This window comes from Silene latifolia, chromosome 9 (genome assembly GCF_048544455.1).
Source record: "Silene latifolia isolate original U9 population chromosome 9, ASM4854445v1, whole genome shotgun sequence".
Classification (NCBI taxonomy): domain Eukaryota; kingdom Viridiplantae; phylum Streptophyta; class Magnoliopsida; order Caryophyllales; family Caryophyllaceae; genus Silene; species Silene latifolia.
This window is the reverse complement of record NC_133534.1, coordinates 203,899,488-203,971,576: the sequence shown is the minus strand read 5'-3', so window position 1 is coordinate 203,971,576 and position 72,089 is coordinate 203,899,488. Positions and strand designations below refer to the sequence as shown.

Below are 72,089 nucleotides of genomic sequence, written 5' to 3'. Positions count from 1 at the left end.
AGCCGTGTAAGGGTTGTTTTGAACCGTGTTTTTGGGTGGCTGAACTGGTGGTTGCGTGGGCGGTTGTTGAGGGGTTTATGGTGGCTGTTTTGTGGTAGTTTAGGTGGAGTAATGGCGGGTTGTTTGGTGACGGGTTTGGGGTTGTGCAACAATCCCTGAGTCGTGGCATTAGTTTGCCATTGGCGCAAAAGATGGCCATTCAAAATTATACCGTTTCCGTCTCATGTCTTTATAAAACAATTCGTTAAATCCGTTCATTTACATACCTCCCTTTTATGATTTATACTTATAAAATCCCCTTTATTTAATTATTTAAATTACCGTCTCAAATATACTCATGTACTCGTCTCATTATTTAGTAAGGTGTCAATTGGGCTCGTTTACATATTTTGGGTTTATTGGGCCACATTTATATTATGGGAACGTTTGGTGCCAACTTTGCTTCATTTATATAATTAAATATCCGTCTCGTATTTTATATAACATGATTCGTTAATATCGCTCCTTCACATGATTAGTTTGTTGTGCTTTATATGTTTAACTTGTTGGACATCATATGGTTCATGTGTTGGGCTTCAAGTGAGGCAATTGTTGGGCTTTACATGTTTTAGTTGTTGGACTCGTCATGTTTTAATTGTCGGACCAACCTTATATTCTGAAGTGGGCTCATGAATGAGTCACATATGCTGGTTCACATTTTATTCCGTAATTTCATATAACGTAAATTATTCATTATCACTCATGATATTTTATTTAACCGGCATGTTAAGTTATAAAATGGAATATCTATTAATATAAGATAAGTATGAGTTATCATTATTAAATAATTATTTGTGAAGAGTCATATTCTTGATAAGGTCTTGTATTGTTCTGTTGTGAGAGTCTTGGTCCTATCGGATACTAGGGGTGAGCTGTAAGCCCTCTAGTTGCGATATGATCGTTGGGATTAATGTTCCCATCTGTACTTATGGTGAGATGCAAGCCATAAGTATGAATGTGACATTAGTGATTCCATGATATATGACATTCTATTGCACTTATATTTGTATGATCATTCTTACTCTTATTGTGACTCACGTGTGACGTTTTACATTGTGTGACGACTTGACTTTCCTTTTTACCCCTTTCGAACCTTTGGTTACGAGTGTGTGCCATGTTTCCGGATTGGGTTATCTTTCCTCTTTCGGACCTTTGGTTACAAGTGTGTGCCATGTTTTCGGATTGGGTTATCTTTCCTCTTTCGGACCTTTGGTTACGGGTGTGTGCCATGTTTCCGAATTAGGATATCCTTCCGCCTTTCTTCGGACCTTTGGTTACGAGTGGGTGCGATGTTTCCGATTAGAGGTTAGTCGACCTTTGGTTACGAGTGTGTGCCATGTTTCGAGTCTTGGATACGATTGGTATATCGTATGTCGAATCGGGTGACGTCCATCCCGAGAGTCTGGATCCAGGTTTAGACTAGGACCGTATTATGATCGCCATCCTACCAGGAGGTTGGAGTCTAGGATGTAGTCTTATGTGTGGAATCTCGGACATGCTTTAAAGGTAGCCTCTGAGCCAGATACTCCGTCTACACTTTGTGTCGGTTTTACACTTGTTGAGTCGTGTCAATATGAGTTGGTTGACTTGGTTGTTCTATGCCCTTGATTGCATATTTCTTCTAATATCTCATGCCTATTTCATTAAGAAAGTATTCTGCCTATCTCATCATGATTATCAATTGTGTCCCTTGTTCTTTATTGTTCACATACGTTGCATGATCAATATGTTTAATTAAGTGTTTGTTTACTTGCATTTCGACATATTGTGGCTGGGAGAATCTTGAGTTACTCCCCACTAACTGTGGCGTTCATGTTTACATGAATGACAGGTGGTGAAGATGCTTACGTGGGGAAGACGTGTGGTCTAGTGAGAACTAAACCCTTGGACCTTAGTTTCTAGTTTAGAAACCCCTTATATGTTTATTCGTGGGATATCTTTTCCCCGCTTTCTAGACTTGGGTTGTAATAACCTAAATTTGTCTATTGTAGTATTTGTTTTATTTAGTTTTTGGCACCCGCGTTTTAATCCTTAACTTATAACAAAAAGTTTTTAAAATCTCGCAAATTCCGCTTTAATTTATTAGTTATATTTTCCGCTTTATCGCGGGGTGTCACACTTCAAGCTCACTACTGGAGAAGGAGAGATGTTCAAAGGAGAACCAGATGATGATGAATTCGAGTCAGAGTCAGAGTCAGAGTCGGAGTCGGAGTTGGAGTCTAGAGAAGTTCCTAGAGAATCTCCTCCTGTCGTCATTCCCAATCCCCTCGTTTCTCCTAGCTTAGTGTCGAATAGCAACAGTAGTTCGGGAAATGTCCCAACCGCTGTCCCTTTACCGCCACTAACCACGGATCAGATGGCTTCTTTGTTTCAACTTTTCTCAAATCTTAATATGAATAAATCAGGTTCTGCTTACTCTTCGTGTTATCTTGAATGCAATTCTATTTACGATGATAATAAGAATGACCCAGACCCTGACTCAATCGAAATACCTCCCTACATAGCCAAAGAAATACTACAAAAGGGGGAAGGGGGACCAGTGATAGAGAATACTGAACCCATCAACGTAGGAACTGAACTAGAACCCCAAGAACTTAGGATAGGGACAACCCTGAGCCCCACCGAAAGGGCCAATTTCATAGACCTCCTACACGAGTTCAAAGACATTTTTGCTTGGTCCTACAAGGATATGCCAGGGATCGACAGGGACATTGCAGAGCATAGAATCCCAATCAAACCAGGTTTTAAACCCGTGAAACAGAAGCTTCGTCGAATGAGGACAGAATAGACCCTTCAAAGATCAAAGCTCTAATCGAAATGCCGCAACCTCAAACAAAGAAAGAAGTTAGGGGATTCCTAGGCAAGGTACAATACATAAGTCGATTCATATCGAAACTCACCATGATCTGCGAACCCATATTCAAGAAGTTAAAGAAAACAGATCACACCATGTGGGATGATGACTGTCAGAAGGCTTTCGACCGAATCAAGGAAATACTAGCCAAACCGCCAGTGCTCATGCCACCCCAACGAGATCAACCTCTTGGTTTATATCTCACGGTAACTGAAGCGGCCATGGGCGCCATGCTAGCTCGAACCGTAGGAAAAGAAGAAAGAGCCATTTACTTTCTTAGTAAGAAATTCTTGGAGTACGAGTGCAAATACACACCGATCGAGAAGACATGCCTCGCTCTTGTGTGGGCAACGAAGAAGCTACGCCACTACATGCTTAGCTACTCCGTCAAAATATTCTCCAAAATGGTTCCTGTCAAATACCTCTTCGAGAAACCCGTCCTCAATGGACGTCTAGCGAGATGGACTTTGATGCTCTCAGAGTTCGATCTTAAGTATGTGCCTTTGAAAGTCATAAAGGGGCGCGCCGTGGCCAAATTCTTCGCTGAAAATCCCATCAATGATACACAAACGATAGCCACCTGGTCATTTCCGGATGAGGATATACTCCAGATGGATGTAGACTCCTGGGACCTCTATTTTGATGGAGCATCGAACTTAAGAGGATTTGGAATAGGAGTGTTGCTCATTTCTCCTGAAGGAGAGCATACACCAATCTCTGTCAAACTCGACTTCGAGGTAACAAATAACGCTGCAAAATACGAAGCCTATCTCATTGGATTGCAAGCGGCAGTAAGTTTAGGCATCAAGAATCTTCGAGTACATGGGGATTCCTCTTTGATCATCAATCAAGTTACGGGATCCTGGAAAATCCGAAGCGAAAGCTTGGCACCTTATCAAGCCAGGATAGACCAAGTAGCCCAATTCTTCGATCAAGTAACCTACTTACATCTACCTCGAGAAGAAAATCAATTTGCGGATGCTCTTGCAAAACTCTCATCTTTGATTAACATGCCGGATAATATGGTAGAAATGCCTTTATGCATCGAACGACGATCAGAGCCAGCTTATGTGCACCAAATCACCGATGAATAGGAAATTACGGAGGAACATTGGTTCCAAGCAATCCTAAACTTCAAACTCAACGACACCTATCCACCAGAAATGGACAAAAGGGGACAACGCGCCATCCGTTTGCTAGCTTCCCAATACGTTCTCATGCAAGGAGAGCTATACAAAAGAACACCTCTTGGTGTAATCCTACGTTGTCTTGATCATTCACAGGCACGGAAAGTGATGGAAGAAGTCCATGATGGAGAATGTGGCCCTCACATGAGTGGACCCATGATGGCAAAGAAAATCACACGTTTAGGATATTATTGGACCATGATGGAAGTTGATTGCATCAAATATGTGAGACATTGCCATAATTGTCAAATCTTCGGGAATGTGCAACATGTTCCTCCTTCATTGCTTTACACCATGACATCTCCCTGGCCATTCTCTGCTTGGGGAATTGACATCATCGGCAAGATCACTCCAGCCGGAACAGGAGGTCACTGTTTCATCCTAGTAGCAATAGATTATTTCACCAAGTGGGTAGAAGCAGCTTCCTACACCAGTCTTACAACCAAGAACGTGGCAAAGTTCATACAAACCAATATCATCTGTCGATATGGTTGCCCACATGAGATCATCAGTGACAATGGGTCACATTTCCAAGCTGAGACTGAATAATTGCTAGCCAAGTACAAAATCAAGCATCACCACTCCTCGTCATACAGACCACAAACCAATGGCGCGGTAGAGGCAGCAAACAAAAACGTTGTCACGATTCTCAAGACAATGATTGACAACTATAGAGATTGGTCAAGCAAGATATCCTTCGCTTTATGGGGATACCGTACGTCTGTTAAGACGCCCACTGGGGCTACTCCTTTCTATTTGACCTACGGCATGGAAGCCGTACAACCAGTCGAGCTAGAAATACCATCCTTGCGTATTTTACTCGAAAGTCAAATACCCGAAGCCGAGTGGAAGAGGGATAGATATGAAGAACTCATCCTCCTGGATGAACGAAGGTTACGTGCATTACATAATGTGCAAACATATCAGGCGTGTATCAAACGAGCCTTCAACAAAAGGGTTAAGCCAAGGAACATAAAAAAAGGAGACTTGGTCCTCAAATCAATTAGGGCTCTCTTACCTGTCGATCCACGAGGAAAATTCAAACCCAATTGGGCCGGGCCATTCCTAGTAAAGTCCATACTTCCAGGGGGTGCGGTTAGGATCACAGACCTAGACGGGAACGTATTTGCCAACCCAACAAACCTTGACCAATTAAAACGTTACTATGCCTAGAATAGGGGCAAAAAACGCGCCTCGCGTGACCTCACGTGTCGCTCTGGTGGCACGAAATAAACGGCCCCTGGCCAAGCTGAATCAAGCTAATGTCATCTTGCTCTTGAATTTTAACAATTTGTCATTCTCATATCATCAAATAAACTAAATTGCATTTTCGGAGTAAGTAAAGCACATGATTATTTTCTAAAGTTCATTACAAGCTCTTTCTTAGAACAGTTATTCTTTTACATTTACTCGAACTACGTGCAAGGGTTTGATTTCATTTTTTAATGAATACGTAGGCAAACCTTGACGGGATACAACCCATTTAATCACTTTAAATGTAAATAGAAGGACATTTACAAATGCATTTGAAATTCGACAAGAATAATGAAAAGAAAATCACAACGGTTTCATAACCATCTAACCTCTTTTATTTCATTAATAATAATAATACGTTACATAGTAAAATCATAATGAAAATAAATGGGCTAGGATTCTAAAAACCCCACCTTCTTATTGCAATAATAATAATAAAAAATAATAATAAAGACTTAGGCTACTCTTCCATTTTCCCTTTGCCTTTGTCATTTTTATCATACTTCTTGTCACGACCTCGAGCCGGACGCTCTTGCGCCACTTCCGACCTAATCACCAATGGTCTCTCTCGTGGTCTTGCTTTGCCATTTCTGTCAACCACCATCTCGACGGCAGGAGAAGTCTTTGGTTTCTTCGAAGGATGAACAACTCGAAACCCGGCTTCTTCTTCTCCCTCACTCAAATGCTTCTCATTCTCCTTTTCCACCTCGCGAACCTTGTAGTCAACAGGTTCTCGCTTCCTCAGTTTCTCGCGCTCCTCCGGAGTAGTAACTTTCCTCCACCGCATATAGGAATCTGACACCCATAGAGCACTGACAGAAGAATTTAAGAACCAAATGTTCCTCTTAGCCCATTTGATGGCCCATTCTCTTCGACTCTCAGTAGTAAGCGCCACGGCAGTCTGCGGAAAAGTGTCAAGCTTCGGGATCCTCTGCTTCAATCCAACCTGCCTCATCAACCTCTCCGGAAAAATACATATCATAAACTCCAAGCCGGGAATACGAACAGATCGGGTAGGATCCAAGGAAGATACTCCATTAACGGATTTGAGGTGTCACCATGGTACGATTTAAAGGGCCATCTTCACTTTTCAATTTGTTTTCCCAGTAATTGCACACTCGAGTGAAGTCCACCATGTAAAGCCTGGTCCTCATTGCAATTGAACGAGCATAATAAGAAGGAACATTAACTGGGGGCTCGATCAATCGAAGACGCTCCATAAGCCAGACCTACCAAAAGCGGGTATTAGAAACGGAAAAAAAAACGAAAAAAAAAACGAGAAAAAACAAAAAAAACGAACGAAAAAAAAAAAAAGAAGAAAGAAAAAGTTTCTTTTACCTGCAAAATAATGGGACTTCCCAAGTAAGGTAGGTCGCGATTGGCTTTCCTGTTATCCAAGTTGGGCTCCTGCGCAGCTCCATTTGCTCAATCAAGCTCAAGAGACGAGGGTCGCCTCTCATATCCTCATCAACATGCCCTTGAAGGACATACACATGTAATAGGCAAAATCCTAATGCCCTTCGCCTTGCAACATAAGAGACAATAGGATCAGCCCTATTGATGAAGCGATCGATGAAATCCAACATTCGCACTCCTTTAGAAGTCACAAGACGGTCAACATCAACTCTGGCCAATCCAAGCAAGTCTCTAAACTTATTCTTATACCCTTGAGCAGTGGAGGGAATAGCAGGCAAATGTTCCGGATCCCAACTACCAATCGCAACAATCTCCTCGGGAAATGGGCAAATGTCTCCTCCAGGAAAGGCAAATACGTGATAATTAGGTCCCAATAGTCAAGACAAGAATCTAGGAACGGTTTGACTACCTTGATCAATTTCAAGCTCAAAAGTGCTCCAAAATTATAAGCACCCATGTCATGCTTCTCCACGTTGGAGAACTCATTTGTCCATTCTTTTAGACGAATCTCAAGAGTATTCATGATGTAGGCTTATTTTGGGAGTTGTGTGTAATAAGACGAAGAAAGACGGAAGATTTGTGCGAATAAAACCTCCCTCGACGTCTCTATTTATACTAGAAGTTGTTTCCTAAAATCAGTCAGAACGGACGCACTGGGGAACAGGCGTAGCAGATGCTGCGCCTCTTCGAAGGGACGCAGCTCTTGCTACGCCTCTTCCTCAGCACTTTTTCTGTGATTTTCCGCGTTGGATCTTTCCTAAATTCCTCAACGAATAATTTCCTATTCATACGGGTTATTATTTTGGTAAATGCGCCGGGTTACCATATTTCGTGTTTCCTAATTTCGCGGGCACGCATCTCGAGACGATATCGACATTTTCGTCATTTAGCACACTTGTACATTTCTTTATAATTTTCTTTTTTGGGGAATCATTTCACCAATTTAATTTAATTTATTCGTTTTTTACTTTTTTTGTATTTAATTTAATTATATCATTTTTCGAAATTTACATTTCTCTTTTACTTTTTTCCTTTTGGAGAATCATTTCACTCTCCATTTCAAACTTGTATGTCTTTATTTTTTTCTTTTTTTTAGGGGGTAACCCTCCCTACCGTCTGGTCATTTCCGACCAAATTTTTCCATTTTCATTTCTGGTCATTCTTTTGCATTTTCAAGTCTTTGTTTTGCGCTGATTTAGGCCATGTGTACAAATATATGTTCTATGAGATTTCTGTGTAAATTTCGGCAGCATGACGGCGTAAACCGTCATCTACCAAACCTGTTCAAAACTAACTTGCAGGTACAAACAAAGCAACCCAGCAGCAAAGGCACGCAGGCCATCATATATACAACCAAAAGGGGATATGTACACCAAACTGGGGGCTCGAGCCCCAAAACAAGATCCAAATGTCCAAAAATGTATAAATGTACAGAAATACAACCAAAAAAACAAGAAGCAACAAGAAAGCTACTGCTGGTCGTCGTCTAGCTCAGCAACTCTCGCCTCGAGAGCGGCAACCTCGGCGTCACGGACCTCGAGCTCCCTCAGCAGGCGAGCCGTCTCCTCTCGGGACTGAGCAAGCTCTCGCTCCAACTCGCGCTCCCTCTGCAAACAACGACAAAAACTGGCTCATGTCAATCACTCCAAACATAGAGGAAGGTTAAAAAACTCAAAAAGGAAGTAAACGGAAGGTTTATACCTGACGTCCTCGGCCACCAGCAAGTGCCTCGACGGCAGTAGCCCGCAGCCGGTTGGCTACCCTCCACAAAGCCACGAACCGGGATGGCGCAACCTGCATTTCAAAAGGAAAATGTTTAGCAAACTTGAGCAAATGCGTTCTTACGCAAAACTATACAAGCTAGAAGACTCACCCTCCGAATCAGATGCTGCCAATCCTCCAAGCCAGGATCTCTCACCGCCACGTCAAAGTCACGTAGCTCAGAGATCGTCGTCACCCCCGTCGTGTCGGTGTACTCAAAGGTCTCGGGGTACTCTAGGGGCTCGATGCCCGCCGCCTCGACCGCCTGCAAGACCAGATGATTTCCATTAACCGATGATCTTTTGTCATATGCTCAAACAATCAAAAATGAAAGAGGGTAAAGCACTTACCACAACCGGCCAGTACGCCAACCTCCCGTAGAAAAACGCCTAGTAGTCCTCATCAGGAAGAAGGAGGGCGTCGCCACCGACGCCACCAGTGTCGACCTCCTTTCACCTCGAAGGCTCCCTAAACATCGTCCGAGGAGGATCGATGGGAACCGTCAAGACGTCCCGAGAGCACTGACGAACCAAGCGCTCACCCAAGTACCACACAGGACCCATCGACATCCTCAGCAGTAGCCGGCTCGAGCTCCTAGGTCGAAGAACCTCAACCACGAACGGAGGAGCGCCAGCGTACTCCTCCCAAGGCCTGGGCACCCACCAGAAAAGCAAACGAAGGGTCATTCTTATGATCAGTTCTAAAAGTAGGAGAAAGAAACACAAACAAACGTAAGGTGAAATACTCACGCCGTCCAGCTGAAGAGCATTCACCTCCCGCCGACAGACGTCGTGGAAGGAATGCCGACTCCTCGTGCGGCACATCACCCAATCCCTCACAACGGGATATGCCTTCTCCACCGGCTCCGTCCTCTTGGGTGTGAGGCCCGGAAAGTAGGAGTACACCCACGCCTATAAATCAAGATAATCAACAACGATCTTTCGTGATTTGACAAGAAAAGGGAATGATCTTTCATGAAATGAAGTGAAGGTTCATACCTCCAACAGTAGTCCCGGGCCGACAGCAGCAGGAGAAGTCCCCTTCTCCATTAACTCCGGACGAACCACGGCCCTCATGAAGTGAATGAGGACCACAAAACCAGCAGTGACCCAGTCCCAACGGCCTAGGGAGCTCAGGTCAGAAAGAAAGGGAAGAACGTTCGTCGAAAGCCTCTCTCCCTTGTCCCCAAGGTAAATCGAAGACAAGAACCACCAAAGCCACAAGCGGACTCTCTGCTCTGCAGTGCAGGGAGGAGGAGCCGTCTCCCTCCCCTCGATCACCACCAACGCCGGGGTCTTCCCCGCGAAGTAGTCTCGAACGTAGGAACTAGGCACCAAGCCATGTACCGCAGCCGCCTTCGGCGCCAAGTTCCAGCCGATCAACCCCCTAGCCTCCGCCGAGTCAACCCTCATGGCCGTCTCCGGCCACTCCACCACCTCATTCCCACACGGCAGACCAGAAATCATGCCGTAGTCCTCCAACGTGACCCCCACCTCACCAAAAGGCATGTGAAACGTGGAGGTCGTGTCCGAAAACTGATCCAAGAAAGCTCGGACGAGACTGAGGTTAGCCCGAAGCTTCCTCCTCGCGATATCCCTTCAAGCCTGCACCAAGGCGCCGAACGCTCCCCGCTCGATCATGGCCCGCTCCTCAGCCGACAGCCTCTCGTAGCACCCCATCACCGTCGTGTAGCCCGAGAACGACCTGATGTTCCCGGCCTCCTATGTTGATTTGAAACAAATGCTATCTTTAGCTCAAATGAAGAAGAAAAGGAGTGATAAAAAGAAATGAAAGAAGATGAATGAAGAGTTATGAATCCTATTTACCAAGCTCTTCACCATCCTGTAGGACAGGTGACCCTCCGCAGCCCAAAGCAGGTGCCTACTATCCCAAGTCTCAGCCCACGCAGGTGCTCCCCTCAGCTGGCGACCACCTCGTCCAATGTTGGTCCGTCTTGGGGCCTCGTCCTCCTCGGCAACCTCCTCCTCCCGGACCTCGTCCTCAGCAGCCGTCACCGCAGCGGGGAAAGCCTCCTCCAACGCCTCCTCAAGCACCTGAGAAGGGTCGACAACAGTGTCCACATCCATGAGATCTCTCCCAGACGTAGAAGCCTCATCACCTGCAAAATTAAAGTAAATTTAGGCCGCGTCAAGTGACGACAAGCCTTGATTAGGGGATTTTCGAGTTTTTGGAGCTCCGAAATCGCTCTTTTCTCGCCATCTTTGGCAATTTTCCCACAAACTCGTCCGCTCATGTGGTAATTTGGGTCAAGTCAAGCCTAAGTTGAATCATAATCATGGGTTCGAGTCGGAATTTCGGCAGCATTTCGTTATAACGGCGATTATGCCCTAGAAAAGTGTCCTGAAAAAGCCGTCACAAACCAAAATTCCGAGATGGTAGGAAGTTTACCCATAATACAAGGATTCCGAATATCAAGTTTCATCACAAATGGGCAATCCTAAGGCTATTTTCGAAGCGATTTACGGTTTAGCTGTGAAACCGTCTCAATTTCACTCAAATGCTCAAAACTCAACGAAAATTCGAAACAAATACATGGTTATGATCCTTATATTACCAATTAGCCATTTACAAGGTCAATTTCGCAAGGCAACGTCATTTGGGGGAAGAGCCCCAAATTTTCGACTAATTACGGTCGAAAACCCTAATTTTGTCGATCCCATTTGATCAAATACGGAAGATAAATGCAATATTGATACATATACCTCGATTAGTCATGGCGAATGCAAGCTTTTGGATCAAATTTTGACGGAAATGGTTAGAATTTGAGAGAGAAATTGAGAAATTATGTTTCGAATAAATGAAATAAACCCTCTGTTTCATCGGGTTTTTACGCAGAATTGACACACCCAGGAATAGACGCAGCAGGTGCTGCGCCTCTTCCAAGGGACGCAGATCTTGAGCGCCTCTTCCTCAGCTTCCCTTCATACGAATTTTCAAAAATTCGTTATGATTTCGTTATTTTGTAGGCCCATCTTTGGTGCGCCTCTTCCTTGACGTTATATCACATATTTGGTCCGTTTGACGTATGTTCTTCACCCGGATCCACATCTTCCAAGCCAACAACAAATTATCGCCCTTTTCATCCAAGACCTAGTTTGTCACAACGAGCCTTCCTTCTTTGACAGGTGTTTCGACACACCTTTATTCTGTTCCCCCAGCGAGAGTACACGGATAGACATTCCCTTTCGAGACATGGAAATCAGTTCCCGATTATGTTCCCCCAGCGAGAGTACACGGATAGACATTCCCTCTCGAGGCATGGAGATCAGTTCCCGATTATATTTCCCCAGCGAGAGGTCACGACCGACAGTCACTCCCTCTCGAGACATGGAGATCAACATCGACCCCAAATTTTTCCGAAGTTTGTTTGAAGCTGAACACAAGCAGATTTCTCCCAGGAGTTCCAGACTATGTCCTGCTGTCACTTCTCCCAATATCGCATTTTGTTTTCCCTGGAGTTTCAAGGAATTTCAGGTATGGTCTCTTCTTATGGCTGGCGAGCCTCCTTACGTAGTCTAATGGACTTTAAACGACCCTCCCCGATAGTCGAAAGACTCTAAAATGTTCCCGACGACAGGTCCTTGGCTCAGACCCCTTGAGTCGCCTCGCGTCGCCATAGTCGTCAGGTTGTAATCTTCGATTGACCTGATGGCTATACTTTGACTTTCGCCTTGTCCAAGCCTCAGTCAAAGTGGGGGCTATGTAGATACCTCATGTCTGCACCTCCCGCAAACCACCCGGTGATGATTGGGCCGCATGTTTAGAACGCGAAACGATTTGTGACAGTTCGTAAGTTTATCGTCAAGTGATCGCTCAAACATTTATGTCTACCTCTTAATTGTCATCTACGTGCCGATACGGTCGTTTTGGCAGTAATTAGAGTACATTTGGAGTCCGGGTCATAAAACCGTCTTCATTTTCTGATAGCCATTAAAATGCCGAGTCGGAATGTTCTGGAATGTTCCGGATATTTCTATTCCATATTTTTACAATCTTTTAATCTTTGGTAAACAATTTCCCGTAATATTCACACGAAATATTAAGGAAAACAAATTATTCCGTTATTCCATAATTAAAACACGGAAATCTTTCTTCCGCAGGAGGAAACCACTTGGGAAAGGACGCAGCAGGAGCTGCGCCTCTTCCCAAGTCCTTTTCTGCGTATTTTTCGTATCTTTTTCATATCTTTTCGAGATTCACTTCCAAAGTTTCTCCGAAAACCCTACTTCCTCCGTGTGATTAGTATAAATACAGACCTTCGGTCTCACATATTTCTCACGCGAGTGTCCGCCCTTCTCTTCTCCTTTTGCATTCTAAGACCACGCTCTTGCTTATTGGCGCCTACGTTCTTGAATTTTCGACCACGTAAGCTCGGATCCTTCCGAGTACCAGCCTCGTTTTGCATGACCGGCCAATTTGACCAACTCCACTACACCATAATCAATTAATCAATTCAATTTGCTTTTAAATCCTTTTTCAAGGGCACTTTCATATTTGCATTATAGATCGAGTCGAGTTACCACTAAAAACCGATTTAGTTAAATCTCACGACGCTAACATGTAAATCTGAGGGTGTAAAATCTCAATTTTATTTAATATATTTTATTTAATGTATTTATTTTCTGTATTATAATTAATGTAAGAATTTATGTCATAAGCATGCTCGAAACTGTCTTTTAAAACCCTTTTTAACGGAAGTAACACAGATCTGACGTGGGGAAGAATCCATCAACTGATGCGCCTTCTGGAAAGGGCACAGCATCTGCTGCGCCTCTTCCAGGGGCTGCTTTCAGTTGATGCACTTCTTCTTCTTCCTCGGGTTTTTGTTCCTTTCGTCTTTTATTTTTCTTTCTTCGTTCTTTCCCTTATTTCACCTAATAATTTTCAAATTAGTTTTTATGAATCCTTTTCAATAATTTTCGACTTAAATCCCTTATAATTAATATTTGTGGGTTTTCGTCATAAATTCAAACTCGGATTTTAGAGACTCGATTCGTTCATATCAAGTCCCTTGATTTCGTCTTTGATACATGTTTTAAATCTGTTTTCATCATCAATTCGTAATCTTTTGTTTCCACCATTAACTTCAAGTTTGTAAATAAATCAATTCCAACATCGTAAATAATATCTAACTTATAATAATTCGTTTTAAATTGTTTTATTTCACTTCATGACGATCCCAGATGCATGTAAATCAATTAATCACTTCTACTCGAGTTACCAATCAATAAATCAATGTAAATTAACCAACGAACATTAAAAAACCGCGAGTCTGACTTTCACAGTCAGAACCCAACTCAAGAACAGACGCAGGAAGTGCTGCGCCTCTTCCAGAGGACGCAGCAGATGTTGCGCCTGTTCTGAGGTGGTTTCTGCCTCTGAACTCTTCTCGTTTTGACGTAGGGTTTCTAATTAGGATTTTAATTAACCATTATTCTCATTATCACCATAATTTCCTTATTTTCTATATTTTCCATAATTTCCTTAATTTCCATATTTTCCTTATTTTCCAAATTTTCATATTTTCCATATTTTCCTTATTTTCCAAATTTTCCTTTTCGATATTTTCCTTATTTTCTAAATTTTCCTTTTCTTCATATTTTCCTTGTTTTCCAAATTTTCCTTTTCTTCAAATTTCCTTATTTTCCAATTTTCCTAAAATCAATTTCCAATTTCCTTATTTTTTCCAATTTTCTAATTTTCATTTATTCTTTTATTTTATTTCTAAAACTCTTTTGGGCATGTTTATGACGTAAATTCAAGTTTATCAATTGTAATTTATTTCTTTATTTCGTATTCGTATTTATTATGTATGATTTATTTACTTGGCATTCACATGTAATTAATCTAACATTCACTTCGACCCCAATTTATGTGCTAATTACTTGTCTACCGACTTAGTATTAATTCTCACATGCTAGGATTAATTTATTGGATGTTGCATTGCATGCATATAACCTTCAACATATCAAGTATAGACGATTTTCCCTAATCATTAGTAGAGGCCGCTATCGAGGCGGGCGGGATTTGGTGTTCGATAAAAAGAGCTTCCTAATACGTACCCTCACCCCTTACTCCAGATCTCTGTGAACATCCTTATTCATTGGCATCCACGAGAGTCATTCTAGGCATAGAATGCTAAGGGTAACGAGTTCTTGGTGTTCATGTCACTACTTTGTGTCTTGACATGGCACGAGGTATTCGAACGGTTTCCAATTTTCCACAATAAATTGGTGGCGACTCCACAAATGCAAACGCTTGTTCCCAAGCGCCCCCGTGGCCCATGTCCACACTTATCCTTTGACTTTGAATGCATTCATCGCATGAGAAATGAAAAGGAGGGATCTCATAAATTGATTAAGCATCATGAAGGAAAATGATGAAAATAAGAAGATAGAAAATGCAAAGAAATGAAGAAAATGGAGGATTCGAGTGTTGGGTCAAAAATTACATCAATCCGTGGAGACCGAGCCCAACTCGCGCGAGTTGAAACCAAAGGAAAGAAAAAAATTCTTCTTGTCTGAGAATCCGGGCGAGTTCTGGAGAAAACGTGCGTCTTGAAGCTTCAACCTGAGCGGGTCGAAATCAACTCGAGCGGGTTGACCCCAAAATCACTTTTTTCTCTCATTTGGCTCGTGACATTGCTATGTATACATCCTATCTACCATCTTCATCTCCTACAATGATTGTAAGAACCCTTTCTTTCCCTATCTCTCATGTATAGTTGCATTTGTATAGTTACCTCATGGATAAACCCTTTCTTCCTACATTAGCAATAGTGTTTAAAATCGGTTTGGGGAGGTTAAACCATGAAGTGACATACATCTTAGTTGATCATTTAGAATAAACTTACATTTTTAAAATAGTTCATATCACCCTTTCATATTAGTTAGTTCATATAGTATAGTTTGCATTGTAATTTATCTCACATGATTCATGTAGTTAGTTTCATATAGACTTGAATTCATGCATAGTCACTAATGACCAAACCTATTCCTTTCTACACTAGAAATAGTGCTTAAATCGGTTTGGGGAGGTTTGATCATAGGTGACCATATCTTAATAGAGAGCATGCATCATCTAGTATAGTTTAGATTGCATTCATTTGTTATATATGTCATATAGAATTGCATTTAGTTAGAGCAATATGCATTCAATCATATCATTGCATTTGTATTTGTACTTCAATTTCCATAAATCTTTAAAAACCCAAAAACATGTATTTCCTTTTTATTCCTACTCCTACATGTACATTGAGGACAATGTCCAAAATAAAGTGGGGGATGGAAATTTATATTCCGAAATACATAAAAATTGAAAATTTTCGAAAAAACTCAAAAATATGTTCTTTAATTTCATAAAAACAAAACCCATAAAAATTGAAAATTTAAAAATTCCAAAAATATGTTCTTTCCTTTGTAGTGTAGAATTGTATATATTTGTTTGCTTGCTTGTCACTCTTATCACGTTGGATCGACTATGCCACATTTGAGGCATGAAGGAAATAGAAGACCGCATGGTATGATCTTTCCAAATCTCCTTCCTCCTTTTTATATGTTAATGACAATGTGGCTATATTTTAATGCATGCGGTATGAACTAATGTGTTGCTAAGAGTTTGCATCTAGGTTATTTGGCATTTTAGTTGATAAAAGCATATGCATTAGAGTTGTATATATATTAGTTGCATCATGGCATGTAGTTGCATGGTTAGAAAATTTTGTGAAAATGCCTATTTGGGAAGCTTGACAAGTGTATATAAGGCCCTTGTAGATAATTTTTCTCCTTGACACTTTGTTTTCTAGAATACCCTCAAGACACCCTAGGATGTATCATATTAGTATCTTTTGACCCATGAACTAAGACCTAGTCAAGAGTACCTTGTGGTGTGATAACTTCTTGGCCACCGTTTCTTCCAAGGTGACCTTTGAAGCCATGCAACCGTTCTTTCACTTCTATCATCATATTTTGTCAACAAAAAGGGAATGGCCACAAAAACATTAAATTGAGTTCAAGTACCAAATCAAAATCAAATGTTTGCAAATTGCATCAATGAAATGAGGAGCAAAAATAGACTCCTGTGCTTTAATAGAAGTACCCTTGCAACAAATGGGGTTACTTTGAAAAATGTTCAAAAAAATGCAAATTGAAAAAAATTGCCAAGTACCAAAATGCCAAACATCGAAAATGGCAAGAAATGTTCTTAAAAGTCAAATGCCACAAGAAATTGGGGGGAAAAATAAACCCAAGAGCAAACTATCATCATGAAACTCATACACTATTTGAATCCCTTTATACTTGATGATTCTATCTTTGTTGCATGGTGGAGAGGGGACGACCCTTCTTCTTGTCTAGGCAAGAGGAGAATTCTGCGATCCTACAGTGTTTTCTAACACCATAGAGACTTGGCTCTTGACAAAAGCATTTAGCAATTGTGGACAAAGGTAACCTAGTTTAACACAACTTGGAGGTGACTTGTTTGTATCCTCTTGGACTTAGTAACTAGGAGAACCAATATCTATGATGGAGTGTGTGCCCTTGAGTTGCTTCCCTTGTAGGTGATTTCCGCCACTTAGATGAGGAAAGTGGCTATTCTTTTGTTGATGCATCCATTATTTGTTTTGTGTGCTTAATGCTTGGATGTGTTGCCATTTTGGCAAGCCCCACCTTGCCTTGCAAGAAGGCATCTTACCTCATGGATGTCTTGTTGTGAGTTGAAGGGGTGGAGTGAGACCCGCTAATTGTTTCACATTGGCTATATTATTAGATTAGTGTAAATAAAGGTCATAGTTTTAGTCACCTCTTTACTCGGGACGAGCAAAGGTTCGGTTTGGGGATATTTGATGTGACTCCTAGTTACGCACATTTAGTCCCTTAACTAGCCTAGTTCCTATGCTTTTTAGTGTGTATTAGGGTCGTTTCTTGTCTTTAGCTTCCTATTATGTATATTCTATGAGGTTTGGTGTCCTTTGTAGAAGAGGAGCACTAACCTTGCCCAAACGGAGTGAAACGGGGCTAAATTGATAACATCCAACGACCAAGCATCGAAGAGGAGACCAAGGCCAAAGAACGTAGTTCAATAAATCAATTTTTAGGGTAATGAAGGACAACCCCCACTACCTAATAATCAATCCCCACAATTTGTTGAGCAAGGATGACGAGAAGGGAGCCATTACAAGAGGAAATTGCTTGGAACCAAACCAAGAATTGCTTGTTTGGCTCCAAAACTATGATAGATGAAACTGCATTGAAAAATCAAGTGGTCTAGGCTTTTGAATCACTCTAATAGGAGTCCGGATGAGGAAATGACGTCCGTTTTACAATCCGAGCTCAAACAAACAAGTTGAGCCTCAACCCGCTCGAGTCGACCTCAACCTGCTCGAGTTGAAGCTCAGGACGCTCGATCTCAGTCCAGATCAAGCGGATTGTTTGGCAGGGAGATTGTCTTCGCAATGGGGTGTCGTGAGGCTCCTCCTAGGACTTGCAAGACTTTATTCGACACTTAAGCATATTATTTCCTAATCTACCCTTACTTAACCTAATGTTGTACCACTATATATACTTCATTTGTAATAATTAAGATATTAAGTCCCCTTAGTTTAGATTAAACTCTTATTAGGAAAAGATTAGAATAGATTAGCATTTAATCTTTCCACAAAATTGCACTTTAATCTTTCCTTAATTATTGTTCAAGATTTTCTATTGGGTAATTGAAGACTATTGGGTTATTATTGGAGAACTGACAACTCTTCATCAATCAATCAAGTTTTCCTCTATTATTCTTTGCTTTCTATTTGATCATCCTAAGTTGGTACAATTTCTCTACTCTTTACTTAATCATTGTTTATTGTTTTACTCATTCATCATGTTTAGACTTGTTAATACGATTGACACCCTTGTTAGCATGTTTTCCATGATCATGAGTGAGTAGTTTCCTACCTAGGTTTAATGGGGGATTAGGGGAACTAAAAATGGGGGTAGATCCATACTTAAATCTAATATGCTTTTAAAAGATTGCTTGCTTGCTGTAGTTTCAACTTATGCACATATTATGCTTGATGAATTGCTTGATTGACAACCTTGCATGAATCTCTTATCCATTCAACAAGACTTGTAAGATATAAAGTAACTCAAGGCTTGTTAGACCATGCATATAGTTGAATAGGAAGAAACTAAGTCAACTTGTAGGTGTTGTACAGTCTTGACCGACTCGGCTCCGGGACCCAATTCTTCCTAGGAATTGTAAGACATAAACTAACTCGATTCCACTACAACAATAATTGCTTGCATCTATGTTAACATGTTTGTATGATTTTCACCGTGATTCCCCTATAAACCCATGACGCCCCAGTACCTTTTATCAATTGTTTACATTCTCATTTACTTACTTTGTTTCACTTGCCTAGTAGTTTAGATAACCATCTCAACCCAAACTAAATCGTGACACCCTAGTGCAACTACAATTAGATTGAACAATTTGAGTACCCCCGTCCTTTGGGTTCGACCCCGACTTGCTTGCTATGCTAGTAGTTGGGTATAAATGTGTTTGAGAGCGTACAACGACACACTCATCGTATATGGGAGTGTTACAGCACCTACCCTTGTCGATCATCCATGTTGCTCACCTAGCACCCATCTAACATAATCACCCTAACCGACCAGAAAGCCATTCAGCACTGCTCCTGCCGAACACCATACCCACTCCCGTGAACATAAAACACAAGCACCCACCTATGATACATCACCTCCCACCATAGAAAACTGTCGCCTTCATTTAGTTATCTTCCGCCTTTCTTTCTTTATTTCTATAACTTATCCCAAATAAAAACCACAATTTTTTTCTCCTAAAAAGAAGCACTCTAAAACGATCTATTATAATCAACCCATCATGAATAGAATTATGGGAAATGAATAGATGCATCGTAATCCCCGCATTCAAAATAATTAATTTATTAATTGTTTTTTTTTTTTGCAAAAAAGTTATCATTTCATTTCTTGAGGGAAACGAAATTACAAGTTTGCAAATAACTATCACACAAGAGGCCAAAAACAAAAACTAGAGAAACCAACTAGGAGTTGAGACAATCTAGGGCCCTAACATAGAGTTTCTGAGGGATCTTTAGCAATACTCTAATAGCAACTAGAAATTTAATTTTTACTACCAAAGCATGTGCATCCTTCTCAGTCTGCTGGAATAAGCGAGCATTCCTCCCAGACCAAATCTGTTGCACTGTGGCTGCCACAAAAATCCTATACCAGATCCTCTTTCAAGCATCTTTGTTGCTTGTAGAAGGTATATGAGCAAGACAATAGGTCAGACTGTGTCCTGAGTAGGCAAATTTCATCCATTATAGAACACTATGCCAAACTGAAGCAGAATATGAGCAGGAGAAAAATAAGTGTTGGTGAGATTCCTCTTACTGTCTGCACAGAAAACACCTATTGGCTAGAGCAAAACCCATGTGTTGTAGGTTATCAACAGTGGTCAATTGCTCTTGAGCTGCCATAGAGCAAGTGATACGATGACTTGGTACAATACCAGAGTGCAGAAAACCCTTGGTCCACAAACCTGTTGTGGGAGCTGCTTTCATGAAAGAATAAGTTTTTCTGAGAGAAAGAGAACCCCCAACCATCCAACTAGTAAGAGCATTCTGAGCAGCCTGTAGATCACTGAACTTGGCAGTAAAATGTTCTCTAGCTCTGAGAATACTCTTAAGACTATGAGAGTACTGGTCTTTAATTTGAATGGATCAAATATCATGAGCTTTCAGAATGTAAGCCTTGTGCCATTTGACCCACAGTCCACCCTCATTAGAAGAGAGTTTACAAACCCATTTAAGGAGTAGAGTTTGACTCCATAAAGCAATGTCCTTAATGTTGAACCCACCATTCTCCTATGGAGAACAAATCTGCTGCCACTTTTTAAAAACCATTCTTCTATCTCCCTCAGCTATACCCAAGAAAAAAATCTTTACATAGCTTAGTTATGTGCTTGATCACAGCATGAGGAAGAAGAATAGCTGTGATCCAAAAACTATCCAAGCCAAAGATGATTGTATTTAAGAGTTGGGCTTTACCTGCATAAGACAGTAGATGAGATGACCAATGTTGAACTGCTCTTTGAATTTTCAAAATAAATGGATTAAAATGGGCCACTGCAATCCTAGAAGAAGTAAGGGGGCACTCCCAGATATCTGAAAAGGAACTGCCCTTCAAAAAACCCTGTTTCTTGCCAGATATGGTGAACAACATCAGGAGCAACCCCTCCAAAATAAATGTTAGTTTTATCTAGATTGGCCTGCAATCCTAAGAAAGTAGCAAAAACTGACAAGGTTTGCTTGACTGCCTTAACAGTAGGATCATCTCCCCTCACAAAGATCTTGAGATCATCGGCAAATATCAGATGATTAAGGTTCAATTTACTATATTTAGGATGATAAGAGACTTTTTGCTGAGTGCAAAGGACCCTAAGGTATCTCGACAAAACCTCAATGCTTAGGAAAAAAAGGTAAGGAGATAAAGGATCCCATTGCCTGATGCCACTTCTACCTTGAAAGAAACCAGCAATGCCTCCATTTAGCTTGAAAGAATACCAAGTATTTGAGATACATCCTATGATCCATTTAGAAAAAAGAGGTGGAAAACCAAATTCATTCAGCATATTAAAAATAAACTCCCATTGGATTGTATCAAAAACTTTCTTTATATCAACCTTTATAAGGCATTTAGGGGAAATGTTGTACCTGTTATATCCCTTAACAAGGCATTGAGATAACATGATATTTTCAAAGATGCTTCTGCCCTTAATGAAGGTTGTCTGCTCCTCTCCAATGATATAAGGAAGAATACCTGAAGTCTATTAGCCAATATCTTGCTAACTGTTTTGTAGAATATAGTACAGCATGATATGGGCCTAAAACCCAAGACAGTTGTAGGAACGGACTTCTTAGGAATTAAGGAGATGAGGGTAGAATTAGCCTGCTTTGCCATATTACCAGAGTGGAATAAACTGAGAATGGCAGCACAGAAATCATTCCCAATAACAGTCCAAGCTAATTTAAAAAACCCAGATGAGAACCCATGTATGCTAGGATTGCTGTTGGAATCAACGCTGAATACTGCAGCCTTAATCTCCTGATGAGTGATACTCCTAATAAGTAGGGCCTGGTTTTCCAAAGACACAATAGCACCTTTACTAAGGAACTATTGGTCCAGAGGAAGAACCTGTTGTTAACCACCAAGGAGACCAGAATAATACTCCTGAAAAGCTCGACTAACTTTGACCTGACCCTCCTGGAGAACACCATGTTGATCTTCGATTTCCCCAATAAGTTGTTGTTGTTTCCTTTCAGTTAATTTTGCAAAAAAATATTTAGAACTTGTATCAGCATGCTAAACATGAGTGATCTTAGCTCTTTGCATAAAGCTAGCCATTTCAACCTTCTTAAGCATTGTATATTCAGAGATTCTAACCCTTCTTCCTTAATTAGAGTATCAGAAAAATGATCAGGACTAAGGGCATATTGGCAGCTCCTCAATAGGTCCTTTTCTACCTTGACTCTAGCAGAGATATTACTGAAATGCTGATTATGTAGCTGAGAAAGAGCCTTTTAATATTTTTTAACTTTTAGAAGAACCTGAATTTAGGACTACCAGGTTTGTTGGAATACCAAGCCCTTTGAACAGTATCTAAATAGTCAGGATGGGAGATTCAACCATTTAGAAAACTAAATCTCTTGGGGAGAGGAGAAACACTAGAGACATGAACCACCATATGATAGTGATCAGACAAACCAGATTCTTGAAAGTGAGCATAAAAATTTGGAAAATAAGAGAGCCAATATTGGTTTACAAGGACCCTATCCAATTTAGACCACACCCTTGAAAGAGGGGCCTGCTTATTTGTCCAAGTCATATCACTACCAATGCCAGCAATATCATCTAGCTGACACATGCTCAAACAAGAATTAAACTCTTGCATTTCCTCAAAAACAGGAGGAGTTGGACTGAGTTTTTCCTCAGAACAACGAACCACATTAAAGTCCCCCAATACAATCTAAGGGGTGGTAGTAAACCCAGCTCTAAGACCATCCCAAAGCCTCCTCCTCTTATTTGCATTATTACTACCATAAACCATACAAACTTGGAAAGACTTGTTAGTAAGAAGATGATGAACACCACAGCTTACCTATTGGTCTTTAATGACCTTATTGCTGACTACAATAGTTTTAGGGTTAAAAAAGAACCAAATTCTGCCATTATAATGTTTTTCATAGTTATAGAACACCTCCCAATTTTTAAACTTCTTACTGATTTTTTTCTGAGCTTTAGAAGACTTGACCCTAGTTTCTAGAATTTCAAGTATATCCACTTTATTAGTTTTTAAAAAATCTCTAACTTCCTTCTGCTTAATGGGATCATTGAAACCTCTAATATTCCAAGAAGCAATCTTCATGTAAAAACTTTATCAGGTGGAACAGTAGCCAAAGAAGTAACCACTGAGGCAGAACCTGAACATCCTGGAGGTGAAACGGGAGCTATCACAGAGGAAGAAGGTTCAATATAAGAGGATCTCTGGCCTAGCTGATTGGATTCTGAGCCTACATTCCTCTTATTAGAATCCTCCCCTACCTGTTCAACCCCTGAATTATCCCCTAGTTCAAGCTGCTCGACTTTAACAAAACCAACCTCAGCAAAAACAGTCTGCTCAGAATCAAGAATCTGAAATGAAATAGAAATAGAAATCTGGAAGAAAACATTATTAGAACTATTAGAACTTCCTGAGTTCTTTACAGGCTCTCTTTGGAACCAACACCAATAGACTAACAATAGGAACAATAGTCCCCTTATGAGAGCCCTGAGAAGCAGAAACTTCATCACTAGACCCAGCTGGAGGACCCTAAGAAAAACACCCTGGATTCCCAGTCTGAGCCAGAGAAACTGATAAGGTTATTTTCAGTCGTTGGCCTATCAAAATAAATCCTAAATTACTACTAACTGGTAGCTAGTGGCAAGAAAGAGTCGAATCCACAGGGAGACGAGTTAATTATTCTATTTTATAATATTTAAGTTCGTCTAAAAGGTGACCAATTTCTTGAAGGATGTTTGTTTGGTTTGCTAAAACTAATTGCAATAAAGTAAATAAGACAAATTCAATAATATTAAAGAGTCTAGGGATGAAGTTCACTAGGTAGTCATCCGGGGGTCAGATTTAATTCATTAATAGAGCTAATTACAATGTTTAAGGTTATATGATCGGTCGATTCAATATTCCCTTTAGATCTAATTTAACATGCGGTCGCTATCATTAAATTGTCTCTATCCAATTATCGCAGCCTATATTGATTCTAACCCGGTCAGTGAAAGTCTCAATTTGCTATACTAATCAATTAATCCTAGCCAGTAAATAACTAACTGGATGAAGAACAATAAACTGAACAACAACGAATAAGCAATTTAACTTTCAATTCATTAATTAATCTCCCTTCCAACAACCTAGATCCCTATTCACCCTAGATGAATAAATTAGCTATGTATGATGAGAGAATTAACAATAGCAATAATAATAGAAGACATAATTAAAGGCGATAACAAGATGAACAATAATTGAATGATTAATAATAAAAGCAAGATTAACAATAGTACCGTAATTAGAGAGTGCTAGATCCGAAAATAAAAGCAATAAACTAAACTAAGAGTTTTGAGAGAGTTTCTAGGGTAAAATATACGTAGCTAGGTAAAATAAAGCGTAAATATAACATAGGGTATGAATTGGGTATTTATAGTAAAACATAACCGACTTAAGGAAATTGCGGTAAAACCCTCAAAATAGTGTGTACTCGATCGAGCCTGGGTGCACTCGATCGAGTACATTCCCAGTTGATCGAGTTCACTTAGGCTTGATCGAGTATGCTCCATGTTTCAGCTCTTTTCTTCGTATTGTCTTCTTCACTTCTCTTCTTTTATTCTTCTAGATTTCCGTGCCATGCTCCGTGTATTCCTTCATGCCCACTCCGCGATGCTCATTTCATTCCCTTGTTCTATAAATGCATCATTCCTGCATTAAACACCAGATAGCTGAAGTATCGACATTCTAGCATAAAAGGCATGTAACTAATATAAACTAGTACGAAAATCGTATCAAAAGTAACTAAGGGGAGGCATAAATATGTATATAATTACGACTCATCAAACTCCCCCAAACCATCTCTTTGCTTGTCCTCAAGTAAAGCATCACACAATTCAAAAGGTGATCATACAAATGGTGAATAAATAACTCAGAGCAATTGTTGATGCATATACAAATTCCAAGCTATCCATATCTGTAACAAAGTAATGACCAAGGTGTACCAATAAAACAAATTCAAAGGCACGGGTAATAGAAAACATAGCTCAAGTCTCATGTCACCGTACTATAGACAAATGCCAAATACCTTTCGATCTTGCAAGACAAATTAGTCGGATTCTCGCGGATTCACTTATGCACTCATAAGTATGTAAGGGTGAGTTATATGTGAAGATAGAAAGAAGTAGAACACTCACTCGACTTATGAAACATGCATGCAATCTAATGTGATAGAAATTTCTCCAACTAATATGCATTCACAAAATAGACAAAAGTACATGTATCAAGGACAATAAAGTGGCAAATGGGCAAATGGTACATAAGTGGTTTGTGCCAATAGCACGTTATGGATATGTGGAGCTAAGACGGTAGTCGCAGCGCTAAACCAAAAACCAATTCTAGACAAAAGTAAGCACAAATACAACCCAACTAGAGAAATCATCTCAACTTTGACAACACATGAGAGTCAATCAAATTACTCTCCAAATATGCATTAGACTCTAGCAAAATAACCTTTTGTTCCCTTAACAAATGACAATGAAGCATATTTTTCTTTTCTTTCACTTCTTTTTTCGAATTCTTTTTCTTTTTTTTCTTTTTTTTCTTTTACTTCATATTTTTCTTCCTTTTCAACATAAAGGATACAACACAATTGTTAAATAATTCTACTACACTCCCAAATGACAATAATAGTCCCAATCCCAACCATAGTATCAAAATAGACATGATAAATAAGCAACTGCGACTATCCCGATAAGGTAGGCAAATTATGGATTGTAGCTATTAAAAGTAGGATATGAAACGGCTACAAGGGTTCAAATGGGCTAACAAAAAGGGTAATTTATGGCTTATTTGAACGGTAAGAACCGCCTATCCTCATGTACTTCATCATATGAATGCGTAAAAGTTAAGAAACTAATGTCACACTTATTCAGTTTGATTTTACACATTCCACAAGGAAAAACCATACTCAAGCCTAATTAACAAATGAGACCAGTTTATTGATGTTCCTGGCCTAGGAAGCTCTATAGATCTCAGAATTTAAGTAGTTTACCAACATAATTGTGTCAAATCTAATTAGTATAAGGCATGTCAAATACGGTCAAGACTTGAGTTATGAGCTTTGTTTTCATAAATAACGAGTCAAAGCAATGTACATGGACAACTTAATTGAGATTCAAATGCAAAAACAATGCAAATTTTTTAATTTTTATGGATTTTTGGATTTAAATGCACACAACAGAAATAAATCACACAACATAATTAAAGACTCCTCCCCCAAACCTAAATGTCACAGTGTCCTCATTGTGACGCCTATAGCATAACAATCACACAACAAATTTCCAGCAACCTAAAAGACACATCTAACAGAAAGAATGGAAAAGAAATAGAGATAATACAATAAAAGTGGATACAAGAAAAGAGAATATCGGGTAAGAGCGTAGGAGTTCCCCCAAACCAGCTGCAAAAATAGGAGAAATGACCAACCGCGTAATTCTATCCAAGCCAGCTACGTTTTAAACTTAAAAAGCAAGGGTACTCGATCGAGCCCATCACCACTCGATCGAGTACTCTTCTGGCGAGACAATTTCCTGCGTTTAAAACAAATGTCCATACAAGGGACAATCAATACAACTTAAAGTACGCAATAGTAAATCAAAAAGTAGCGCATGTGCTACACAAAGACATAAGTAGCACCAATAAAATGTTCAAGCAAAGAAAATAAGCGACGAATAAAGTGGCGGCTCATCAAACTCAAATCTAATATAAAATATGAGCAAGCATGCCCATCGCTCTCCAAGTCATCATCTTTAGGAAGGAGATGGGGCTCTTCATTCGTCATAGGAGCTTCATCAAAAATTTTGACGGGCTCCTCTCTAAAAATCTCGGCCTCCAAGGCATCCAGCTCAGCTTGTATGTCAACATCGTCATCAAAGCTGTAAACCGGCTCAGGATAAGGCTCATCTCCATAAATCAACTTCTCTATCTCATCCACCTCCTTGTTCCATGATCCCGACGCAGCAGCAGGGGCGTCAGACTGATTCTTGTCCAAACATAAAGCAAAGAAATCGTGAATAGGTGGATCAACAACATTAAGCATATAACAAGGAGCTACTGAAAGGGAACGCTTTAAAGCATTATCAAGAACAAATTTAATAGTATCATCCCCAACCCTTAATGTCAAACTACCAACCCTAACATCTATGAGTGCTCCCGCAGTGTGAAGGAATGGTCTACCAAGAATGATAGGTACTTGTGAGTCTTCAGCCATATCCATAACAATGAAATCAACTGGAATAAAATATTTCCCTACTCTAACTGGCACATCTTCTAAGACACCAAATGGGCTCTTTAAAGATCTGTCAGCCATCTGCAAGGTCATACTAGTAACACGGAGTTGACCCATATTTAACATTTTGCATATAGAATACGGCATGACACTAACACTATCCCCTAAATCGCAAAGGGCTCTATCTATTGCTACACTACCAATATGACAAGGAATAGAAAAACTCCCTGGATCCTTTAGCTTAGGTGTTGAGTTAGCTTATAATGCGCACTCCTGAGTAAATGCCACCGTCTCAACTTCATCAAAAGATCGCTTCCTTGACAAGATCTCTTTTAAAACTTAGCATACACCGACGCTTGAGTTACCAACTCAGTAAATGGAAAACTTACTTGAAGATTCTTCACTACCTCCATGATCTTCCCAAACTATTGTTCAAGCTTAGACTTTTGTAATCGTTGTGGAAAATTAGGTAGTTGAATTTTAATTGGCTCGGCTTCTTTTGCTTTAGTAGTCATTTTGGAAGCACCGTCGTCAGTTGCAGGGTGTACACGATCGAGCCTAGGGGTTACTCGATCGAGGACCCTATTTTCTTCTAATGCCGTAGCTGAAACACAAGAAAAATTGACTTCTGGGGGGTGTACTCGATCGAGCCCAGCTGTACTCGATCGAGTACACACGGTATTCCTTGTTTTTTCGCTTTTTTTCTTATCCCTAGTTTGATCCTTGCTTAATTCTTTCTCGTCATCACTCAACTCAAGATTACCTAATCCCTTAGGATACATTTAAGGTACCTCATCTTCATCATTGGGCACATCCGGACTTTGATAAGAAGTATCGCTCCTCAGTGAAATATCATTAACTTGTTCATATGCATGTTTACCTTGAGGAGGAAGATTGTCGGGCTGTTTTGAAGGATTTTGAACCGCTAATTGAGCAACTTAGTGTCTAGCATCTTGTTATGAGCTATAAGTTCAGAAAGTTGAGCCATTTGATTTTGTTGAATCATCAAAGTTTGCTTCAACAAAGCTTTCATGTCGGCCATGTCATTGCTAGGAGCTTGTGAAGGAGGTTGCATCTGGTGAAAACCTCCTTGATTTTGCCTAACAAAGTTCCCTTGTGGTTGATTACCATGATTTTGAGGAATGATATAAGCATTCTGCTACGGAGCTTGATTGAATATATTCTGACTCCTTTCAGAGAAGAAGTTAGAATAGGGAGTACCTTGCTTGAAAGACTGAAAAGCATGAACTTGTTCAATGGTACTCATACACTTAGCTGCAGTATGGCCATCAATTCCACATCTCTCGTAGGACACTTCTTGTTGAATCATGGCATGAACCGTTTCTTGCTTATTACCCAAAGACTGAGAGGTATTTAACTCGGTTATCTGGGCAGTCAAGGCCTCCAGCTGTGCTGCAACAACATTATCTGAACCACCCCCTCTCGTACTACCTCTAGGGTTACCATACTCAGCAGTGTGGGTAGCTATCTGATCAATCAATTTTCATGCATTATCATCATTAGTATTGTCTTGGAATCTCCCATTAGCTGAAGAATCAAGTAGAGCTCTATGATCGTCATACAACCCGTTGTAAAACTGGTTGCAAAGAAACCACTTCTGAAAACCATGATGGGGAACTGAACGAAGTAGTCTCTTGAAGCGAACTCATGCCTCATTCAAGTCTTTAGTGGGACCTTGTTTGAAGCTAGTGATTTGGCTGCTCAAGGTATTGGTCTTCTGTGATGGAAAGTATCTTTTGTAGAATACAAGAGCTAGGGTATTCCAATCAGTAACCCTATGGTCCTCCATGTCTAGATCCCTCAACCACTCGGCCGTGCCGTCTCTTAGCGAAAAGGGATAGAGAACCTGCTTCACCTGATCTTGAGTTACTCCTGTAGTCAGTGGAATAGAGCAACCATAATAAGTCAATTTCTCCATGTGCTTGGCAGGATCCTCATTAGCTCCTCCCCCAAACAAGTTTCGCTTCACCAAATTGATGTAATATGGACGAATCTCAAAAGTGCCCTTGTCAGTAGTAGGGAGCTTGAATCCCTTGGGAATAGAAGCCAAAGTAGGCTTAGAGTGACTGGCAAGAGTATGCATCTTTGTTGAATTTGTGGCAGAAATAGGCTTGTGCTCTTCTAAGGACTGATCTTCCGCGTCAAATATGTGCTCTGTATCGCTGTCAAGTATACTCAAGTCTTCTACTTGACCTATTTCTCTTTGAAATTTTCGTCTGTATTGAAAAGTCTTTTCTGGCTCAGGATCAAAAGGTACAATCTCCAACCTATTAGACCTGGGCATACACAAAAACAACAAGAAAAATATCAACTTGTCTCAAGGAACTGATGCTCCCTGAGACAAAAGACAAAAATAAACAAAAACAAATAGAAAAATTGTTGCCTCTCCTGCAACAACACCAAATTTGATAAGGTTGCTTTTAGTCGTTGGCCTATCAAAATAAATCCTAAATTACTACTAACTGGTAGCTAGTGGAAAGAAAGGGTCGAATCCACAGGGAGGCGAGTTAATTATTCTACTTGCTAATATTTAAGTTCGTCTTAAAGGTGACCAATTTCTTGAAGGATGTTTGTTTGGTTTGCTAAAACTAATTGCAATAAAGTAAATAACACAAATTCAATAATATTAAAGAGTCTAGGGATCAAGTTCACTAAGCATTCATCCGGGGGTCAGATTTAATTCATTAATAGAGCTAATTACGTTGTTTAAGGTTATATGATCGGTTGATTCAATATTCCCTTTATATCTAATTTAACATGCGGTCGCTATCATTAAAATATCTCTATTCAATTATCGCAACCTATATTGATTCTAACCCGGTCGCTGAAAGTCTCAATTTGCTATACTAATCAATTAATTATGGCCAGTAATTAACTAACTAGATGAAGAAAAATAAACTGAACAGCAACGAATAAGCATTTTAACTATCAATTCAATAATTAATCCCCCTTCTAACAACCTAGATAACCATTCACCCTAGATGATTAAATTAGCTACGCATGATGAGAGAATTAACAACAACAACAACAACAATAATAATAGAAGACATAATTAAAGGCGATAACAAGATGAACAATAACTGAATGATTAATAATAGAAGCAAGATTAACAATAGTACCGTAATTAGAGAATGCTAGATCCGAAAATAAGAGCAATAAACTAAACTAAGATTTTTGAGAGAGTTTCTAGGGTAAATTATACGTAGCTAGGTAAAATAAAGCGTAAATATAACATTGGGTATGAATTGGGTATTTATAGTAAAACATAACCGACTTAAGGAAATTGTGGAAAAACCCTCAAAATAGTGTGTACTCGATCGAGCATGGGTGCACTCGATCGAGTACATACCCAGTTGATCGAGTTCACTTGGGCTTGATCGAGTATGCTCCCTGTTTCTGCTCTTTTCTTCGTGTTGTCTTCTTCACTTCTCTTCCTTTATTTTTCTAGATTCCCGTGCCATGCTCCGTGTATTCCTCTATGCCCACTCCGCGGTGCTCGTTTCATTCTCTTGCTCCATAAATGCATCTTTCCTGCATTAAACACCAAATAGCAAAGTATCGACATTCTAGCATAAAATGCATGTAATTAATATAAACTAGTACGAAAATCGTATCAAAAGTAACTAAAGGGAGGCATAAATATGTATATAATTATTACTCATCAGAAACATTCTTCCCCTTAGAAAGAGATTGCAGATCAGGGACTACAATGGTCAACCCCTTACTCCCTTCTGCCTTCTCAGCTTGGACCTTACTAACTTTTGCTTTTTCCCATTTACAGGAGTCAATAGTATGTCCCAATTTACCACAGCCCTTACAAAAGAAAGGGTACCATTCATACACCACTTTCTCAGTCACTTGTCCAAAATAGGGAATGTTAAGAACGACATGGTCATGCATGGCTTTGGAAACATCCATTTCTATTAAGACCCTAGCAAAAGACAGTTTGGATTTAGAAGTAGTAGCAGTGTCAGCAAACAAAGGTCTCCCAAGTTTACTAGCAATCTTGCTTAGCACCTTATCAGACCACAAATAAGGAGCCAATCCAGGAAAAAGAACTCAAACTGCAACCTTAACAACTCTCTCAACCTCAAAGGAGAAAAAAGGAGACCATTGCTTGAGAACTAAAGAACTTGCAACAATCTTCCAGGGACCCTATTGAAGCACATTTTTCATGGCCTCAGGTGAATCAAATCTAAAAGAAAATCACCCTTTCCTAAAGTATTGGGCAACAGGAGAGGCAATGTAGACCCAATACTTAGAAACAAAGGCTTGGACAGCTGCAAGGGAAGGCCTAGATCCCACTACATTGCCCATTAAAGTATTCTCCCAAAACTTCAACTCTTGAGCAAAATCTTGCTCATCTAAGTCTATAGCCTCAGAATGCATAATTTCCTCACATAGAAATAAGTTCATCCCCTGTTGTTGTTGATTCTTTGCAACATTTGACCATTTTTTAGTTACAGGGCCATTTAACACCTTAGTATCAGCATTCACAACAATTTTTTCAACAGGAGAACCAATGAATTCAGATCTATCCTCCAATACAGCATTAGTAACAAGGTCAACATGTTGAACCACATAATTACTAATTACATAACGAAGCTCAACAGAAGCAGGCACGAAATTAATCGCAATATAAACAGGAACAGTAGGAATAGCCTAATAAACTTTTAATGGCGAAGAAACAAAATTCACTGTAGGGGATACAATAGTATCGCAATTAACAACAGAATGCACTTTAGATGGAGAAGGCAAAGCTTTACCAGCTACTTTAATGGCAGAAATGATGTGATCATTCACCGTACCCAATTGTCGAGGCTGGGTTGAAAAATTCTCATCCAATTCACCATCATTTGCCACCAATTTAGTACCAGAAGAATCCTTAGTAACCGAGGAATCCATTCTTGTCCTTGATCGAGCTAGCCGAGCTCTCGTTCTCGCCATAGAAATCAAAGAACGAAGAGAAAAGAGGGTTTTAAAAACAAAGTTTCATGAAAAGGGGAAAAAACGGTTTTAGAGAGAGAGAATAAAGGAAAAACGGTTTTAGAGAGAGAAAAGAGAGAAAAAACGGTTTGAGCATGATTTTTTTAATTAAACGATACTCATATGGTGATTTTACTTAATCTTCTATTGCATTCCTAACAACATCGACATCATCATCCCCGAATCAAAGTTGCTTAATTTAATGGGTTATGGTGTATTTGTAATACCCGCCTCTTTAGGAGACCTTGTGAAAGACCTTCTATGCCTAAAGAGCAGTTTTGGGAGACAGATATATATAGACTCAGTTGCAGACCTAATTCAGATTACTCGGCCTAATAAGGATTACTCGATCGAGTAAGGCAGATACTCGACCGAGTAAGGTTTACTCGGTCGAGTCATGGGGGACACTTGACCGAGTGTCGATGGGCCAGCGGTTATCCACAATAGTGAGCCGGGATTTATATCATTTTATTTCTTCATTTCCTTCATTTCTCTAAACCTAAAAGTCGGTCTCTCCCTCTCATATCTCTCCTCTTCTCTCCTTTACCCTGCTACAATTATATTCGCTACCTAAAAGACTAGCGTGGGAACGGGATTGGCAAGTCGGGTCGTAACCTCTATCGTTGGACAGATTGGCAAGGTAAGTCGTTGTTACCGCCATTGGTTTTAGTTGATGATAATGATAGATCATGATAGAGTCTAATTGATTGTTGTAGGTGACGATGTTGGTGTCGTATTCATGTTTGTGTGATTGGTTGAGGTTACAGGAGGATTCGCTAGAGGTAGGGTTTCCCTACTTAATACATCTGTGTGGTTGAATTGTGCTTGTATGGTTGTTAGTCTTTATTGTGATTAATTGTTGTGAATGATCGATGGTGATGGAGTAGTAATTGAGATAGTGAAGCCATGTCGGGAGATGAACTTCGCCCCCATGTATCGCCTCTTGTGACTCCCGTTACAAGGGGGATGTGCACATTAAGGATCTGAGTTCGCTCGTGCGATGAGCGGAAATTTTAATGACCAGTGCTATGGTCTGGCATCGGCAGGGGTTGGTTACCTGTTACTAGACCTGTCAAACGGGTCGGGCGGGTCGGGTCCCAAGTCGGGTCATACGGGTCGGGTCCGAATACGGGTCGGGTCAAATACGGGTCGGGTCAGATACGGGTCGGGTCATACAGGTCACGGGTCGGGTTAGGGTCAGAATACGGGTCAAGAAATAATTTTTAACGTCTTTTTTAAACGATTTTTTTAATTTAAAAATTATTTTTTTAAAAGTAAAATATATTTAAAATTATTATTTTAACCATATTCATCATATACAATAATTATATTGATATAATTATTAAAATAAAGTTTTTTAAATAATTATTTTATTATTAAATATTATAAAAGTTATATAAAATTGACTTTTTAGTTGAATTTTTAATTTTAAGTAATAAAAAAATAATTTTTTAACTATATGTTCAAATATAATACATAAATATCAATATTTTTAATAAAATTCATGATTTTTCCTTGACCCAACGGGTCGACCCGTTCGGGTCGGGTCTCGACCCTAAAATAACGGGTCATTTCGGGTTCGGGTTAAACGGGTCGCGGGTCAAAAAAACCGGGTTTGTAACTCTAAAAAACGGGTCGGGCGGGTCGGGTTTTTGGGTCGGGTCGAGTTTTGACAGGTCTGCCTGTTACGATGGGAACCATCGGTGTCTGCGTCGTGGTTCAAACACAGGTTACTATGTAGTACAGGGTGATGGAGGATTATGATGATATCGTGTATGCATTGTTGTTGTGATTTTATCTTGTGTAATCGTGGTTTAATCTGTTGAATGTCACTGACCTTGTGTGGTGTTTTGTTGTTTCTTGTTTTCTCGTACTTATCTGCGGTGATCCATTTGATATTGCCGGCAAATGGTGAGCAGTGAGTCTTGACAGGTTATCTTGTGGTTGCTACGGGTTGTTGCTGGGGTTAATGCAGGACGCGTGACAACACTGTGTCTTACTTAGTTCAGATGACATTTAGATTTGATCACTAAGTATTCGAGTTGTGTTTCTTTGTTTTGTTCCGTTGAAATCTTGTAATAGACTTTAATAATTGTTCTTTTATTCTCAATTTGATATGAACTACCTCGGGCGACCGAGATGGTAGCATCCTTATTTACTAGGGAAGGTCGGGTTAAGGCTCTTTAGTAAACGAGGGTGTTACAAAGTTGTATTAGAGCCACAATTTTAGAACCTGAACCAATGAATCAAATGGATGTAGAGAGTCTAATAAAATTAACCTTGTGTATGTGTGTCTGGAGCCCCTTTCATGTTTGATTTTGGGTGAGAAGGCGCCCTCATTCCAGAATCCCGGCGGGCATGCTTAAGCCAGTAACTCTGTGGTAAGATAGAGATGTGGGGGAGATCTGGTATGCTGTATGCATGATGTCTAATCTGTTCTTTGGAAGTCGTATGAGTTGCTTGGAGTACTAGGGTGAATGAGTATGATTCCTTAGTGTACATGCATTTATGAGTACGTGGATGATCATATTACTGCTATACGTGTATCATAACTATTATGCCGGAATAGTATAAGTGAAGAGGTTGTAAATGTACTACTTGGATATGACTATGCTTATGAACGAGGAGTATATGAATTGATTGTTAAATATATGCTTGGTATTATCGTGTATGGTAGATAGAAGTATGAGACGAGTTGAGTACTAGGAGATCGTAAGAGATAGGACGGTAGTGTAGTATCTAACTTGTGAAGAGTTCTAGGTACGTCCTAGACTCCAAACATAATTTCTTATACTGCAGGAATAACGACGCAATCGTAAACCAACATTTCAGACCACGTATGGGTACTCGACCGAGTACGTGAGGAGTACTCGACCGAGTACGCCTTACTCGACCGAGCATGGGGTGTACTCGATCGAGTGTCAATTGGACAGTAGCAGCTCTAATCTGTCATTGGACCACTCGAACGAGTGCACGAGATAACTCGACCGAGTAGGGGCTACTCGACTGAGTGCACCCGAAAACTCGACCGAGTGCCCAAATTAGGCTGAAATTCGCGAGAAAATCCGGAACCCTATATACCCCTTATGCTTATACTTTTTCATCACTTTTACTTTTCCCTTGCACAAAACACTACTTGAAACCCTTCTCTACAAAACTTTGAAGATCTTTGTGCTAATTACTCTTTAGATTCAACAATTTGTCTCTCTTTGCATTCATCCTGATTCCAAACTCAGGGTAAAGTGCTTTAAACTTTCTATATCAATTTTAATGGAAAATTTCTTGCTTGGATCTGAAAATTTTCGATTTAATCCCCTAGAATTATGTTCTAAGTATTGTTAATTTGATAAAACTTGTCTTAATTATAGTTAGCTAGTATGGAAAAGTCGATTTCAAACCCCAAATTTCCTTCTTTGCTAGACCGAAAATTTCTAGGGTTTATCCTAAAGATTTGATTATTGTCACTCTAATCCATCTTAGAAAGCTATAAAAACTCAATTGATGCTAATACTTCATTATCTATTGCTTAATTTTAACTAGTATTGCTGAAAAGTTCGTCTTAAAAATACAAATTTTATAACAAAGCTTTGGAAATTTCTTGGCCTATTTTAAGATCAAAGCCATGTATGCTAACTTCATGCAGCGATACCGAGACCGCAAAGAGGCAACAAGAGGGCGAGAGCAACTCCGGCGGGTGAGCAGGGCCAGTCGAGCCGCGGACTTCTTATTCCGTTGGTACCGGAGTACCCCATGGTTGAGTTTGATGAGGACTTTAATCAAATATGACTTAGTGTCAAAAATTAATTTCAAATGAGCGCTAAAATATTAAAACAATAATAAATAATTTTTAAAAGCAAAAATAATTCTGAGAATTCGATAATTGTTTTTATTTGTGGTACAAAAAGGAAATCGATAATCGATAATTGTTGACACCTTGACGGCCATAATACTCACATTTACGTAGGGCTGAACATCGGTCCAATTAGATCGGACCAAACTGAACCGAAACGAAGACCAAAGTTAAAATTTTCGTGGACCGGTTCGAACCCGTAATTTTCGGTCCGGCCCGGTCTTAGACAAAAAATGGACCTAACACTATTTTTGTTCACTATTTCGTATATGATAGTTTTTTTTTTTTTTTGGGAAAATGTAAGTTCTCATTAAAATAATCAATAGTCCCATACAACCATACTTCGAGCCTTACTTGAACCAGACTCAATTACAACTTATATGCTCTACCCATGCTAATACAGACGCATTTTTAGTACGAATGCTACATTGTGATAAACGATTTTGAACATCACACTTCACCCTTCCTGCAATAACCTGAGGTCTAAACACATATCCCTCTATCCTCGCTACAATTCTGCTATACCGGATATGGTACATCAAAGCTAGCTAGAATCATGGCAATAATTTTCTTTTTACAAGCGAGAGGCTTGTCTCCACTCGATCCACCACCGATAATCTGCGCATAGGAAGTCCGTGATGAAGACCATGCAGAGACCATATCACTACACCGCTCGCTAAATGTACATTCAAGAAACAAATGATTCAAACTTTCCTCCCGCAATCCACATAAGAAGCACTTGTTTTCGAAATGATGTGCATCCCGATAAGCTCTGTCCTGTGTCAGAAGCTTCTGATGAGCAATTAACCAAACAACAAAAGCTTGTCTAGGAATCAACCACTTATTCAGCATCCAAGGGTACCATGGCACCAGATTCGTATATGATAGTTACACTTAAGTTCCACTAAATTAAACAGCTTTGAATAATTAGACAACTATTTTTATGAAACTAATTATTAATATTAATTTATAATGTCTTTTGAAGATAAAATGATCATCTGCTTTATAATGTTGTAGTGATGAGTCTTTAGAAACATAAAATTTGGTCCATTCGGCTTGGACCTAACTTAACCGGCCTAGGACCGAGACCAAAACTTCAAAAAATGAAAACCAAGGACCGGACCTAAATAAATTCGGTCCAGAACAAATGGTCTGGTTCGGTCATTTTTCCGATCCGGACCTAAACTTGGTCACGTCTACATTTACGACCAATTGTATTGTAATATTGATTTTAATTAATCCATCAAATTGAGAACAGGGATGTATCAAATTACCCCTACAACTTATGTACTATATGCAAATCAACCCTCAAGTTTCACTTGCAGCAACTTAGCCCTATAAGTTTCCAAAAATGTGCAATTAAGCACAAATCAAGTTTTTCTATCATTTTTTTTAACTAAAACCTATTATTTTCTATTATAAAAACCATTTTAAATATATCCATTAAAAATTAAATACAATATTTACATATTCAACGAAAAATCTGAAACAAAACTAATATAAACAAAAATTTGGCCATGTAACTTTTCATTGTAACTTCATTAAAAGTTCCCATATTATGAATATTTTTTCACTAAAATAAATAAATAAAAAAAAAGTATTTGAACATGCTTTCTAATAAATAATTGGCAAAATTAACGATTACTCCCTTTTATATACAACTTTTTCAATTTTACTCCCTTATATAATTTTTTTTAATAATTACTACCAAAACATGTGAAATTTTTTAAAATTGATACCAAATTAGACCTCACACGAGTAAATCTCATTTTTTCCGACAGATTCAAATTTTTCCCCTGAAATTGTGTTTTTTATGACCAAACTACCCTTTTGCACATTATGTTACTTCGTTATATTTAGTCTTCATCTTCCTCATTCATTCATAAATGTTCATTCATTTCAATTTCCCCTCTCTTCTCTTATTCGATTCCCTGTACTCACACTCAGATTTGTTCTTGACATCTTCAAACCTTACAAGCCTCTAAAAATACAAATACCAAGTAAGTACTCTGAAATTCATTTGCATTGTTCTTTACATCCAATTAAATTAGGGTTTCTTAAATTAAATACCCGGTTGATGTATTGTTTATTGTTCTTAATATTTGGTTGCATGATGTCTTTTGTCTCAGATGTTGGGTCGCACTCCAGCCACGATTGACCTCCAAAATGCTATTGTGGTATCCCGGTTGTTATTGTCACCTCTTGGACGGCAGAAAATCCTGGTAGACGTTTTGAAGCTTGCAAATTTTACAACCCAAACACTAATTTTCGTGGATGCAAGTTCTTTTGTTGGGTTAATCGACCTCAATGTGATTGGCAAAGGGATGTCATCAACAAGTTGGTTAAAGAGAAGAAGATAATAAATTGTGAGCTAAAGTGGATGAAGGAGGAAAGGAAGAAAATGGCGGAGGAAATTCATAATTTGATTGTTGACAAGCCAACCGTGAATGTTGTATATAACTAGGCAGTGCAAAGTTCATCTAAGGCATGCTTGTTAATGGAATTTTGCCATTACAAGCTTCATTGCAGTAGCATTAATGCTTATGTAGTGAGTTAGGCAATATGAGATTGTGAAGGTCATGATATACCTTATTTTAGATGTTGTACCACTACAAGAATCAGTTCTCGGGCGACTAAATTAGGCGACAGATATTAATATTACTGTAAAAAAAAAGGGTTATTTCATAACAATAATCCATCCTATTGGTGGTCTGCAATAATCACTCCATCCTATCAATAATCCCAATTAAATCCAACCCATACCTTCTAATAACGAACCAGCTCATATTTTGTGATGTTTATGTGTATCAAATAAACAAAGTTCTTGATTCATCACTTGAAAATATTACACATAAACATCACATATACCAGCTTGGTTGTGCAAAAACTATCAAATATTCCAACATAAACTTAAAAAAATATCAGCTGGTTCGTTATTAGAAGGTATGGTGCTTAGGTTGGATTTAATTGGGATTATTGATAGGATGTAGCGATTATTGCAGACCACCAATAGGATGGATTATTGATATCAAATAACCCTAAAAAAATTAGAAAAAAGAAAGAAAGCAAAGCCATTTGTAGAGTTTGAAGCATGATGCTAATAAATAGTTCATGAGTTCAACTGATAACATTGTTCCAAACCAAACATAATTCAAAAGACAATATATAGCTTCAAAACAAAATAGAAATATTGTTCCCACACATTAAAATACACCTAATTGCTTCTTAAAGTAGTCTGAGTTGGTGTAGATGATCGAGCTGCACTGGACTGTGAAGGCTGCTGTTGTGCAGTGATTGTGTGAGTTTGTGAAGGTCCTGCTGCTGCATATTCTGTCTTCAAAGCTCTTCTTTCTTTAGCTTTCTCTCTTCTTTGTTTATCCTAGGTTGTTGGTTTAAATGGCCTACTACCAGGGTGTGATTGTTGCTTTGGAGGAGCAGAAGGGTTTTTACATGTTATTTTGTAATGTCCTAGTTGGCCATAGTTGCCACATTTGTTCTTTTTCTTCGCTGTTTTCCTCTCCCCTTCACCAGCCTCTTTTCTCCTCTTTTTGTTGTATGGTCTCCCAGACATCTTCTTTTGTAGGGGAGGTAGTGGTTAAGGGAGGCCATATTTCCATTGGTTCACTCCTGGCACGGGTGAAATACAAGGCTCATATGACAACTGGTACTTTGCCTTGCTGTATGAGTCATGAATGTAATCATCAACCTTCCCTCTTTGTGATAGAATACACCTCACAGCATGTACACAAGGTACGCCACTTAACTACCAGTGCCCACAATCACATGTTCTGGACTCCAAATTCACACCTCATTGCTCACCTAGATATTGAACCTCAAACTTGCCATAATATGCTCTACAAATTTTGCAAAATCTACACTGATCTATTGCCCATTTCTTATACTTGGCTACATAAGGCATGTACACACCGTCATATTTTAGTGCACCCTCCCTCGTTTCTTAATTTCTTTTCATTACATACCTCCTCATCCACTCCATGTGGGTGAGGATTGGTTTGTCTCTAGCCTCTTTCAAGACAGAATTAAAAGTCTCACAAAGGTTGTTTATAAGCATGTTTGACTTACAGTTTGTGTCAAATGCATGTCTTGGCCAATGCCTAGGATGTTAAGATATGTCCATACTTTAGTTGAGAGGCTTTTAATCCCCTCCATTTCTCTGTCAAAATCAGCCTGCAAAACATCATTATACCAGTTACAGAAACCATCTTTATAAACCATCCAGAAACTATCTTTATTGTTGTTGCTGAAACTAGTTACAGAAAGCATGTTTGATTTACCTTTGTTTTTGCTCTAGCTGCCATCCAGAAACTATCTTTATAAACCTTACCACTCCAGTTAATCTTGAAGTTTGCCCATATGTGTCTTACACAGTATCTAATTCAGCTCTTGGAGCCACCTTCCCCTGGGCATCAAGCAATCCTTTTTGCCTATCAGACATGATGGTAAACCCTTTTCCTTCTTCCACACCTAGGTCATTGGCTAACAACTCGGGGAACCATGTCTAACTATCAATATTCTCCACTTCAACCACAACCCAAGCCAAGGGAAAGATATTGTTGTTCTGATCCTTTCCAACAACCACTAAGCACATTCCTGGATATGGACCTTTGAGATGACAGCCATCGACTCCAAAAATTGGTCTGCAACCCTTGATAAAACCCTATTTAAGAGGTTGTAAGCATATATATATCCTCTTAAAATAGACAGGCTAGGGGGTCTATCAATACCTCCACAAGTCACAAAAGTTGTGCTCCCCTAATTATACTTCTTTATTACATTAGCATAATCCCACGCTCTTGCATACTGGTCCTTTCTATTACCATATATGATTAACTTGGCTCTTGACCTAGCTAGCCAACACTTAGCATAACTTACATGGACATTCAGCTCTTTCATCACATGTTCTTGGAATTTTTTCAGCTTCCAATCAATATTAGTCCTCCAAAACTCTTGAAATTTTTCAGCCAAGTACTCAGATGTTACCTTCCTGTTGTAATTTGACACACTACATCTGTGCTCCAAGTTCAAAGTCTTAATTTGGAATGTATCACTCATCAATGTAGCATGCGCTTTAAAGCCATAATTATTCACTGCCTTACACTTACAAGCCCCTAACCTTGATCTCTTATTACTCCACTTACAATCACACCTACTGAAACAATAAGCAATTACCCTATTATTGCCATTATGGGAATAAAAAAAATCATAACCATTTTAGATTGAATGATATACTAAGGCTTTCCTAAAGTCTATGTTAGTTGGAAAGGTCAAACCTTGTTTAAGCACAATTGGTTTGTTGAAATCTGTATTAAGGTTAAATCTAGGAGCATTTGAGGTGTCATCATCAGATCCTTGTAAAGATCTCAACTCATCTAAGTCATCATCCCCTTCATCATTTAGCCACCTACAGGAACAATAAGCAGTTACCCTATAATTGCCATTATGGGAATAAAAAAATCATAACCATTTTGGATTGAATGATATGCTAAGGCTTTCCTAAAGTCTATGTTAGTTGGAAAGGTCAAACCTTGTTTAAGCACAATTGGTTTGTTGAAATCTGTATTAAGGTTAAATCTAGGAGCATTTGAGGTGTCATCATCAGATCCTTGTAAAGATCTCAACTCATCTAAGTCATCATCCCCTTCATTATTTAGCATGACTTCCAAATTATCTATACCCCAAATGTAAGGCCTCTTACCACCTTCACAAGTAAGTGCAACCAAACTACTCTCTACTGCTTTTGTATGGGTCATCAAGAGTAAACAGATCTGCTTTGTTAACCACGCCCTCATCTTCTTCTTCAAATGGACTCAAGTACCCTGAGTTACTAGCATCAGAGTCAGTGAACTCAGCCTCAGCCTCTTCCTCCTCAGTTGTAGATTTGAATTTCTTTCCCTTACCTTTCAGCCTACTTCTCTCAACCTTTGACTTCGTAGTATTCCTTAATTTCTGTTTCCCCTTGTCACTTTCATCCTCAACACCTTCAGCCCTTTTACCTTTACCATTTCCTAATTTAGGTAAATCACTAAGCTTCTCTTTTCCCTTCCTGCTACCTCTCAACAACACTTCATTTTTTTCCTATTAACTCCTCCCCTTTTTCTGTATTATTCACAGTCCCAGATTCAACCAACACCATCTTATCCCCTCCTCTTTCTTCACCAAAGCTGGATTTACCAAAGTTAAGGTGCCTACTAGTTAATAACTTGGGTTTTTCTATAAGGTAACCCTGTGTTTTCTCATATTCTACATGGTAACCCTCCATTTCAGGAAATAATTTTGGTAACCCTGAGGTCCCTTAATTACACTTACCGTGACATTAAACTCTTAAACCGTTAATTGTGAACGTTAACTTGCTGATATGGCAGATGGATTAGGTGACTTGGCAATTGAGGTGGCTGACTCGACATATGAGTTGGATGATTACGTGTGTGTGATTGTTTGACATGGAAAATGAATAAAAAAAAAATCCCTTATACTGATCAAAACCCTTCAGTTTCCCACATCCACTCAGTTTCCCAATCTAATTCAAAACTCTCATCCATCTCCCAAAATTAGGGTTTCAGCAAAAATCATTATTCATAAAAAACGACGCACATCTCTTCTCCTGCCTCTCAACCATCATCTGTTAGGTGATAAAGGTAATCATATTCACCTATTTATTGTTGTGTAATTATGATTATTTGCTATTATTTGCTGTTAATTGCTATTATTTTACTCGATATTTTACAAAGTTGTAATCTTTCACTTTCAACCTTACATAATTTGGTAATTTTATGCTTATATATTGATGTTCATCTATTTAAAGCACAAAAATTGATTATTTTGATATTTGAATGCAGTATGGAGAATATTGTGTTGAAACTGCATTATAGGGCGAATTTTGTTGAAGTTCTGATTGAAGATACTGATAGGGCTTTGCTTATTGATGTATACAACGATATGTTTGATGAGGCTGAAGTAGATAATATTGAGTTACCTACACACCCTTCACTAGCATATTCTTTGATAGGCTATGTCACACACCTAACAAAGATAAATTCCCTAGACACAAATTAATGTAGTAATAGGGGTCGAACACAAGTAGACGGGAATTGCGCTATGAAATGCTATTAGTAGACTTCTATCAAGGTCGATTACGATTGGTTTGGTTTGTTGGTTGGTTTGTTAACTAGCAAATGAAACGATGTAAACTATATGATTAAAGGAGTCTAGGGGAGTTGGGTCACACATGCAATTGTAAAAATATATTCATGCTAAACTCGGAAATAATAACATTGTCAATTGTTTAGGCTTAAAGACACCCACCTCACGATATTAGTATCAACCATAGACCGGGTCCTAGAGAAACTCTCGTTTATGACTAGGTCGTCCTGCTACACATGCTTAGTCTAATCCGACTCTGTGCCTCTTGACTTATAGAACGAGTTAACAAACTTAATCGATGAATAAGGCCTCTAAACAAAGATTAATCGTGACGATACAAACGTGTGATAGAAACAATTAGGCAATATTATATCAACCTAATTTATCATTTTACCTATATTAGTTATTGCATGGCTTCCCTAGTCCCTAGACTATGGAAATTTAGCTACTCATATTGAAATGTAAACTATAAACTATGATGTATGAAATGCTAGACATGATTATAGAAATAATGTAAACTAAATGGTGAATTATAAAATGTAATAATAAACTATGTGATATAATTAAAATACTAATGATAAAACTATGTGATAACTAAAATAGAAATGTAAACTAAATAGACTAGAATTAGAATTACCGAAATAGAAATGGAACTTGAACAAGGAACTTGTAAGGAAGAACAATTGGGAACCAAAAGCTTGAATATATAATAACCAAATGTTTAACAATAACCAAATAATTCATAAAATTAAAACTAATATGAAAACTATGAGAGAATTTTTGTGGGCTAAAGAATACAAGAAATATGAGAATGTATGATGAAAATTGGATACTAATTAGGTCGGACCTAGCTCTCTATTTATAGGTAGCTAGGAGTTGAAACGTAAACACAATGGGCAAGGTAACCCCGATCGGGGTCGTGGCTTTCCAGCTCGTTCACCTTAATTCCTCTAGTTAATGCTTATGGGATCCAATGCTTAGTGATAAATGCCCTATTGAGCGTCCGATAATGATCTTTAAGCTTGGCATCCAATGTACTCTAGAATCCTAAGCTTCCATCTTAGTTGGACTTCAAATCTTGGGCTTGACTTTGCATAAGACTTCATTTTGCATTTCTCATTTAAATCCATATCTTGCTTCTCACTTTAGCCTTGCTTCTAGTTTCTTGCACAAGTGATGGAGTAAGCTTCTAAAAGCTCATCTTCCTACAAAATGTGACAAAACATGCAAAGATAACTAGAATACAATTTTAGCTCATTAAAACACTAAGGTTAGTGCAATAATCATATAAATTTGAGCTAAAATATGGGGTAAAAGTATATATAAAATAAACACATCATTCTTATAAAATGAAGTCATGGTGGTTAAGGACTGATAATGATCTAATGAAAATTTTCAGTAGATTAGGGTCTAAGAAGATAATTAACATATGGGTTAGGGAAGATGTTCAACCATGTCATGTCCTTGTTATGGCAAGACAAGTTAGGGAAAATCAGAGGAAGAACATTGAAGATGTTGGGGCTATTGAGAATGTTGGGGTTGAGAATGTTATTGGGGTTGTTGAGGATATTGGGACTGTTAGGAATGTTGAGAATGTTGGGGTCAGTTTAGAGAAGGAAAAACATGTGATAGTAAAAGTAAGGAGAAACTGCCTTGTAGGAAAAGTGTGTTGAAGCCTCACCCAGAATCTGCTAAGTCTGTTGATACAATTTTTGAAAAAGCTGGTAAAGCCTCTAATGTTAGTCTGTTGACACCAAGGAGAAGTTCCAGATTGAGCAAAACCCTAGTTTGTGCGAATAAGGAAGCTGATACTGATCCTGATATTATTGTGTTGACTGATCTGGAAGCTAACAATATTCTGATGACCCATACTCAACTTAGTGAGTCTAGGGATGTGTCACCATGGGGAAGTGAAAGACTCAATAACAACCAAGTAATTACAAGTATTCCAACCTCACCCATTGTCCCATCAACTATTGTTAGTAGGAGATCTCCTAGGTTTAAGCCTCCACCAAATGTCCAATCTTTACAAACACAACAGCCAAAGTTGAAGATGGCCAGAACTAGTGCTTTGAGAAAAGGGTTATTTGTCCCTAAAGAAAGATCATCTGGAATTGTCTTGGCAGAGAACAATGTGATAGTTACAAGGTGTAGTGGGTCAAGAGGAGGAAGGTCATTGACTATCTGAGATTCTGAAGGATCTGAAAGTGATGGATCATATGTACCATCTGATGAAAAAGAGGTTGATGAGGGGCAAGGTTTGTCTGATCTTCAGGTAGAGGATAATAGAATAATATCAATACTTGAGTATGTTGATGATGACTATAATCCATATGAGGTACAACTTACAAGGATGGACTGGTGAGGGTGGAGGATACAATTCAAAGCTATTCAAAAATGGTGAGTTATATGAAAATAAAGTATTTGGTGCAATTATGTTGAAACCTTGGTAGCTGTTCATGGACAAGGACCCCATTTCAAAGATATTTTAAGAGATTATTGTGTGCAAGAAGGATTTACCTTGGTTGTTGTGAAGGCTGAAAGTAATAGATATATAGCTGACTGTGTTACTGCAAACTGTGGGTGGAGAATACATGTCAGTGTGCTTCCCGATGGCAAAATATGGGCAATAAAGTCAATAAGAAGCCCTGAACATGGATGTAATGGTGTGAGAACCAAGAACCCAATGGCAAACTATAAATGGGTGGCAAAGAAATTATTTGAGGACATAAGGGCTAATCATGCAATAACAGCTCAGTCATTTAATGATTTGTTGATGTAGAGTTATGGACTTGAAATGCCTAAGTCATCTGTTTATAAGATGAAGGAAATTGCTTTGAAAGAAATAAATGGAGGGCATGATGATTCATATAGACTGCTCTGCCATTACTGTGAAATGATTAAGCTTACCAGCCCTGGCAGTGTTGCATTGACATCTGGATCACGGAATAAAGATGGTGTCCTACAGTTCAAGTCATGTTTCATTTCATTCTATGCTCAAATTGTTGTGTTAAGTAGAGGATGTAGGAGTCTGATTGGAGTTGATGGTGCACATTTGAAATTAAAGGGAATTATGGAGGGGTGTTATTATCAGAAGTTGCACTTGATGGGAACAATGAAATATTCCCCATAGTTGTTGCAGTTGTGGTTTGTGAGAATAAAGAAAGTTGGTGCAACTTTTTTAATCATCTAAAACAATTAGTGAATGACTCTGGCAGGGATGATTGGACTATAATTTCTGATAGGCAAAAGGTATGCTTTTGTTTATCTATTGATTATGTTTGCATTAAATTTGTTCTTGTACTGTTATATTGATGTCTGTAAATGTGGAATGATAGGGTGTTGAACCAGCCTTAGAAACTGTATGGCCTGAGGCATACAAGAGGTACTGTTGTAGGCATTTCTGTAAGAATTTTAAGCAAGACCATCCTGGTTTACTAATGCATAGCCTCTTTTGGAGGGTAGTATGTGCAACATCAGAATATACTTTCAAGAAAGCACTTGAAATGGTAGCTCAGCATGGTGGGATGGGGGCTGCAAGATGGTTCTTGGACATGGGTGACAAAGAATCATGGGCTAAACATAAATTTGACCCAAAGCTTTGTTGTGAAGACAACACAAGCAACTTTGTAGAGAGTTTTAATGCTATCCTTGGAGTTCATAGATGCAACCCTGTATTAAGTATGCTTGAAGGTAACCTATATTCAATTTCAGCTTTTAATTCATGTGTTTAGGTGTTAGCAAGAAATAAATACTCTAATTTTTTTGTGTTAATTCTGATAGGTATTAGAAGGATTGGTATGGTCAGATATGCCTCTAGGCAAGTAGTAGCTGTTAGTTGGGCAGATGATGCTATTTGTCCCAACATTATAAATAGGCTCAAAGACCTCATTCAAGATTCAAGATTTTGGACTGTATATGCATCTGGAAATGGTGAGTATAAAGTGTGTGATGGTGGTTCTTTTCTGCCTATAAACCTGAATCTTAGAACCTGTAAATGTGGAGCATGGCAAATTAGTGGAGTTTTACAAACATGCAGTTAGAGCCATACTACATGATGGTAGCAGGGAGCCTGCTCATTTTATAAGTGAATGGTTCAGTGTAAGGAGGTAAAATGAGGCATATGAGTTGAACTTTCACCCAATTGCAGATTCAGATCAATGGCCAACCATGGATGTCCCTTCATTAGAACCACCTCCCCTTATTAAAGTCTATTGGCATGCCTGCTAGAAACAGAAGAAGAGAGCCAGGAGAGAAAAGAAAGGGAAAGAGGTCTATTGTCATCACTTACAAAAAGTGTGGATGCATTGGTCACAACCCTAAAACCTGTAAAGGAGGCTATACTGCAAAGGAAAGGAATCAGCTTCAAGGGAAAGTTACTAACAAAAGGTCAAAGACATGTCAACCATCGACATCAAGGCCTAATTTTAGGTCATTGAATGATTTGGAAGCATTGGTAATGGGTAGTCAAGCATCAACTTCAACTAACCCTATTATAACACCCCCATATACCAAGGTGCCTTACCAAGGACCACCCTAGTATATAAAGGTGCTACCATCTCGGTTACCTGAGGCAAGTGATAAGGTTGTTTTCAGTCGTTGTCTTATCAAAATAAATCCCAAATTACTACTAACTGGTAGCTAGTGGCAAGAAAGGGTCGAATCCACAGGGAGGCGAGTTAATTGTTCTATTTGCTAATATTTAAGTTCGTCTTAAAGGTAACCAATTTCTTGAAGGATGTTTGTTTGGTTTGCTAATTTAATTGTGATGTAAATAAAAGACGAATTCAATAATATTAAAGAGTCTAGGGATCAAGTTCACTAGGTAGTTATCCGGGGGTCAGATTTAATTCATTAACAGAGCTAATTACGTTGTTTAAGGTTATATGATCGGTCGATTCAAAATTCCCTTTAGATCTAATTTAACATGCAATCGCTATCATTAAATTATCTATATTCAGTTATCGCAACCTATATTGATTCTAACCCGGTCGGTGAAAGTTTCAATCCGCTATACTAGTCAATTAACCCTGGCCAGTAATTAACTAACTAGATGAAGAACGATAAACTGAACAACAACAAATAAGCAATTTAACTATCAATTCATTAATTAATCCCCCTTCTAACAACCTAGATCCCCATTCGCCCTAGATTAAAGGTTTAGCTACGCATACTATAGGGAATAACAATAACAATAATAATAGAAGACATAATTAAAGGCATAAAAGTTGAATAACGAATTATTAAAAGAGAATTGTATGAATACCGTAGTCAATTAAGGGTGAGCAAAGTCTAGAACCGAAAGTAATAACAATAAAACTAAACTAAGCTTTTTAAGAGAGATTTTATTGTAAAGTAGCGTATGATAGGTCCATTTTATATACATTTTGACCCCCCCCCCCCCCCCCCCTTATTTTAACTCTATTTTACATGTCATTTACACTAATATTAATGTGTACGAGCTAATTTCGTCTTCTAGTTGTGTTTGTTTGTTTTTCATTGTGTTTTGTAGGAAATTAAGCTTTTAGTAGCTTTTTCCCGTCAAAGTAGCAAGTACAAGAATTCACGAGGCTAATGAGAGCAAGTCTTGATCATGCAAAGGACTTCCGAGATGTATAGGGGCATTTTGGGAATAAATTGGAAAACCCGAGCAAGAGGAAACCAATCTTAGTTGGTGGATATGTAAAAAAATGAAATCCAAATGAAAGCCCATGATAAGAGTTTACATTGGATGCCAAAGGATGCCTAAGATACCTTAGACGGACGCATTAAGACATAAGCATCGGATTCCGCATCAACATTAAGTGCAAAGTTAAGATGGAATTAAAAGAAAATTAAGAAAACCCACGACCCCGATCGGGGTTGGGTGGCCCCAATCGGGGTTAGCCTCCTCTAGCTTTTTTCCGTTACTCCCTTCACTCCTATATAAAGGGTGTTGATCTGGGACCTAAAACACATCTCTTAGACACCTTTACACACCATTTTTCTTAGTATTTTCTACACTACTTTCATGTTCTTAGTTTAGTTTAGATTAGATTTACTATAAACAATTTCCTTTAAGCATTTCAATTTATATTACAATTTCCATTTCAAGTTATATTCAAGTTATTTATATTTGCATTGTTCTTCAATTCCATTTTCATTTCCATTTCAAGGTAATTTTATTCCTATTTTCATTATGTTTATCATTTCAATTGTCATTAGTTTAGTTTGCATTTACATTATGCCAGAGTAGTCTACCTTATCTAGGGAATGAAGGGAGTCATGCATAAAAAGTATTTGTAACATGATAAACTAGGATGTTATAATATCGTTTCATTGTTTCTATCACATGTTTGTATCGTCACGTTTAATCTTTGTTTAAAGGCCTTATTCATTGATTAAGTTTGTTAATTCGTTCTATAAGTCGAGAGGCACGGAATCGGATTAGACTAAGCATGTGTAGTAGGACGACCTAGTCATAAACGAGAGTTTCTATAGGACCCGGTCTATGGTTGACACTAATATCGAGAGGTGGGTGTCTCTAAGCCTAAACAATTAAAAATGTTATTATTTCCGAGTTTAACATGAATATATATTTACAACTGCATGTGTTACCCGACTCCCCTAAACTCCTTTTATCATATATTTTACAACGTTTTATTTGCATAACAAACCAACCAACCAACAACTGATAACCGACCTCAAGATAAAATTCATTTCATAACAACTAATTAACAACTACCGTCTCTCTGTGGATTTGACCCCTACGTACTACATTCATTTGTGCCTAGGGTATTTATTTTTGCATAGATGTGCGATAGCCTATCAGCGTAACTAGGTAAAATAAAGCGTAAAAATAACATAGGGTACAAATTGGGTATTTATAGTAAAACATAACCAACTTAAGGAAATTGCGGAAAAACCCTAAAACTAGTGTGTACTCGATCGATCCTAAGTGCACTTGATCGAGTACATTCTCAGTTGATCGAGTTTGCTTGGGCTTAATCGAGGACTCTCCCTGTTTCAGCTCTTTTCTTCATGTTGTCTTCTTCACCTCTCTTCCTTTATTCTTCTGGATTCCCGTGTCATACTCTGTGTATTCCTTCATGCCTACTCCTCGGTGCTCATTTCATTTCCTTGCTCCATAAATGCATCATTCCTACATTAAACACCAAGTAGCAAAAGTATCGATATTCTAGCGTAAAAGGCATGTAATTAATATAAACTAGCACGAAAACTACATCAAAAGTAACTAAGGGGAGGGATAAATATGTATAATTATGACTCATCAAACTCCCCCAAACCATCTCTTTGCTTGTCCTCAAGCAAAGCATCACACAATACAAAGGCAATCATACAAATGGCGAATAAACAACTCAGAGCTAATGTTGGTGCACATACAAATCCCAAGCTATCCACATCTGTAACAAAGCAATGACCAAGGTGTACCAGTAAAAAATTTCAAAGGTACGGGTAATAGAAAATGCAGCTCAAGTCTCAAGTCATCGTACTATAGACAAATGCCAAATACCTTTCGATCTTGCAAGACAAATTAGTTGGACTCTCGCGGATTCACTCATGCACTCATTAGTATGAGTGATTTATATGTGAAGATAGAAAGAAGTAGAAGCACTCACTCAACTTATGAAACATGCATGCAATCTAATGTGATAAAAATTTCTCCAACTAAGATGTAACACCCCCATACTCCAAGTGCCTTACCAGGACCACTCAGGTATGAAGACATTACCATCTCGGTTACCCGAGGCAATGATAATCAAATAACAATGAAGAAACAACATTTATTATAAATAATTAGCGAATGGTTACAATCCTCAAAACCAAACCAAAAGTACGATACATGATCTTAAACTGACTGTTCTAACTGAAATGTAAATAACTAATAAGCTACAGCGGAAGACTCCTATCATCATGTCGTGGCATCCCAGCTATCCCAGTACTCATCTCAATACCTGCTCAATATCTGCTCACCATCCCCGAATGGATCACCGCAGGTTTACAAAACAACACCAGGGTCAGTACTAATCACACAATTCAATATATACTAACAATAAGATAAACAAGACAGCTTAACTGTCACACACACACACTCACGCCAAATCCAATCATCTCAATCATCGATCGTCCACCTTTGGACCAGCCACACGATGAGGGACCGCAGCCGTACCCACCAAATCCCCGCTCCACAGAGTGAGCGATAACCCTGTCCATTAATGTGCACATCCCTTCTGTGGCGGGTTCCACAGAAGGCGAAACTAGGGCGTGAAGCCACTCCCGCAAGTGACCCCACTCAGTCGAGGCCACGCCTCGCGAACCATCAACAACGATCACAACCACAATCACAATACAATTATTATATCAAACAACCAAATACAATACATCAACCAATATCCCATTATGGGACTAATACTGAGTAGGAAATCCTACCTGGTATGCACACAATCAGACGGTCTCTACTGCTGAGTCAAAAAGCCTCTTCTATGAACCCTCCTCCTATCATACAACACATAGAGGCTACCCAATCACATACTACACATAAAACCCCCAAATCTCTAAATTAGGGTTTAACCAAATCAAAGGAAAGACAATAAAAAGGGTACATAGATCTTACCCTCGACGCAAGGAACTCAACGGTATGAACAACGATAAGAACTGACCTTCCAAACTCCGGGGATTGCTAATAATGCGATTAAGAAGATGAACTTGCTTGCTTTCTCTCTTAAACAGTAATTTAGGTTTTGTAAAAGTGATTTAGAATAATGACGACAAAGCTTAAATACCTTAATCGCATAATTAACAAAACCCGAGAAAACTCCCCGTAAAACCGGCTACTCGATCGAGTACCCGAGGTACTCGATCGAGTACCCCCTTACTCGATCGAGTGCCCCAGCTACTCGATCGAGTACCCAACAGGTCAGAAACTATTTCTAAAACGCAATTACTCTTACTCGACAGAGTAAGACCTACTCGATAGAGTACCCCAAGACTTATAAATACGGAGTATTACAGTCTTCCCTCCTTAAAAGGAACTTCGTCCCCGAAGTTCAAACCACTACTAAACAAAGGTACTCCCATAACATTCCCGACTCAACAACCAAAACAAAATTTAACATAAAACATGTTACTAACCCAACTCATCCCGACAAACATACCGACGCAACATATAAAAGGGGTATAAAACTCTTAAAAACTGTGCGCGATCATCTCCTACCCCCCTAAAAGAAACAAGGTTACGTCCTCGTAACCATACATACCTGATCAAAAAGGAAAGGGTAACGCTCTTTCATAGCGTCCTCGGGCTCCCACGTAGCTTCCTCGGTCTCGTGGTTAGACCAAAGGATCTTGAGCAGAACTGTCTCACCATTCCTAGTCTTTCTAACCTTTCGGTCTAGAATCTGTTTAGGCACCTCAAGATATGATAAGGACTCATCAAGCTCTAAGTTCTCGACCTCTAACACATGTGACGGGTCACTCACATACTTCCGCAGCTGCGATACGTGAAACACATTATGCACTCTCTAATGTGCACTGGTAAAGCCGGACGATAAGCAACTTCCCCAACTCGCTCTAAGATCTCATAAGGTCCTATAAACTTCTGACTTAGCTTGACTTTCTTCCCAAATCTCATAACCCCACGCATAGGAGACACTTTCAAAAGAACTTTGTCCCCCACTTGAAACTCTATATCTCTGCGATGTAGATCTGCATAACTCTTTTGCCTATCCCGAGCCGCTCTCTCATCCGTTCCCCGATCATCTTAATCTGTTCCACCATCTCATGCACCATCTCTGGTCCTAAAACCACTTTGCCTCAAAGACTATCGTCCCAACAGATTGGACTCCTACATCTCCTCCCATACAAGGCCTCAAACGGTGCCATACCAATACTAGTGTGATAGCTGTTATTGTAAGAAAATTCTATCAAGTCCAACCTCTGTTCCCAGCTACCACCAAAATCCATCACACAAGCTCGCAACATATCCTCAAGAGTCTTGATTGTTCTCTTAGTCTGCCCGTCTGTCGCAGGATGAAATGTTGTACTCATCTTCAAAGTTGTTCCCAATGATTCCTGCAACTCCTTCCAAAACCTCGATATAAACCTCGCATCTCTGTCAGACACTATGTCCTTAGGGACTCCATGTAACTTAAGCACGTTCTTTCGATAGGCCGTAGCCAGTTGTGCCTTAGTCCATGTATCTTTCATTGGAACAAAGTGAGCTGACTTGGTCAGTCGATCCACTATTACCCAAATCATGTTGTTTCCTTGTTGACTCTTTGGCAAACCCACAATGAAATCCATGGAAATGGATTCCCACTTCCACTCAGGTACCTCTAAAGACTGAATCTTACCTTGTGGTCGCACTGTTCCCCTTTAACTCTCTTGGCATGTCAAACAACGAGACACAAACTCAGCTGTCTCTTTCTTCATCCCAGGCCACCAAAACGTTTTCTTCAAATCCTTGTATAGCTTGTCTCCACCCGGATGAACTGAATATGGTGTGCAATGCGCCTCTGTCATGATAGTCTTTTCAACTCCTCATCATTAGGAACACACCACCTACCATCAAACCGCAAACTACCATCTGAATGAATATAAAACCGGGACACTGTCCCTTTCTCTACTCCAGCTCTCCACTCCACTATCTTAGGGTCCAACGCCTGCTTACCTCGAATGTCATCATAAAACTCAAGATGTACTGTCATATCACCCATGGCATCTCCTTTCTGCATCATATGTATCCCAAAACTCGCTACCTCATCTCTCAGCCTCATCAAAGATAGAGCTGTACATAGGGAATGTACACTCTTCCTACTCAAAGCATCTGCTACAACATTGGCTTTCCCTTCATGGTAGATGATTTCCATGTCACAATCGCCAATCAGCTCCATCCACCTCCTCTGTCTCATGTTCAACTCCTTCTGAGTGAAGATGTACTTGAGACTCTTGTGATCAGAAAATACCTTAAAGATTGCTCCATAAAGGTAATGTCTCCATATCTTGAGAGCAAACACCACTGCACCCAACTCTAGATCATGAGTAGGGTAGTTCTCCTCATAAGGCTTCAATTGCCTAGAAGCATAGGCAATCACTTTACCATTCTGCATCAACACACATCCCAACCCATTCTTCGAGGCATCAGTATAAACCTCAAAGTTCTCGGTCCCTTCAGGCTATGCTAAGACAGGAGCTGTGGTCAAACGCTCCTTTAATGTTTGGAATGCCGTCTCACAACTCTCATCCCAACGAAACCTGTTCTCTTTCCTCATCAACGCGGTCATAGGTCTAGCTATCTTGGATAAATCTTTCACGAATCATCTGTAGTATCCAGCTAAACCCAAGAAACTCCTAACCTCAGCAACATTCTTCGGTGCTTCCCACTTTGTCACTGCCTCAATCTTCGCCGGATCCACAGCTACCCCATCTTTAGAGATCGCATGCCCCAGAAAAGCAACTTTCTCTAACCAGAACTCACACTTAGATAGCTTAGCATACAACTCATGGTCCCTCAAAGTTTGCAACACGATCCTCAGATGCTCCTCATGCTCCTCCTTAGTCTTAGAGTAGACTAAGATATCATCGATAAATACCACTACAAACTGGTCCAAGAACTGTCTGAAGATCCTATTCATCAAATCCATAAACACTGCCGGTGCATTAGACAACCCAAACGGCATCACCACATATTCATAATGGCCATACCTCGACGTGAAAGCTGTCTTTGGTATGTCCACCTCTCGAATCTTCACCTGATGGTACCCCGACCTCAAATCAATCTTAGAAAAGACTGATGCACCACTCAACTGATCAAACAGATCATCTATCCTTGGTAAAGGATACTTGTTCTTTATCGTCACTCGGTTCAGCTCCCTGTAATCTATACATAACCTCAAACTCCCATCTTTCTTCTTCACGAAAAGAACTGGTGCTCCCCACGGCGATACACTTGGTCTAATGTATCCCTTCTCTATCAAATCATCCAACTGCTTTCTAAGCTCCTCCATCTCCTTAGGACCCATGCGGTACGGTGCCTTAGAGATTGGCCCCGTCCCTGGTTTCAACTCAACGGTGAAATCTATCTCTCTTCCCGGCGGCAACCCCGGAATCTCCTCTGGAAAAACATCGGCAAACTCTCCCACCACCGGTATCTCATCAACTGTCGGACTCTCTATCCGGTCATCTCTCACATGGCACAATATCAAAGGACATCCCTTCCTCAGATATGACTTCAAAGTGACAGCTGCAATCAACTTAACTTTGGGTTTGACTAGAAACCCACGATAAGACACACTAACACTCTTAGGACCTCTTAAAGACACTTTCTTTTGATGACAGTCTATCTTAGCTTTATACTTTCCCAACCAATCCATCCCAACTATCATCTCAAAACCGTCGAAAGGAAACTCTAGCAAGTCTACAGGGAAATCAACTTGCCCAACTATCATAGATACATCTCTAAACAATATCCCACATGATACAGACTCACCCGAAGGTATAAAAACTCGCTCACTAACAGACTCATATACCTTCAAACCCAACCGTTTAACATGACTCGAAGACACAAACGACTGAGAAGCCCCCGAATGAAACAAAACAAAGGTATGAACGCCATTTACAAGAAAAGTACCGGTGATAACGTGCGCATCTTCCTCAGCTGCTTTCTTCTCCATCATGAATAACTTGCCACTGGTCTTCTGCCCACCTCCCTGGACAGTCCTGGCTGAAGTGGTCGGCTTAGCACCCGACCCTTGGTTGTTGTTGTTGTTCGTTGGTGGTTTCTGATAAGAATTACCGCCGTTGCGGTTGCCTCCACTCTGGTAACTCTGACTTCCCCGGTTTGGCCATGATCCAGCCGGTCTGTTGCTCGCGAAGCTCAGTGCAGGTCTCTGGAAAGATCTTGGTGCATTTGTGCACTCATGTCTCTTGTGGCCTACACCACCACAGCTATAGCAGGTCACTCCCCAACTATTACTCACACTTCCTCGGCCACGCCCAAAGGAAGCCCCAGCACTGAACCCTGACCCAGAAGAAAACCCCTTAGACTGATTGTGGTTGCCTTTCTTGTGGTTAGATTGGCCACCACCCTCGCTCTCAAACTTCCTCTTCTCACCACCTAACCTCTCCTGAGCCATCTCCACCAACCTCTCAGCTCTCTCAGCCCTCTCATAAGCTTCCTTAACATCAGTAAGGATCCCCACGGGTAACTTATCCATAATCTTAGGGGTTAACCCCCTCTCAAACCTCAATGCCAGGTTCTCCTCACTCAAACCCATATCTTCAGCATACCTAGACTTCTCATTGAATTGCCCGTAGTACTCGGCCACGTACATCTCAAATGGTCATCTTAAAACTGTCAAACTCTTCCCTCAACTTACTCCTCACATGCTCTGGTACAAACTCCTTCCTCACAGCCCTACGAAACTCCTCCCAAGGTATAGCAGGTAACCCTTGGTTTGTATATATTTCCTTAGCACTCACCTTCACTGAATCCCACCACTTGCCAGCTGCCTCCCTCAGATAGAACGCAGCCTGTTCCACTCTCATCTCATCCGGACAGTGAACCAAATCTAATATGTTCTCCATCTCTCTCAGCCAACTATCAAGAAGGTTAGGCTCCCCAACTCCCTTGTACTCTTTCGGGTTAAACCTCGCAATGTAGAGGCTGATTTTAGAATGATCAACCTCCTTCTCCTTATCTCTATTCTTATCCTCATTCACTTTCTTTAGGGTCTCAGTAAGAGCATCCTGATGCTCTAACATCTTAACGATGTCATCCACGGTCATAAGCTCAGCTCTCGCATACAAAGCAATCTTCTTGGGCGGCATCTTGAAACTATATATAAGAAAGGGGTAGACATAAACACACGTACTAAACCTCAAAACAAGAAAACACGCTGCCCAGAACCTACTCGATCGAGTTCCCAAACACACTCGATCGAGTAACGGGCTACTCGATCGAGTGCCCAACATACTCGATCGAGTACCCAAACATCAGACCCCTTACAGACCTTCTGATCTCTAACTTACTCGACCGAGATCGAGTGACCCCCTACTCGATCGAGTACCCCTAGTTACTCGATCGAGTACCCCAAAACTCGATTCTGGACTCAAAATCATCAAAAACCCACCCGATCGAGTCAGTCCCACTCGATCGAGTCATGCCAATTCATAAAAGCTACCCGCATGTTACGTCATATGCTAACATGCCAAACTTTATAAACCACATTATATCATAATAAACACGCTACGCATCTTTTCTACTATCTACGAGATCATTTCATCATGTTATTAAATGCCACGTTGTAAAACATTCAACATGCTATCATTCCATCAACAGTTTCCACATATTTCATTAACCTTTAACATTCTCAACCTTCAACTTCGAACATCCAACAATTAACACATTTCATCACATTCCTACACAAGTTAACCAAACACACATACGACTCGACAAACACTTCCCCCATGTGAGCGGTTCAAAATTGTAGGGCGACCCCGCGACTTTAGGACGTCTCCCAAGCCTTTGCATTAGCTCCTACAACTTTTACCCCGGGTTCATTTTAATTGACTCCCTATGTTCATTAGGTTCATTGGTTACAGGTTTCAGGATCGTCGCTCTGATACCATTTGTAACACCCCCATACTCCAAGTGCCTTACCAGGACCACTCAGGTATGAAGACATTACCATCTCGGTTACCCGAGGCAATGATAATCAAATAACAATGAAGAAACAACATTTATTATAAATAATTAGCGAATGGTTACAATCCTCAAAACCAAACCAAAAGTACGATACATGATCTTAAACTGACTGTTCTAACTGAAATGTAAATAACTAATAAGCTACAGCGGAAGACTCCTATCATCATGTCGTGGCATCCCGGCTATCCCAAGATTTCATCTCAATACCGCTCAATATCTGCTCACCATCCCCGAATGGATCACCGCAGTTTACAAAACAACACCGGGTCGATACTAATCACACAATTCAATATATACTAACAATAAGATAAACAAGACACTTTAATCACACACACACACTCACGCCAAATCCAATCATCTCAATCACCGATCGTCCACCGGACCCACCACACCCGATGGGGGGACCGCAGCCGTACCCACCAAATCCCCGCTCCACATAGTGAGCGATAACCCTGTCCATTAATGTGCACATCCATTCTGTGGCGGGTTCCACAGAAGGCGAAACTAGGGCGTGAAGCCACTCCCGCAAGTGACCCCACTCAGCCGAGGCCACGCCTCGCGAACCATCAACAACGATCACAACCACAATCACAATACAATTATTATATCAAACAACCAAATACAATACATCAACCAATATCCCATTATGGGACTAATACGAGTAGAAATCCTACCTGGTATGCACACAATTAGACGGTCTCTACTGCTGAGTCAAAAAGCCTCTTCTATGAACCCTCCTCCTATCATACAACACATAGAGGCTACCCAATCACATACTACACATAAAACCCCCAAATCTCTAAATTAGGGTTTAACCAAATCAAAGGAAAGACAATAAAAAGGGTACATAGATCTTACCCTCGACGCAAGGAACTCAACGGTATGAACAACGATAAGAACTGACCCTCCAAACTCCGGGGATTGCTAATAATGCGATTAAGAAGATGAACTTGCTTGCTTTCTCTCTTAAACAGTAATTTAGGTTTTGTAAAAGTGATTTAGAATAATGACGACAAAGCTTAAATACCTTAATTGCATAATTAACAAAACCCGAGAAAACTCCCCGTAAAACCGGCTACTCGATCGAGTACCCGAGGTACTCGATCGAGTACCCCTTACTCGATCGAGTGCCCCAGTACTCGATCGAGTACTAACAGTCGAAACTATTTCTAAAACGCAATTACCCTTACTCGACAGAGTAAGGCCTACTCGATAGAGTACCCCAAGACTTATAAATACGGAGTATTAATACTCCGTATTTATAAGTCTTGGGGTACTCTATCGAGTAGGCCTTACTCTGTCGAGTAAGGGCAAGTTGCGAAATAAAATAGTTTCTGACCTGTTGGGCACTCGATAAAGAGTATAACCCTTATCCCGATTGGCAAAAGGAGGTCACAAGGCGGATTACCAAGCTTATTAATGGACTCAAGTATCTAAAGAACAAACCCGAGTGGGTACCGCTCTCTTGGTGGGTGAATCTGAAGGAAAGAGAAGAAAAAGACCCTGAATTTGCCAAAAGTTCTAAGACAAATAAGGCAAATAGAATGTCGGGTGCTAAGGACGGGAAAGCACTAGGCACTCATACTCTAGGCCGTAAGAGTTGCTCTGATGCTTTCAAGGAATTGGTAAGTCAAACAACTCCCTCCAAATTTATTATTTTTCACAAATTGGTTACAAGTATTATTAATTGCCGAATATAATCATTTTACGTTATTTTTATGCTATTTTCAGGGTGAGTCGGCCACACCATACAAGTTGTTTACAAAGACGAAGAAAAACAAGAAGGGGGAGTGGGTTAATCCTAGAGCCGCTAAGACCGACGTAAGTTAATATTTATTTTATTTCTCTAATTAATAATGTTAATAGTTATTATATTTTACTCATTTTTAAATATAACATCATTTTTTCCTTATTTGTTTTCTTTTAGGTCATCTATCAAGAAGAGATGAGTCAACCAACGCCCCCCGGAGAGGCTCCAGACGAGTTCCGTTCGTTCTACAAAGCGGTCGATGGTTTTGACAATCGTGGAAGATTTTTCGGGAGCGGTGATGTAGCGGCCGAAAAATGGTTTGAACGTCCGTGTAACAAAGGTACTCGTCGATCATTCTCTTACACTCCTACCCAGTATACTCAATTTGCCACCCAACTAAACAATGAGAGCACCGCACGACAAAGTCTTGAGGAAACAGTCCGTCTCCAAGCTCAGGAAATGGCAGATATAAAACAAGCAATGGCTGAGATGCGCGCATCTCAACCCCCTCCCTCGTGCTCCAGTTTTCGCCCTTTCCGTAGAGAAGACAATGAGGATGGCGGACATGGCTTTGGTGATGACATTATTGAGCCTCTAGGTAATTATTAGTGTTTCTTATGTTGGTAGTTTAGTAGTGACTTATGATTATGGACTTTATTAGTTTAGTTGGTATGTAAAAGACATTTTATGAGACATGTAAAAATTTGACCTTTAATTTTTATGTAATAACTTCGGTCTTCCAATCGTGTTTGGTTTTCTTTCGTTGTCTACTCTTGATTCCCGCTCATGCGGTTGACATGATAATGGATTCCCGCTTGGCGGTCGACGGTCGTATTTGGTTTTTGCAGGTTTGGTGCGTAAAAACAATGCACAATCCGCATTGTGGCTGGGCAGCAAAGCTGCCTTTTTCAGCTACTGCTCAAATCAATCCTGACGGAAATACCGTCACATGAGTCAACAAAATGTTGACTTTTATTGACGGAATAACCGTCAAAACAGTGCTACCTCTGACGGAATAACCGTCACATGTTTGGTCACATAAGTCAAACAACTTGTTGACTTATGTGACGGTTGTTCCGTCAGTACTGGCTCTATCCTGACGGAATATCCGTCAGTATTGGTCAACAATTCGTTGACTTACCTAGTCACCCTAAAAGTGAGATTATGACGGAATAACCGTCAGTTGTGCTAATTACTGACGGAAATACCGTCAGAAACTATTTTCTGTGACCATTTGTAGTGACGCTTGAATCCTGACGGAATAACCGTCAGGAATGGCCATTACTGACGGAAAACAGGCTGTAGTGACGGTTTTTTTCCGTCAGTTTCCCGCCTTTATTTTGTAGTGATTACATAATACGCATTCACAAAATAGATAAAAGTACATGTATCAAGGACAATAAGGTGGCAAATGGGCAAATGGTATAGAAGTGGTTTCTGCCAATAGCATGTTATGGGTATGTGGAGCTAAGATAGTAGTCACAGCGCTAAACCAAAACCAAAACCAAATCTATGATGACAGATACAAATATACCCAACTTAAGATAAATAATCTTGACTTTACAACACATGAGAGCTTATGAAGTACTCTCCAAATATGCATTAGACTCTAGTAACCAACCTTCTATTCCTTTAACAAATGAAAATGAAGCATATATTTTTTTTTTCTTTTTTCTTTTCTTTTTCTCTTCTTTTTTCTTTTGCTTCATATTTTTTCCTCTTTTTCCAACATAAGAGATACAACACAATTACTAATAAAGATCTTGCTATACCCACATGACAATAAAAAGTCCCAACCCAACCATAATAGCAAAATAGACATGATAAATAAGCAACTGCGACTGTCCCGATAAGGTAGGCAAATTTTGGATTATAGCTATTAAAATAGGATATGAAACGGCTACAAGTGTTCAAACGGGTTAACAAAACAAGGTAATGTATGGCTTATTTAAATGGTAAGGACCGCCTATCCTCATGTACTTAAATCATATGAACGCGCAAAAAGTTAAGAAACTAATGTCACACTTATGCAGTTTGATATTATATATTCCACAAGGAGAAACCACACTCAAGCCTAATTGACAATAAGACCAGTTTATTGATGTTCCTGGCCTAGTAAACTCTATAGACCTCATAATTTAAGTATTTTACCAACATAATTGTGTCAAATCTAATTAGCATAAGGCATGTCAAATACGGTCAAGACTCGAGTTATGAGCTTTGTTTTCATAAATAACGGGTCAAAACAATGTATATGGATAACTAATTGGGATTCAAATGCAAAAACAATGCAATTTAACATCATTGTTATTTAATTCACCAAGACTCGACCTAAAATAAAGGAAAAACATGTTTTTGTATTTTGAAATTTTTTTATTTTTATGGATTTTTTTTTAAATGCACACAGCAGAAATAAATCACACAACATAATTAAAGACTTCTCCCCCAAACCTAAATGTCACAGTGTCCTCATTGTGACGCCTACAGCATAGAAATCACACATATATCTCCAGCAACCTAAAGGACACATCTAACAAAAGGAATGGAAAAGAAATAGAGATAATACAATAAAAGTAGATACAAGGAAAGAGAATACCGGGAAGAGCGTAGGAGTTCCCCCAAACCAGCTGTAACACCCCCATACTCCAAGTGCCTTACCAGGACCACTTAAGGCATGGAAGTGCTACCATCTCGGTTTTCCGAGGCAATGATAATCATAAGACAATAACGAAACGTACTTTATTAAATAATTTTAAGTGATTACATAACAACTCCAAAACTGATAAAAAGAAATACAAGACTCTCAGACGGTCTACTGCTAAAACTATCAAAGCTAGAAAACATCGTCTGACACAGCGGAAGACTTCTAACTGCCACGTGATGACTCATCCCAGCTATCCCATACGCGTCATGTCATACCTGCTCAATAACTACTCACCACCCCCGAATGGATCACCACAATTTTTAAAACATTAAACGGGGTCAGTACTAATCACACAATTTATATAACCAACAACACAGTAAACAACACAGCTTAAACAGTCACACACACAATCACCCACTCCAATCAATCTCCGTCACCGATCGTCCACTGGACCACCACCAGCGATGGGGGACCGCAGCCGTACCCACCAAATCCCCGCTCATCATACCGAGCGATAACCCTGTCCCATTAATGTGCACATCCCCTCCCGTGGCGGGTTCCACGGAGGGCGAAACTAGGGCGTGAAGCCACTCCCGCAAGTGACTCCACTCAGCCGAGAACGCATCTCGAGAACCAGAGACAAACAATCACAACCATCAACAGCAATCAATCAACAACCGCCATAAAACCAATACAATAATAATCAGCAATTACACAACACCAACAATGCATTATGGGACTAATGCGAGTAGGAAACCCTACCTGGAAAGCACAACACAATCGGGACGATCTCACAGCTGATATCAAAACGCTTCCTCTACGAATCCTCCTCCTAACATACAAACATATAATCACTACCAATCATACAAAACAACAAAACCCCCAAATCCCAATATTAGGGTTTAACCAATTTTAAGGAAACATTATAAAAACGGTACGTAGGTCTTACCCTCGACGCAAGGATCACTAAGGTATCAAGAAAGGTAAAATCCGACCTTCCAAGCTCCGGGATTTGCCAACAATGCGATTAAAGCGAATGACGTAGTTTGATTTCTCTTTTCACAGTAATTAGGTTTTAAAAAGTGTTTAAAGAATAGTGACGGAAGTAATATATACTTAATCGCATTATTAACAAAACCCGAGAAATCATCCCCGTCAGAATGCTACTCGATCGAGTAGCTAAGGTACTCGATCGAGTGCCCCCTTACTCGATCGAGTATCCACGTTACTCGATCGAGTACCCAACAGGTCAGAAACTATTTTAATATGAAACTCGCCCTTACTCGACAGAGTAAGGCTTACTCGATAGAGTACCCAGAGACTCATAAATCCGTAGTATTACAGTCTTCCCTCCTTAAAAAGAACTTCGTCCCCGAAGTTCAAACCACAACAAAACAAAGACTCACACTACGACACTCCCGACTCAACAACCAAAACAAACTCAACATAAAACATGTTATTAACCCAAACTCAACCCGACTCAACGACAACAACCATACCGACACAACATAAAAAGGGTATAAAAACTCTTAAAAACTCTTTGCGATCATCTCCTACCCTCCTAAAAGAAACAAGGTTACGTCCCCGTAACCATACATACCTGATAAAAAAGGAAAGGGTAACGCTCTCTTATGGCATCCTCTGCCTCCCATGTAGCTTCTCCAGTCTCGTGGTTAGACCAAAGGATCTTAAGCAAAACTGTCTCACCACTCCTAGTCTTCCTAACCTTCTGGTCAAGAATCTGCTTAGGTACCTCAAGATATGATAAGGACTCATCTAGCTCTAAGCTCTCTGCCTCTAACACATGTGACGGGTCACTCACATACTTCCGCAGCTGCGATACATGAAACACATTATGCACTCTCTCTAACGCAGCCGGTAAAGCCAGACGATATGCAACCTCCCCAACTCGCTCTAAGATCTCATAAGGCCCGATGAACTTCTAACTTAGCTTGCCTTTCTTCCCAAATCTCATAACCCCACGCATAGGAGACACTTTCAGAAGAACCATATCCCCAACCTGAAACTCTATATCCCGGCGATGTAGATCTGCATAACTCTTTTGCCTATCCTGAGCTGCTCTCATCTGTTCCCTGATCATCTTAATCCGTTCAACCATCTCATGTACCATCTCTGGTCCTAGAACCACTGCCTCAACACTGTCGTCCCAACAAATCGGACTCCTGCATCTCCTCCCATATAAAGCCTCAAACGGTGCCATGCCAATACTAGTGTGGTAGCTGTTGTTGGAAGAAAACTCTATCAAATCCAACCTCTGTTCCCAGCTACCACCAAAGTCCATCACACAAGCTCGTAACATATCCTCAAGAGTTTTGATTGTTCTCTCGGTCGACCGTCACGTCGCAGGATGAAAAGCTGTACTCATCTTCAAAGTTGTTCCCAAAGATTCCTGCAACTCTTTCCAAAACCTTGAGATAAATCTCGCATCTCTGTCAGACACTATGTCCTTAGGGACTTCATGTAACTTTAGCACATTCTTTCGATAAGCCATAACTAATTGTGCTTTAGTCCATGTATCTTTCATTGGTACAAAGTTAGTTGACTTGGTCAGTCGATCCACTATCACCCATATCATGTTGTTACCCTGTTGACTCTTTGGCAAACCCACGATAAAATCCATAGAAATGGATTCCCACTTCCACTCAGGTACCTCTAAAGACTGAATCTTACCTTGTGGTCGTCGTTGTTCCCATTTAACTCTCTGGCATGTCAAACAACGGGCCACAAACTCAGCTATTTCTTTCTTCATCCCAGGCCACGAAAACGTGTTCTTCAAATCCTTATATAGCTTGTCACCACCTGGATGTACTGAATACGGTGTACAATGTGCCTCTGTCATGATTGTCTTTTTCAGCTCCTCATCAATAGGGACACACCACCTACCATCGAACCTCAAACTACCATCTGTATGAATAGAGAATCGGAACACTGTCCCTTTCTCTACTCCAGCTTTCCACTCAACCATCTTAGGATCTAAAGCCTGTTTACCTCGAATATCATCATAAAGATCAGTACATCTTTGTCAAATCTCCCACAGCATCCCCTCTCTGCATCATATGTATCCCAAACTTCCCCACCTCATCTCTCAACCTCATCAAAGATAGAGCTGTACACAAGGAGTGTACACTCTTCCTACTCAAAGCATCTGCAACAACATTGACTTTCCCTTCATGGTAGATAATATCCATGTCATAATCGCCAATCAGCTCCATCCACCTCCTCTGTTTCATGTTCAACTCCTTTTGAGTGAAGATGTACTTGAGACTCTTGTGATCCGAAAATACCTTAAAGGTCGCCCCATAAAGGTAATGTCTCCAAATCTTGAGAGCAAACACCACTGCACCCAACTCTAGATCATGTGTAGGGTAGTTCTCCTCATACGGCTTCAATTGCCTAGAAGCATAGGCAATCACCTTACATTTCTGCATCAACACAAATCCCAACCCATTCTTTGAGGCATCTGTATAAACCTCAAAGTTCTCGATCCCCTCAGTAATGCTAAGATAGGAGCTGAGGTCAAACGCTCCTTTAATGTTTTGAACGCCTTATCACAACTCTCATCCCAAAAAAACCTGTTCTCTTTCCTCATCAAAGCTGTCATAGGTCTAGCTATCTTGGAGAAATCTTTCACGAACCGTCTGTAGTATCCAAATAAACCCAAGAAACTCCCGATCTCAAAGAACATTCTTTGGTGCTTCCCACTTTGTCACTGCCTCAATCTTCGCCGGATCCACAGCTACTCCCTCCTTAGAGATCACATGCCCCAGAAAAGCAACTTTCTCTAACTAGAACTCACACTTGGACAGCTTAGCATATAACTCATGCTCCCTCAAAGTCTGCAACACAATCCTCAGATGCTCCTCATGCTCCTCCTTAGTCTTAGAGTAGACTAAGATGTCATCGATAAACACCACCACAAACTTGTCCAAAAACTGTAAAGATTCTTTCATCAAATCCATAAACACAAATAGCCGTGCATTAGATAACCCAAACGGCATCACCACATACTCATAATGGCCATACCTCGACGTGAAAGTCGTCTTTGGTATGTCCACCTCTCTAATCTTCACCGATGGTATCCTCGACCTCAAATAAATCTTAGAAAAGACTCGATGCACCACTCAACCGATCAAACAGTCGTCTATCCTTGGCAAAGGATACTTGTTCTTCACCGTCACTCGGTTCAGCTCCCTGTAGTCTATGCACAACCTCAAACTCCCATCTTTCTTCTTCACGAAAAGAACTGGTGCTCCCCACGGCGATACACTAGGTCTAACGTATCCCTTCTCTATCAGATCATCTAACTGTTTCCTGAGCTCCTCCATCTCTTTAGGACCCATCCGGTAAGGTGGCTTAGAGATTGGCCCCGTCCCTGGTTTCAACTCAACCGTAAAATCTATCTCCCTCTTCGGTGGCAACCCCGGAATCTCCTCTGGAAAAACATCTGCAAACTCTCCCACAACTAGTATCTGATCAACTATCGGACTCTCTATCCGGTCATCTCTCACATGGCACAAGATCACAGGGCATCCCTTCCTCAGATAAGACTTCAAGGTGACAATTTTGCATCAACTTAACTTTGGGTTTGACTAGAAACCCACGATAAGACACACTAACACCCTTAGGCCCTCTCAAAGACACTTTCTTTTGATGACAGTCTATCTTAGCTTTATACTTTCCCAACCAATCCATCCCGACTATCATCTCAAAATCGTCAAAAGGAAACTCTAGCAAGTCTACAGGTAGATCAACTTGCCCAACTATCATAGACACATCTCTAAACAACCTCCCACATGATACAGACTCACCCGAAGGTATAAAAACTTTCTCGCTTACAGACTCATATACCCTCAAACCCAACCGTTTAACATGACTCGAAGATACAAACGACTGAGACGCCCCCGAATCAAACAAAACAAAGGTATGAATACCGTTAACAAGAAAAGTACCGGTGATAACATGTGCATCCTCCTCACCGCTTTCCTGTCCATCATGAACAACTTTCCATCGTCTTCTGTCCACCTCCCGGACAAGATCTTGGCTGATGTGGTCGGCTTAGCACCCGACCCCGATTGTTCTTTGTTGTTCGTAGTGGTTTCGATAAGAATTACCACCATTGCGGTTACCTCCACCCCGATAGCTCGACTTTCCCGGTTAGACCATGACCCGCACGGTCTATTGCTCGCATAACTCGTGCGGTCCCCGAGAATAGCTCCCCGAGCCGATCCCCGAAAAGCTCCGGGCATACTCGTGCACTCATGTCTCTTGTGGCCTACACCGCCACAAACCATAGCAGTCATCTTCCAACTACCACTACCACTCACACGGCCACGCCCAAAGGAAGCCCCAGCACTGAACCCTGACCCAGAAGAAAACCCTTTAGCTTGATTGTGGTTGCCTTTCTTATGACTAGATTGGCCTCCACCCTCACTCTCAGCCTTTCTTTTCTCAACACCCACTCTCTCCTGAGCCATCTCCACTAACCTCTCAGCTCTCCCAGCCCTCTCATAAGCTTCCTTAACATCGGTAAGGACTCCTACGGTAGCTTATTCATGATCTTAGGGTCAACCCCTCTCAAACCTCGGCGCCGGTTCTCCTCACTCAAACCCATATCCTCGGATACCTAGACTTCTCATTGAACTGCTTGTAGTACTCAAAGAATCGACATATCAGATGTCATCTTAAACCCATCAAACTCCTCCCTCAGCTTACTCCTCACATGCTCCGGTACAAACTCTTTCCTTATAGCCCTCCGAAACTCTTCCCAAGGTATAGCAGGTAAGCCCTGGTTCGCATACATCTCCCTAGCACTCACCTTCACCTTATCCCACCACTCGCCAGCTGCTTCCCTCAGGTAGAACGCCGCTTGCTCTACTCTCATCTCATCAGGACAATGAACCAGGTCTAGTATATTCTCCATCTCACGATGCCAGTTGTCAAGAAGGTTTGGTTCCCCGGTCCCCTTGTACTCTTTTGGGTTGAACCTCGCTATATAGAGGCTGATCTTAGAGTGATCAACCTCCTTATCCTTATCCTTTCCCACTTTCTTTAAGGCCTCAGTAAGAGCATCTTGATGCTCCAACATCTTAACGATATCATCCATGTTCATGGTCTCAGCTCTCGCATAATAAGCGTTTCTCTTGGGCGGCATCTTGAAACTATATAAGAAAGGGTAGACATAAACATACGCACTAAAACCTCAAAACACGAAAGCGGACTGCCCAGAACACACTCGATCGAGTGTCTAAACCTACTCGATCGAGTAAGAGGCTACTCGATCGAGTGCCCACCATACTCGATCGAGTGCCTCGACATCAGACCCCAAACAGACCTTCTGATCTCTAACATACTCGACCGAGTAGCCAGACTACTAGATCGAGTGACCCCCTACTCGATCGAGTGCCCGAGGTACTCGATCGAGTGTCCAAAAACACGATTCTGGTTGCAAAATCGTCAAATACCCACTCGATCGAGTTAGACCCACTCGATCGAGTCATGCTAACTCGAATATGCTACCCGTATGTTATATCATATCCCAACATATTCTATGCAACTTTATAACTCGACATATAAAATAGCTAAGCATGCATTTCTACCAAGCTTTTCATATGATCAACAAATCAACGATATCATATTGTCAAACGCCATATAGTAAACAACCAACATGCTTCTTGTTCAAACCACAGTTCTATATACTTCACCAACTTTTCATGCACAAACTCAACCTTCTACTCCAAACATCCAACAATTACAGCATACATCTCCCCATTCACATACAAACTAACAAACATCACATACGACCTTGACATATACCCCCCATGTAACCGGTTCAAAATTGTAGGGCGAGTTCGCGACTTTAGGACGTCTCCCAAGCCTTTGCATTAGCTCCTACAACCTTTACCCCGGGTTCATTTTAATTGACTCCCTATATTCATTAGGTTCATTGGTTACAGGTTTCAGGATCGTCGCTTTGATACCATTTTGTAACACCCCCATACTCCAAGTGCCTTACCAGGACCACTTAAGGCATGGAAGTGCTACCATCTCGGTTTTCCGAGGCAATGATAATCATAAGACAATAACGAAACGTACTTTATTAAATAATTTTAAGTGATTACATAACAACTCCAAAACTGATAAAAAGAAATACAAGACTCTCAGACGGTCTACTGCTAAAACTATCAAAGCTAGAAAACATCGTCTGACACAGCGGAAGACTTCTAACTGCCATGTGATGACTCATCCCAGCTATCCCATACGCGTCATGTCATACCTGCTCAATAACTACTCACCACCCCCGAATGGATCACCATAATTTTTATAACATTAAACGGGGTCAGTACTAATCACACAATTTATATAACCAACAACACAGTAAACAACACAGCTTAAACAGTCACACACAATCACCCACTCCAATCAATCTCCGTCACCGACTGTCCACTAGACCAGCCCTGCCAGTGGGGGACCGCAGCCGTACCCACCAAATCCCCGCTCATCATACCGAGCGATAACCCCGTCCCATTAATGTGCACATCCCCTCCGTGGCGGGTTCCACGGAGGGCGAAACTAGGGCGTGAAGCCACTCCCGCAAGTGACTCCACTCAACCGAGAACGCATCTCGAGAACCAGAGACAAACAATCACAACCATCAACAAAGAATCAATCAACAACCGTCATAAAACCAATACGATAATAATCAGCAATTACACAACACCAACAATGCATTATGGGACTAATACTGAGTAGGGAAACCCTACCTGGAAAGCACAACACAATCAGACGATCTCACAGCTGATATCAAAACGCTTCCTCTACGAATCCTCCTCCTAACATACAAACATATAATCACTACCAATCATACAAAACAACAAAACCCCCAAATCCCAATATTAGGGTTTAACCAATTTTAAGGAAACATTATAAAAACGGTACGTAGGTCTTACCCTCGACGCAAGGATCACTAAGGTATCAAGAAAGGTAAAATCCGACCTTCCAAGCTCCGGGATTTGCCAACAATGCGATTAAAGCGAATGACGTAGTTTGATTTCTCTTTTCACAGTAATTAGGTTTTAAAAAGTGTTTAAAGAATAGTGACGGAAGTAATATATACTTAATCGCATTATTAACAAAACCCGAGAAATCATCCCCCGTAAACCGGCTACTCGATCGAGTAGCTAAGGTACTCGATCGAGTGCCCCCTTACTCGATCGAGTATCCACGTTACTCGATCGAGTACCCAACAGGTCAGAAACTATTTTAATATGAAACTCGCCCTTACTCGACAGAGTAAGGCTTACTCGATAGAGTACCCAGAGACTCATAAATCCGTAGTATTACACCAGCTGCAAAAATAGGGAAAATGACCAACCGCGCAATTCCATCCAAGCCAACTACATTTTAAACCCAAAAAGCAAGGGTACTCGATCGAGTACTCATCCTGGCGAGATAATTTATGCATTCAAAACAAATGCCCGTCCAAGACACAATCAATACAACTTAAAGCGCGTAATAGTAAATCAAAAAGTAGCGCATGTACTACACACAGACATAAGTAGCACCAATCAAAAGTCCAAGTAAAGAAAATAAGCAATAAATAAAGTTCCGGCTAATCAAACTCAAAGTCTAATATAAAATATGAGCAAGGTTGCTTAGTGCTCTTCAAGTCATCGTCATTAGGAAGGAGATGGGGCTCTTCATCCGTCATAGGAGCTTCCTCAAAAACTTTGATGGGCTCCTCTCTAAAAATCTCGGCCTCCAAGGCATCCAGCTCAGCTTCTATGTAAACATCGTCAGCAAAGCTGTAAACCGGCTTAGGATGAGGCTCATCTCCATAAATCAACTTCTCTATCCCATCCACCTCCTTTCTTCATGGTCCAGATGCAACAGCAGGGGCGTCGGACTGATTCCTGTTCAAACATAAAGCCAAAGGAATCACGAATAGGTGGATCAACAACATTAAGCATATAACATGGAGCTACTGAGCGGGGATGATTTAAAGTGTTATCTAGCACAAATTTAATAGTATCATCCCCAACCCTTAGTATCAAAATACCATCCCTAACATCTATGAGTGCTCCCACAGTGTGAAGGAACGGTCTACCAAGAATGATAAGTACTTGGGAGTCTTCGGCCATATCCATAACAATGAAATCAACTGGAATAAAATATTTCCCTACTCTAACTGGCACATCTTTTAAAATACCTATAGGTCTCTTTAAAGATCTATCAGCCATCTGCAAGGTCATATTAGTGACACGGAGTTGACCCATATTTAACTTTTTGTATATAGAATACGGCATGACACTAACACTAGCCCCTAAATCACAATGGGCTGTATCTATAGCTATACTACCAATATGACAAGAAATAGAAAAACTCCCTGAATCCTTTAGCTTTGGTGGTAAATTAGCTTACAATGCGGCCGCGCACTCCTGAGTAAATGCCACCGTCTCAACTGCATTAAACGACCGCTTCTTGGATAATATTTCTTTCAAAAATTTAGCATACGCCGGCCACTTTAGTGACCAATTAAGTAAATGGCATACTCACTTGAAGATTCTTCACTACCTCCATGAACCTCTCGAACTGTTGTTCAAGCTTAGATTTCTGCAATCGGTGTGGAAAAGGTAGTTGAATTTTAATTGGCTTGGCTTCTTTAGCTTTAGAAGTAGTTTTGGAAGCGACGTCGTCAATTACAGGGTGTACTCGATCGAGTCTAGTGGTTACTCGATCGAGGATCCTATTTTATTCCAATGTTGTAGATGAAACACGAGAAAAATCACA

General features: G+C 40.1%; 2 long non-coding RNA genes across 2 annotated transcripts; one reads left to right on the top strand and one right to left on the bottom strand.

Moving 5' to 3' along the window:
• Positions 1–30,257: 30,257 nt before the first annotated feature.
• LOC141600379 (uncharacterized) lies at positions 30,258–32,042 on the bottom strand. Its single transcript, XR_012524301.1, has 2 exons — positions 31,954–32,042; positions 30,258–30,718 (listed from the first exon to the last, which is right to left on the bottom strand). It is a non-coding gene; the product is annotated as an uncharacterized LOC141600379 (long non-coding RNA).
• A 683-nt stretch (positions 32,043–32,725) lies between these two features.
• LOC141600378 (uncharacterized) lies at positions 32,726–34,825 on the top strand. Its single transcript, XR_012524300.1, has 3 exons — positions 32,726–32,813; positions 32,890–32,955; positions 34,093–34,825. It is a non-coding gene; the product is annotated as an uncharacterized LOC141600378 (long non-coding RNA).
• The last annotated feature ends 37,264 nt before the right edge of the window (positions 34,826–72,089 follow it).